At 43.5% G+C, this 72,089-nt stretch overlaps 2 protein-coding genes across 3 annotated transcripts; both read right to left on the reverse strand.

Moving 5' to 3' along the window:
- Positions 1–17,780: 17,780 nt before the first annotated feature.
- efnb2a (ephrin-B2a) lies at positions 17,781–48,824 on the reverse strand. Of its 2 annotated transcripts, XM_037789913.1 has the most exons (6): positions 48,665–48,824; positions 47,858–48,537; positions 34,937–35,217; positions 25,136–25,228; positions 23,776–23,886; positions 17,781–21,871 (listed from the first exon to the last, which is right to left on the reverse strand). In XM_037789913.1, the coding sequence occupies exons 2-6, from the start codon at positions 47,968–47,970 to the stop codon at positions 21,465–21,467; spliced, it is 1,005 nt and encodes a 334-aa protein (XP_037645841.1). In that variant the 5' UTR covers positions 47,971–48,537; positions 48,665–48,824; the 3' UTR covers positions 17,781–21,464. The 2 variants fall into 2 exon arrangements, with proteins under 2 accessions (XP_037645841.1, XP_037645839.1); XM_037789911.1 differs by having other exon boundaries at positions 47,858–48,816.
- A 3,532-nt stretch (positions 48,825–52,356) lies between these two features.
- arglu1a (arginine and glutamate rich 1a) lies at positions 52,357–63,853 on the reverse strand. Its single transcript, XM_037789363.1, has 4 exons — positions 63,261–63,853; positions 58,047–58,272; positions 54,914–54,997; positions 52,357–54,105 (listed from the first exon to the last, which is right to left on the reverse strand). The coding sequence occupies exons 1-4, from the start codon at positions 63,593–63,595 to the stop codon at positions 53,941–53,943; spliced, it is 810 nt and encodes a 269-aa protein (XP_037645291.1). The 5' UTR covers positions 63,596–63,853; the 3' UTR covers positions 52,357–53,940.
- Positions 63,854–72,089: the final 8,236 nt, after the last annotated feature.

Raw genomic sequence — 72,089 nt, forward strand, 5'->3', positions numbered from 1 at the left:
TATCAGTTGAGGTGGGCCCTGCATTAATTACCTAATCTAGTAGCTTTATTTTATAGAAGGCCATGTGTGAAAATCTAATTCCTATTGTGCTAATACAAAAAAAAATAAACAACAACATCTGATTGGTCGTCAGTTTAGAGCAGGGGTCTGCCACATGCGGCTCTTTAGTCCCTCTCCAGTGGCTCCCTGTGGATTTATAAAGATGGAAATGAATAACTGTTTTTTGTTTACATTTTCATTTTTATTTATCATTGTTGTCTAATGTATGACGGTACGACGGAGTATTAGGGCCACATTGAGGAAAAAAAATAAATCTGAGATTTTGAGAATAATGTCAAAATATTATAAAGTAGTAATTTTATGTGTTATTTTCTTTTTGTCTCGTAAAGTTATGACTTTATTCTTGTAATATTACGACTTCTTTCTCGTAAAGTTATGACTTTATTCTTGTAATATTACAACTTTTTTTCTCTCGTATATTACGACTTTTTTTTCTCGTAAAGTTATGACTTTAGTCTTTTAATATTACAACTTTTTTTCTCCTGAAGATATGATGTTATTCTCGTAAAGTTATGACTTTTTTTTCGTAATATGACTTTATTCTGGAAATCTCAGATGTTTTTCCCTCAATGTAGCCCTAATACTCCGTAGTACATTTGCACTTTGGCCCTCACTGCATTAGGCTTAATTACTATATACTTAGACTATAAACTGTGTTACCTTCATCAAATGCTCAAATGTTTTGCTGCTCCAGACAGATTGTTTTCATTTTCTTTTGCTTAAAATGGCTCTTTTTTTAGTAAAGGTTGCTGACCCCTGATTTAGACCAACACAAACAATTCAATTCAAAATGAAATAAAAGTTCCTGAAAAGAAATAACTTGTAACTGGACTTTGAAGTCACACTGTGAACACGTGAGTTGTTGCAGTAAGTCACATGGTCTCCTAAACCTTGTTTATCACTCTTTGTCACTTTTCAAGGATGGCTGTAAAGCTGCATTTATTTCATACAGCGTGACTGAACATCTAGATAATGATTTCTTTATTTAAGGTGCAGCCTGACAATTTAGTCAGCATGTTGGAAACACTGCTCAAAGGCCCGGCTTAAACACCAGCACGTATATGGACATGGAATTGCATGGAAAAATGAATTCATTTTAATGGAACTGCAGCAGTCAGTGCGAGCTTGCTAACTGATAGCTAAGTAGCTAACTTGGGGAACTATTGTGGCCATGATTGTGACTTACTAGTCAACCTGTTCTTCTTCTACTTATTTTATGTATCAAACACTTATTATAACCCTAATCACATTCTTTTCCTAGACCTAACCAAGTAGTTTTGTTGTCTAAACCTAACCAAGTAAATCTACGTTGGTGCAAGTAGGTTGGCATGGTGCCAACCTGCCCATCAGGATCTAATCTAAATACTTATTCACACACCAATGGCACAGCCTTCTGGAGCCATTTGGGGTTAAGTGTCTTGCCTAAGGACACTTCAACATGCTGGAGGAGCCGGGGATCGAACCACAGACCGTCCGATTGGTGGGCGACCCGTTCTACCTCTGCCCCACAGCCGCCCATTTAGGGGGGGGGGGGCCTCTCATTTACTCCCTTTACTGTATTGTGTGAAGACACAGAAAGCTCGAAAGCTTCATCACCTACACATTCTCTCAACTCGTCAAATACTGATGCTTGGTCAGTGGTCCTACGCTTCAAACTATGACGCTCTACGTACCCCTCTAGGGTCAGTTTTGGGACGTGTCAGTTTCCACTCATTACATGCATAGTGTCTTTTCAAAATAAACTTCTGTCTTCACAAAAAAATTAGGTTTAGGCAACACAACCACTATTATAGGGTCAGGAAAAGATTGTGGTTGACGTTAACTTCACTGACTCACGTAACTAACGTTACTAAATATACTAAACAGTCACGTGACTAACGACTGATGTGACAAAATATTAAAAGTCCTGTGTTTGTTTGACCCAAGCACCCAGGAAGTGTGCCCAATTTTGAAGCTAATTTTACATAGTGTCCAAACGGTGGAATTACAATTTCTGGGTCCATCACGTGATGCCATTGGGCTCAAATTACTTATTCCCATAGACTTACATTGGGAGAGAGACATCTGTAAATCAGTAATTGATGTTTTTAGGTAAATCAACTTCCCAGTACAAAAATAAAATAGCCCTTATTTAAATAATTAGGTCCTAAAAGTTGTAAAACGCACTAATAGCTGAATCCAGAGTTATTTTCCTTCCTCCGTTCATGTGAATGAGACCCAGACCGAGGCTGGAGCGAGGGCTGGGAAGCGGAGTTAAAGGAAACGCTACTGCACCTGCTCTGTGGACCTAATGGATGTGGAAGATCGCTGGGAGATCTGGGTAATTTTATACTCAGAAGTTGAGCTTTTTTTGAGTCATGTGTCACTGAGCAACTTTTCATAGGGATGAACGGCGCCCCCGGCGCTGTATCCAGTTCTTTTTATACATCCATGGTTTGACCCCCACCCTAGGCGGACTATCGTGCAGTTTATACTCCGTCAGTTGTTCTGACTGTCTAATAATGACACGGATGGGTTTACATAGGAGTTAGCTGAAAGCCTGCTGCATCACACACGGACTCTAAAGGGTGCCTCCGCGCGTTGGTATCAGACGCCGAGGGCCGCCGACCAAGCTGCTGCCGTACTTGACGAGTTGGGAGAGAGACGGGGTTGTCATCACCTGAGTCAATCCACAGTGATCGGCCCAGAACCGAATGAACCCACTGGAATTTCTACCAATCATCCCCATTACCACTCTGCCACTGGACAGGTGGCATGCACAGGGTGGGGGGGGTGGAAGGGAATCAAGAATGCCCCTTTGCCCAGAGGCACACTAACAGGTTGATCCTGCCAAGCTGTCTTCTTTTTTTTTTTTTTACATTACACGATACCCATCGTCCCTCTCATCTCTCTTCTGATTTCTTATCCAAATCGTCCTCACCCCCCCTCTTGGAGTCCTCTCATTATTCCACCGTAATATCCAATCGTCTGTCACCCTGTGTGATTATGAGCTGCATCCCAGCTCATCGCGTATGTGTGTGCGGGCGTGAGACACCTCATCATCAGCCAATCATACGGATCAGTGCCGATGATCCGGCTGGAGCGTGAGGAACAAAAAGCCAGCTATTGTTTTTGGACTCGCTCCTCCTTTTTTCTATCTCTCCCACCACAATGGACCAAACCTGTCACTGACGCTTTCACTCTTTGAGCCAAAAGAGCTAATTCATTCATTTATATTTATGTATGCAAAACCCCTTCCACTCTGCCATTAAAACAATGCAAATGGAATTGAGTTGCTTTGTTAATTTCTCCCTTTTTTCTATATCCTTAAAACCCTTAGATAGATGATCAGAACCTTTGAGCTGTAGTCATGCGCCAACGAACATTAGGAAATAACAAAATCCACTGTGAGCTGATAAGACTGACAAAAGAGGTCCATGATCTCAGACAGAGAAATCACTGCTGTAGGCAGAAATACTGTAGGTGAGCTGAGAGAAAACTGGGAGGTGAACCTGGATTTACCACCAAAATTGTTTTCTGAAACACAGCTGTGAGAGTATGACACAATGACACCGCTACTGAGACAGGTGAGGCCTTTGATGATTATATACTGTAAGAACATGTCTTAGTTTTACTGACCTGTATTGGCAACTAACAATTTCCAATGACATCAATGATCTGGATTCACACAGACAATTCAGTGACTTTTTCACAATGGAACGAAATAGGTGAGCGAATTAGGACAAAATTCAGGGTTATATATCCAACACGTTCTCATCCCAACTTGTCGCATACGGCCGATTTGTCATGCAGTCTCCTGGATGAAAGCATTGTGCTTGTTGGTTAACTCAACAGTCTTATGCTGTGTTCAACTTCACACCAAACACAAATTGAATTTTCGCCTTACCTCCAAGGACACCAACAACATTTCATCAACCATGACCGAAATAACCACTATTGCTGCTTTGTACCTGCTGTGGAAGTCCCAGGTATGTTGTGTCTGGGTTCATAACATCATCTGGATATGCTCGGTGAATTTCACCGCGCTTTATTCACTACAAGCCACACGTCGGATGGTTTACTACAACAGTATGAACCCAAAATGAACACATTTTCCTGTGATTTAATTGCAATAAACGGATGAAAAGGACGCCGAAATAACTACATAATGATGCTGATTTGTAAAAAGTCTGAATTCATGCTTTGTCAGGTCTGTCCGCAAGACGACAAGCAAACAACTTTTAAAATGCTTGTTTTTTGAATGGAGTTTGGATCAGTGCTAGGCTCTGCTAACATTGTAGCTGTTCTCCATATACTATACGCAGACAGACATGTGAACAATGCTGCTTGTATCACAGCCACTTGTTGATGCATGCCTGCTGTTACAAGCAAATAAGTCATGAGCCACAGAAATATAGAAGTTTGGTGTGCACAACTCAAACTTACATTTTTTTGAAAGAAGAAAAGTGAGTTATGTGAACAAAATAGTTTTAGTTGACTAAACTTGTAGACTTCTGAAAGTTTCGGAATCAAAATCTACAAATATTAATAATTGAAAATGCGTTACCTTGAAATTTTGAGTTTTCTTAACTTTTTTGACAGTCAGTGCAGACAGGCTGCATTAGAAGATTCTTGCTGATGCATTACGGGTATGGTACAATGCTATGAAAAGCTTGATGTATGCACAAACACAGTCACAGTCTGACAGCAACTCTCACCTGCCCCCGCCTACTCATATCAGCGAAATAACTGCAGTATAATCGTGTAATGGAAACATTACAACCTCGACTCAGTGCTACAAACTCTTTCAATCATTGGATCAGTTTTGCTCCAACCTCAGCAGAAGACTGTTTGTGTATTTAATACTATACAGTTTAAATGTACTGTTTGTAAGTCCTATCGCGTATAAATCATTGCGGGTCAGTGTCCCATGCGCGCTCGCGTGTGGCTACGCTGTTCAGACTCAGACTGCAACACAAACAGCATGAAAGCACCAAAACCACAAAGTTCTATCTAGTGAAGCCCGTGTGGTCAGAAGACACAGGGGAGACCGTAGCTTTGGTCTCCCGGACCGGAGACGATGCTGTGCTCTGTAGTGATGCGTCGGTCGTGAACGAGCCAGCTCTTTTAAGTGAACGATGGGAGCCGGCTGTTTTTTTTTTTTTTTAAATGTATTAATTCAAGGCAGAATGATAGGATGATCTTCTCCGCACCACAAGCACTCCAAAGAGATAAAGAGAGTGTGGTGCGCGAATAGCAGACAAGATGAGTGACCGTTTGAAACGAAGCAGCATGTAAAATGATGGTATTCTGGAAATTATAAGGTTTAGTATAATTATATAGAATAATGTAAGTGATATATGTGCACACATACTAATCATAGGTCAAAACAGCGCTAAATTTGGCTGAATTATAAGAGGCAGAAGTGGTAAAACGAAGAGTTGTTTGGGAGCCGAAAGAGCCGGCTCTTCTTGGTGAGCTGAGCCAAATGATCTGGCTCACTAAAAAGAGCTGGAATTCCCATCACTATTGCTCTGCTCCTCTGCCTGCTTGCCTTCACCCGCTCTCTCGCTCTGAGAATATCTAGTGAATGTACAGTGGAAGTTTGTGCAGAAATAAATGCTGCAGCTCCTACAGACCAACAGAGGTTTCCTGTGTCATGTCTCATTCTGCTGAGTAACGTTATCGTCTCTGACCAAAACTCCGGTGTCTCCCCTGTTCCTTCTGACCGCGGTCGGGAGGCTGAAACAGGAAACACAGTATCAGCATTGATTCATGGAGAGACCTTCGTCTGGTCAGCTAACATTACTGCCAAGCAGCTGAAATATTGAGTGATATTGTGCTTTTAGCTGACGTGTGTCACCTCACTATTTTGAGCGATGCTCGTTCATGTCTATGTAGAGCGAGTACAAGCACGAGCAACAGGACGCTGACTTTCGTTGACTTAACGGCCACAGGTGTCGCTGTTAACAAACAATTTCGGATTCTTACATAGAGTCCCTTTAAAGCCAAATGTCTCAACTTCTCGCCCCAGGTTTATTTTATAATTTATGAAATGTTCTGCTTTAAAGCCATATCCTCTACAGTCTGAAATTCAGGAAACTTTGGCTTCCGTTTTACTTTTTAGACATCCGAGTGGAGAAAATTATTATCTATCCGTAAGTTTCAATAGGACTAAGGCTTTCAAAGTAATAAACTGTCACCCTCAACTGAAACAGGTGATGAGAACAGAATTGGAAAAAGTAGGTGGTAAGAAGGAAAGAAGAGGTGGGAGGGATTTTCTCTTTTGTCACGATCGCATTAGAAGTAGTGGAAGAGGGAGATGTAGGTGAAGGGATATGATTATGTGTGAAAAGGGTAGCATGAGGTACTTTTTGAAGAGATGAGTTTGGAGCCTCGGATGAAAGAATGGGGAGTGACTCTGCTGTGCTGACTGGAGTAAGAAGGTCAATCCACTTTTGGAAATCAGGGGGAGAAGCGAGAAGTAGAGTGAAAGCTAAGTAGTCGGGCCGCGACTCGAATAGCATTCCTTCTTTCTGCATGCTGTGAGATCATCCTCTTCGCTCCTCTCCGAGGTGATGGAGATTAGTTTTGGAATGGTGGTGGTATTTCAGACACTTTAGGCATCCAATCCAATTTTTTCCCCCCAAAACCGCAATGCAGTGGTCACATTCAATTTCAAAAACACCGGTGCCCAACCAGCAGCTTACAGAGACTCTTTAAATAATGCCATCACACATACACCACCATTACATTTCAGATTTTCCTCCATTCCCTCTGATATGAAATGGTCACATGGATAGTACAATGGTTTCACGAAAGCCATCACCATTAAATGCAGCCCTTTTTTTTCACTGAAATCATGCAAGAGGAAATTACTGCGGACCATTTCCTACTTTTCAGGCAGTTTTCCATTCATGGAAAGAACAACGTGAAAATCAACTTGCAGGTACTTGACAGTTTAATTAGTTGAACTACCACTGTGAGTGTATGTTTCTTTTCAAAAGTGCATTACTGTTGCCAACGCTGGATCCAACGCTGGATCACCATCCGAGCAAAGTGAGCAACGTCCATATCAGCTGGTTGTATGTCATTTGAATGCAAATTAGACTCTAACTAAAGTACAATATCAACTAAGACTTTAGTACCCAATCTTGTGGCCCTGGTCTAGAGGGATCCTGAGTCAAAATCTAGTTTTTAAGGAATAGTAGCATAATAATAGTTAGCTTACACCAATATTGTGTGTGTATCTAAAGCCTCATATATCTTATCCCTCTGTGTCATATATGGTGGTGGCACGTCATGTGTTAAAGGTCCCATATTGTAAAAAGTGAGATTTTCTTGTCTTTTTTTATTATAAAGCAGCTTTAAGTGATATATAAATACTGTGAAAGTATCAAAACACTCAATCCATGGAGAAATACACACAGCCCGTATTCAGAAACTGTGCGTTTGAAACAAGCTGTACATGTTTTTCTGTACATTTCTGTACATTTGTGATGTCACAAATCTACAATATTTAGACAATTTCACAGTTTTAAACGTAAACATACTAAATGGGTCCCAGTTTATTTCCTGTTGCAGTGTATGTGAATGACATCAGCTGACATGAAGTAAACATGGACCCAAACTGTTTCCTAGCAACGCACTCCGTTGCCATTCCGTTGAAATGTGATAAAATGGAGCGTTTCAGACAGAGCGTGAATACAGGTATATTCAGACAGACAGGATGAGAAAAATAATGTGTTTTTTGAACATTACAGCATGTCAACATGTTCTAGTAGAAACCCAAAATACAAGCATGAACCTGAAAATGAGCATGATATGATCCCTTTAAAATTATGTGCTACCACCACAGAGACAATTTAAGTTTAGGCAACAAAATTACTTGGTTAGGTTTAGGGAAAAAAAAAAGATTATGGTTTGGGTTCAAATAAGTAGCCTATATCTTTGTTTCGTAACTTAACTTACATAAGCCTATATAATTTAATATAAGTCAACATTGAGTTTTGGTTTCACACGGGACACGAACAGCGGTCTCCTGGGTGAACGTCCCATGTTTGATCCATCTGTCCACCCTGACCTCCTCCCTACACGGACTTTGATTAAAACCTATTTTCGTTGAACCTGGGTATATCCGTGTCCACCACGACAAAGGGTCCCAATTGACTTTCCGTTGGCATTGTTTCTGTGGTACAAACACATAATTTGAACATATTACATGCTACCACCATGTAATGCGCTGTTAAGTGGTCGTGGTCATTTCACGTATCTCTGTGAGATCAGGTTGGCCACACTGTTACACTGTACTGGGTGACGTGTTCCTTCATTACCATGAACACACTATTTGACTCAATCTCACATACACCGTCCTGCTGCCACAAATACTCACTAGAGCACCAAATACGGATCAATTCACTGCTGTTCTCCTGTTTGAGTAACATTTGATAAAAACTAGTGTCCAGCTGTTTTAGGAAATCTGTTGAAAAATGGAATTATATACTATGCTGTATGTGTGACCTGTTTTCAAATGAATAATAGGGTTTGGAGAACACAATATTTTGGGAAATGGGAGTTTTCTCAGTGAAACATAATGAAAGTCTCACCCCTGCTACAAAAACATCTCCAAAACAACAACATCAGTGTGTTTGTGTGTGTGTGTGTGTGTTTGTGTGTGTGTGTGTGTGTGTGTGTGTGTTTGTGTGTGTTTCACCACTGGGACAGCAGCAGAGCAGCGAACTTCACACAGTGCGGTGGCTCCTCTGGGTCCATTATGGAGGGACTGACACAGTTCTAATGATGCTTGGTGTGACTCCGTCAACAAAGGTAGCTGAGCAGTTCAAGGCAAAGGAGAGTCCCATGACAACAGGGTGACTGACAGCTCCTGGGTAGTTAAGGACAGCGGGAAGGAGGGGCTCCTGCACCGACGCACCCCTTGATTTGTTGTCAGTGAGCTTGATTGACATGTGATGGTGACATAGACTCAGCTCAGTTCATTTCAAAGTCCCACCCTCAGTTGGTAGAACCATGAGATCAGACAGGCTAAACTGTTAGAATACAGATATTAAAGGATCAGCTCACATGTTTTTTTTCTACTTTCTACTAATCGTGCAGATAGTTTTATTTTTGAGATGTTTCTGTTTATGGTGCTCAAAGAATCCAAAATGACAAAAATGTAACAGCAAACATGTCTCTCCAGAAACGACCTCGCTGTAATCTCTTTTAATTGTAACTACTTTCTACTTTCTCTCTGAACTGAATAGCTCAGTTCAGGTCTGTTCTGACCACCTAGATGAAAGCATTTTGTTCAAATGCCTGAAACGACCTGTTGTGACCGTGAGAATAATGACTGTTGTTTTTCAGAAGCAAAGGTAGCGTGGTTATAAGTAAACCTCTTATGTCGTATGCACAGGGTCTGAAATTAACTTTTTTCACTTCTTGCAGCAGGTAAGTATTTTTTTTTTTATCTGCCTCTTTTGAAATCTCTACGCTAAATGAAGGAATAACACTTTAGATCTGATGTCATTCAATGTTCGATATTTTACATAAAAAAATACATGATTTGATTAATACCCACCCAGCGCTCAGAGTAAGTGATGTGGTGACGTATAATAAAGAGTGAAAGAGACACACAGGGCAGGTGGGAGGGGAGGTGGGTGGGTATTTTTCGTGCTTTTTTCTTACTAATGTCCAGCAACACGTGACGCGCGCGTCAATTTCCACTCCAGTCTTTTCAAAATAAAACTACTTAGTTAGGTCTAAGAAAAGATCAGGGCTTGGGGTTAAATAACACTGGAAGTAGTGTAACTCAAGTACGGAAGTTAAGTGACAAAAACTAATCAGATAGCTTTAGGAAAAGATCATGGTTTGGGTTAAAATAACTTAAGTATGGAAGTTCCGTGACAAATAAATCAACTTTGACTTCTGGTTTCACACGGGACACGGACACCAGTCTCCTCCCTATGCAACGTTCGCCTCTCTCTATACTTCCTGGTTCACAATTACGTGGATTCCATATGAATTGATTTCATGCTGACTATCACGGAAAAAACGTGAAATTTGTGTCTATGTACACGAATCAATAATGAACTTTAAGCACATGTTAACTACGACCGAAAAGTGACGCCGAGGGGTATATCTTATACTATTTTATTCATTTTGTACATCTTTATGCAGATCTTCATGTTGACTCTCAAATGAAACTGAAGTGAATGAAATCCTTTTATCATTAGTGGGTGTCTTAAAGTGGAGTTACTTACCTCACCAAATGATTTATTATATATGTAATATATTTGACAAAAAACACAAATTAAAAGTTTGGAATTTGATATACAAAGGAGTTATGTGTGTTTTAATGATAGCTGAGTGAGACAAGATGAAATACTAATATGAGTTAATACATAGTACACATTTAGCCACTAACATCACTATCACTTCTGTCAGTGCTCGTCCCTGTAGAGGTTCAGCCCGTTCTCATTCCCAGGGCGTGAAATACCGGGACTTTCCGGGCCCCAAAGGTTACTATAGTGGTTTTGATGCCAAAAGTAAAATGACGCCAAGGGGCACGGGAATGTGTTTAGAGTTTCACTATGTCAGACAGACAGTCACATGTTTGTATGACTAAATGTGAAAATAGACAAAGAGGAAGGGTGATTTTGGGTTGTGACGTGTGATCAAAATGTCAGGAACGTGGGAGGATGACGGAGAAAATGAGGCCTAATTACAGGCTGGGAATAGGTAAAGCCAGTCGAAGAGGCACGGTTAGAGGATTAAGTGATTTCAAAGCTCGATTGTTTTGTTCCTTTCTCGACACGTAACAGTGTGAGCCACAGATGCTAACACCTTCTATTCATCCACACAAAGGAGAGGGGTGGAGCTGTCTGTCTGTACAATACCAGAGCAGAGCAACAGGTGAGGGAAAACACATTTTTGAGAAGTGTGTGTACATGTGCGGTCGGGCCCGCTCGTCCATTAGCTGAAGGTGTTGGCTGTATTTACATACCTCTGTGGCATGTCAACAAGGTCACCGCCACCACCCAAACGTTTATGAGTAAGAACAGCATCTTAAACTGAAACTCTCTGTTTGGTAGTGTTTCATATTCATCGCCAGCCAGGACACTTTGAGAACTTAAAGACGTACTGTTGTACTTAACTCTGCCGAGAGAAATTCCTCACTTACCATTATATCTTTTATTCAAACAGACCTGGGATGCTCACTCATCAGGTGGAAACAAACAGCGCTCCAAACGAATGCTAATGTTGCTCAGTATCCGGATGTGTAAATTGTTTTAGTCTTTTAGCAGCTTGTTCTGCTTACCACAAGTTTCCAAAAATCATTTAATGCTGCAAGACGTTGTCCTCAGTCCTTCTAAAAGCTACTGTCCATGTTAAGTGTGTTTGAATTGTGCTTCTCTAATGCTACCTGTTTACAGAGGATGCTAAACTAACAGAGACATGGTTGAATGCAGCAAAATGTGACTGATGTAATGTGTATAATGAGGACCACCAACAGTCTACTGTTCATGTAAAATCCTCATTGGCATGACGAACATCTGCCACGTGAGCACACCCACCAGTGGAATCCATATTCCTGGATGAGTCACACGGCAGGAGTCAAGTTTCTGTGGGATCATCTTCTTATTGTAGGAGGTTGGTGCGCCCATATGACTTATTTGTTTACTCCCTCCACATGAGAAACTGGGATGGAACTCCACATTCACATTCACACAACAGCCCATTCTCACTCCCAACTCATCCAATACCGACGCTTTGTCAGTGGGACCCTTTAGTGTCTCTATGAGACGCACCAGGCTTTCAACTAACTCCAATGTAAACCCATCCACGCCAGTATTAGACGGTCGGAGCAACTAACGTAGTGTAAAGAGTGAGACTGGATGGGTCAAACAAACCCAGACTTTGACCCAGGAGACCCATGTGAAACCAAGTCACGTAACTTACCTACTTACCTAGCGCCAGTTACATAACAAATGTCCTTATTTTACATAAAAAGAAGACTAACTTTATGCAACAAACTTATTTTTAACCCAAACCATGCTCTTGTCCTAAACCTCACCAAGTTCTTTTGTTTCCCAAATAAACCTACATTGGAAGTTTATGCATGTAGTGACTCACCATCACTGACAAGTCCAAAACTGAAATATGAATATATTGTTACGCTCATCGCAACCTCTACTTCTTCTACTGTGTTTCCTGGTGGATTACAGCCATGTGTAAAGCATAACCTGTAGGCTAGTGTCAACTTCTGACCAAACTACGTTATACCCTAGTTTATGTGCTCCAAACCAGTTGACGGAGACACGCCTAATTTGCATTTCCTTTTTGCAACATTTCAATAGTTCGCTTAAAATTCACTTGACAATTGAAAGGAAACGGAAACTGACACGGCATCCCTGACACTTCCAAAACTGACGCTAGAGGGGTACCTATAGAGCGTCAAGCATATAGGGCCGCCACTGAGCAGGCGGCGGTATTTGATGAGTCGGGAGAGAGAATGTTGGACACCACAGTATGCATGACTGGGTTATTAACTAACTCAGTGGAGCTTATCTGTGCAACGAGTCCAGTGCTTCTTTCTGCCCACGGATGCTGCAGAGGAACATCAAACCCAGTGTGCATCTTGGATCACACAGGGATTTTCTCCAGTGATCGACGTGTGTGCATATATATCTTGAAGTTGTTATGTTAGTATGCAAAAAGAGTTCTCAGATGTTTTTTCATTTTTTTTTCATTTTTCTCCCTCTCCTCCCCCCCCAAAAAAACAAGATATGTACAGTATGCCAACACACACCGGTCTGCATTCAAAGCAGCCTCCAGAGAGATTTCATCCTACTCAAACAACTCTAACCAAAGTCCCAGCGGGTGTCTCTTCCTACCAAACATACTCAACGTTGACACAGGAACCTCCTGGGCATTTAAGATACTGGCCCTCTGGTTCTGAACAATGTTAAATTACAGACATGTGGAGAGAGGTTAAGAGCCTAAAAACCTGACTACTCCCCCATGATAAACCCTTCAGCTTCCTCAAAACGAAAAAACCCATTAAACACCCGCAACGCCTCGTCGCCTCTCAACAGCACTCCGCGGTCCAAGGCATGAAAGCGAGGGAGATAAAACGGAAACGTTAAATAGGAAAAACATCAGAAAGTTTTTTTCTCCCCCCCCACCACCCTCCCTCCCTCCTTTTCCTCTTCCTCATCAAAGTGTGTGAGCGAGACGCGAGCGAGATGACGGACCACCATGAGAGAGCGAGCGAGCGATGGGAGCCTCACAATTTGTTTTCTCTTTTTGTTTCCTGCTTCTTTTTTTTTTCATCTTGGCTTCTCAGGCAGTTTTCTTTTTTTTTTTTGTGATAAACAGTCAAGAGCTGAGATGCGGTGCCGTGAAGATATTTTCATTTTCAGAGCTGCAGCCTCATAAACAGAAGGCTGTGGAGACAATGTGGTTAGAAATGATGAATATATAGCCAGTGGCTTTAATATCCCTAATACTTGTGATGTGGCAAAGAATAGAGCGACGCATTAGATAATAATGAAAAAGAAGAAAAAGGATGGTGAGTTTCCAACTCTGAGGTTTTTATGCTCCATTAGGATTCTTTTAGCCGTAATGTTTCTCTCAGGACTAACAAGGCAGCTTTTTATAGTTAGGGCCTATCGTTTCGAGGTGCTGAGTGTCAAAATACTGAGGTCGCTAAAATAACAGAAAGACCTGCAATGCAGTAATCCATCAATGCAAAGCAGGTGTTGAGTAAACCACACATTGGCTAAGGCTTACATATATGTATGGACCAGACCAGCATCGCGTCATCGCCAAGGCCGTGTCACATTAAACAGGAAACTGCTGAAAAGCTGTTGTGTAGCAGGTTAACCGAGGCGTTCACACTGAGATTTGAAGAACATTATGATACATGAATAATCACTGTCAGTGTGGTAAATGGCAAGACAAAAGATGTTGTGACAGTTACCACTGATGGATAAGTTAGCCTAGCTAGCTTCAGTGGGAGGCTGCTGCAGTACAGTCATACAGTATAGCAGACTGTCATCTCCAACTATATATCAGCCTATAGATCAAACAGCTGGCTGTTAATACGTTGGTTATTTTACAGACAACACGTAGCCTAACGGGATTCAGTCAGATATGTATAGATCGTCACTGGGGGGGAGACTGAAGGAACATGGCGGCGATCAACCTTCATTTATTAGTCTGAGGTATCACAAATGCTCAGGTTCAGGCAAGATTGCAAAACAATTATTAGACGTGTATAAATCAAACGTTTGTTTAATGTCAAATTGCATTGACATTATGGGATATCTGTTTTCTATCCCCCAAAAGGGGGCGTGGTGATTTGATTTCTTGCCGTGTGAAACTTTAGCCAGCAACCAGTTAGCTTAACTTAGCCTAGCACAAAGACTGAAAACGGGGAAGCAAGCTAGTTAATACGTAGCCGACCAAAAGTGTATGAATAAAACAAACACACACATGGTTGCATCGTGGTTATATCATGTTACTCACTCAGACTCATTTTGTAAACCTTGGACAGAGTGACGCTAGCTGTTTCCCCCATACTTCTAGTCTCTAAGCTAATATGTTGTAAAATGTTTTAGAAATGGCCGTTGTTCCCCTTTAAAGGCATTTCAGTATTTCTCAAAATGTCAACTATTTTAAGGCCAGGGTAGGCCTATGTTTGTGAGGTGTCATCTCAATTTATTCATCCATAAAATTGTGGAAATGGAATGGGAGTGGTGTGGCCAAATGGCAGAGTTGAAGAATACTAATACAAAGAATACGTTCTAGCCACAGTATAAGGAACCTCCTCTGATAGGCTGATACCTCCAACCTTGTTGCAAGGTTTTAATCTCAAGTTCATTGGTTCAACCTTTTTTCAGAAAGCAAATACAGACCCAGTGACCGAGTGTTGATGCTAAAATAAAGCCCTAATCTAGACTTGGTCAAGAAAGCTGGCTAGCTGGATGCTTGGCTGTCACAGCTATAATCTTGCCTGTTGCTCGATTTCCTGGCATACAGACTCTTTTGGCTGAACAGTTATGGCGGTGAGCTGATGGGCTGTAGGAGAGAGATTTGGTGGCTCGATGACTGGCGCTAGCTAGCTTGTCTGGCCTGCTATGGCTGTGTCTCTGCCTGGCTATATTTTGGCAGGTTGTCCTCCTGACTCACTGGCAGCATGGCCGGTTATACAGTCTAGTTGCCTGGATATATTGGCTGACGAAACAACGAGACTGACTCATCGGCTTAGTGACAGTTTGGCCCAGTGCTGGTTCTGTTTCAGAGAGCAACCATCATCCCACTGATAGGAAACAGGATCCCTTAATCACTGCCTCCATATTACATCAACAAAGAGTGGGCCATACTACACACAGCAGACACACCTTCGCTACTCGCTATACCGTGTACTGACACTCACTGTGTTGGGATGCTGTGTTCACACGATGAGCGACACAGAAGCTACAAACTGACAGCCAACAGTTCTCGCTGCGGGACGGCCGTGACGTGCTGCAAATCAAACTCGAGCGGATCTCAACTTTTTTCAGCGTTCCAATGGCGCACTGAAGCCAACAATATCAGGGAACAATTTACTTATATTTATTTATGTGCCTTCTGTACGATCAATTATGCCAAAAGTGCTGTAATGTATAATAATTTGACCATTTTGTGGCGCTTACAATTAGTAGTTGGTTTTAGTCTGTGCTGTCTCATTTTAATCCTACGTTTGTGTTTACGCATCTCTTGTCACGTGATCTCTTTCCAGCCAATCATGCTTTGTGTAGGGTGTGATGTTTATGAACGCGACTGAACGCGAGCACAGCTGCTCGATGCTCATATTTGAAGAGAGTTTGCACGAGAGATAGCTTTGAATGCACCAGTAAGCTCAGTTATTTATTTAATTAGCTTAGTTTATGGCCTTAAAGGTCTAGTGTGTAGGATCTGGCGGTATATGGCGGTGAGGTGAGGAGATTGCAACCAACTGAAGCCTCTCCCGTGCGCCAAGCGTGTTGGAGAGCTACGGTGGCCGATGCAAAAACACGAATGGCCCTTTCTAGAGCCATCCAGAGCAGAGTCAGTGCGTAGAGTGTATGTGGGACGTGAGTGGTGAAGCAAGAGAGAGAGAGAGAGAGAGCGTTGTCGACTCCGGCCCAAGCAGGAGAAGTTAACAGTGTTTGGTTTGTCCGTTCTGGTCTACTGTAAAAACATGGCGGAGCAACTAGACTCCATGGAGAGAGGACCCGCCCCGTATATAGATATACACAGCTCACTCTAAGGTAACGAAAACATAACAATTATTTTTTATCAAGGAGTAAATTTTCCTCAAAAGCCGATCATTTTAAGCCTCTGGTACAATAGTTTGACATTTCCCATCTGGCAACGCTGCCAGTGCTATTCAACAACGTAACTATGTTGAGCACTTGAGCAACATTTCAACAGCGACTCGCTGACAGTGTAGCTTGTCACGCTTGGCTTGGCACGCTAGGTTGTTATGGTCCGCACCAGAGTTTGATTAAATGGACTACATGTTTATGTTGGCGCCTTAAGACCCTGACCGGTGCCTCCGGTTTGCTACATTTTATCTATGAGTAATCGTTAACTCGTCATCTACATATAATGCATCCAACACATGACACACATGGACACAGACGATTGGCATTGTCAGAGAGAGAACTAGTGAAATTTCTTAATACCGATGCAAACCCGGCTTCAACCTGAAGTCAGGTAGCAGAAAACTATTACAAACTCTGGGCATGGAGTCTGAAAGACGTGGCTATTTACCAGACAGGGTTAAATGAAAGTAAAGTGTAGAATCCAGTGTTTTGGAGGCTTGAGCCCATTTTAGGGAATAAAAGTCAGGATGTTTCATCTGTTCTCCATCAGTTTTACTATTCTTTTTGATATCTGTCTGCAGTATCCCTTTAGTGTTACAGCATACAGTAGTTTTTAAAAAGTGTGCTTCCAAAATTGTGGGCAACAGTGTGAGGAAGGTCCTCACACTGTTTCATCATGATAATGCCCCCGACGTGCACAGAGCCAGCTCTATAAAGGAATGTTTTTTCCAGCTTGAATGGCCTGCACAGAGCCCTGAACTCAACCCCATCCAACACCTTTGAGATGAACTATGAGTCGGGCCTGATCACCAACATCAGTGTTGGACCTCACTAATGCTCTTGTGGCTGAATAGCCAGGATTTTAAACAGAAGAGAACTTTTGCAACTCATATTTCACGTGTGTTGTTGGTCCAGTCGTTGTGAAACAGCACCAGAAGCTAATGACATTTCCTGTTTTACAAAACAAACACGAGAACGACCAAAAGGACACGCACTTCCTCTTCGTACCCGAAGTTCCCCGAACTATGAAACTCTACTGAGGTGTAGAAGACTGGAGGCTGTTATAGCAGCACAGTAAAGCCTCGTCCACACCGGTAACGTCAGGAGCAAAAAATCTGTTTTCTTATTTCAGTTCTTCTAAAAGTAAAATGTTCAATGTGCAGATGTGATTTCTCTTCTTTTTTTTCCCCAAAAACATCATGTAAATGACAGTATTGGCCACATGGAGCCTGAGGCGGTGGATGGATGGATGAAGTGGGAGTGATTGTACACTGAGAGAAATCAGTAAATGAAACTGTCTTTTACTGTCAAGTCGTGTGAAACGATGAACCATTATTTATTCATGCGGTATGAAAGCAGCAGAACAAAGCAACACAGGCAGACAGCGCGTCCATAGGAAAAACATTTTATTGAAAAACATTTTCAGTTTGTAACAGACTGGTGGAATGTGTGTCATTTATCCTCACTTTGAACTTTGTTTTAAATTTTTGAATGTTAAAACCATTTTTCACAGCCTGGCCATCTCATACTGCAAGGAAGGGGGGAGAAGAGGGCTACAGCCACCCGGTGACCATGACATGACTAAAGAAAACCAGGGGCAGACCAACAAACAATGCAAATATAATACTGTGTTACTTACAAACTGGACTGAAGTTAAATCATAAACAGAACAAAAAAAAAGAAAAGAAAAGAAAAGAAACTAATTCAATAAATATTTATGGTACACACTTATGGCACAAATATGCAGCAGTCGGTTTGGCAACTTTTTCTCTCATTTTTTTTAAAAACCAAATTACCATGGAAACAGTGCAAAAGGGGAGGGAGTGGGGAGGACACGGGCTTTCCATCGAGCACTAGCTAAAATACATAGCAAAAAATTCAAATTTTATACAAAACATCTTACTTTAAGAGTTTATAAAAAAATGTTTTTATTGGGTTCTGGTCAATATTTACATAAGCTATTTACCAAAAAAGTAGTATGCTCTGTTTTTACTGAAGTGTATTCCATTTTTTCTGTACTTTTTTTTCCTTTTACTTTCCTAAAAAGGTGAATAAGGCTATTGTAACAACCCAGGATCCATATACAATACAAACATTAATGTATTTACAGTTTTCTTACCTACAGAAGTACGGTGCAAAATTACTGAGTCAAGTGACCAAGGGCTGACCATACGAGCAAGGCATTTTACAGTAGCCTGAGGTGCTTCTCCTAGCCTTTGTGCTAAGACTCTCACAGCATCGCTACGAACATTTTCAGAACAGCTTTGACCCAGAACCTGGTCAATGTTGGGAGAGCGTTAGTCAAGAGGCAGCTAAGAAAAGGACGTCAGATTCAAATAAACTAATAAGATTGTCATATTCTGCCGCAGACAGACAGCAACTAAACAGCTGATTTCTCTGTTGGATGTGTGTGTGTATCTTTTTTTTCCATCTTTTCTTTAAATACCTGTTCAGGTGTGATATATATGCTTTTTTTAATGGTTTCATTTTTCACAGTTTACCTTTGTACTACGGCACATGGTTAGAACAGAAAAAAGGTTCAAATAATACTACAAAGAATGCAGGAAATAAAAACTAACAGCAGGCTTGTGTGACGTACTTTGCTAGTTTTGTGTCATTTTGTTTGTTGTTACATCTTTCAGTGGTTAAGAACACTTTCCATAGGTTTTTTTTTTTTTCTCAGAATTGATTAAAAAAATAAATAAGAATTGCATATTTGCAGATTTTGTAGCCTCTTAGAGGCACAAACCTCAGATCATACAAGGCTTGGCTTTTCGGTGAAATTTGATGTTCTTTAATGATGATAATGGGCTGATACATGCTATGGGAACAGCTTAAGTCACGACTAGGATATTAAGCCAAAGATATTAATGAAGGTGAAGTCACTGAAATATGGACTTGCTCAACACGCACGCGCGCACACACACACACATACGCACATGCACAGAGAACATGGAAGGTGTGTATGAGGAGAGTCGGGGGGCACTGGGTGTTCATGAGAATTATCCTTTGGGAGATGCTACACTGAGTGAGTGTGGGAGACACAGCTACTCTGCCCTTGTGTACACCAATGTGAGCTATTTTGGGTCAGATAAGTCCACTCCCTCGGGTCCGGGGCCGGGGCTGCCCTCCCCTTATAGTCCTCTTTCCCAGGGCCGGGCCCTGTGTCTGTGGACGAGAGCTCATGAAAATACGGGACTCAGCGGGTCGAGAGATATGAAATAATCAAAAACCTAGATTGCATAATGTGCACTTATACCATAATATATTAACATTACTTCTTCTTCTTCTTCTCCATACCGCCTGACAACACCTGTGCTCTATGTGTCTATCATAAATAAATTCTGCTTTTTATTTTACTTTTTTTTCGTAATTTTTCATCTTCGTAATGTCCTGTTTTAAATGTACATCTATTTTGTAAAAAAAAAAAAAGAGAGAGAAGTAAATCAAAGAACTCACAATATGGAAATGCTAATGGAGATTGAGAAACAGTGACAATGTAAGAAGATGTCCCTGTGCTTTTTTTTTTTTTTTAACAAGAATAGAGAGAGCACCGGTGGCCCTTTGGGCATCCTTAATCATCATTGGACCCCAGGGGGTAAACGTTACAGTACCTAGAGCTGTCTCAGCCAGCTACGCTAACCTCAACTTGATCTCGGGCCACTTCTTCTTCTTCACCTGATGCGAAAAACGGCAGTAAGGCGAATTGGATTTCTTATTGCCCCGAACACTTTTCCCGCGTGAAAAGCCCAGGTTGTAGCCCTCACTTACTAAATCTGACGGGATACGGCCGCTCTCCCTCTCTAGTCGTCACTGTGTCTCTCTCTTTGACTGCTGCGAAGAGTGGAGGTACCAAAAAGGGGTTAAAAGTGCTGCTCTATGTATATGAACGTCCTCCACTCTTCCCAGGAGCCCACCTGGGCAGACCTGACATGCGCCCTATTCCCTATAGCGAGAGGGCGCAGAATTGTCAACAAAACAAAAAAACACTCACTCCTTCTTTTCACGCTCTCGCCACTCCTAGCCACCGTCGGGTCACTTTTGTTTGAATGACATGTCACTAAAGGAAAAGAAAAAAAACTCTGAACTACACCAGGATATGAAAACCAAACACAACATCAGTTAAATGTTGACAGTACAAAAAAAAAGGGGAGTTTATTTTTCTTCCTTAAGACCTTCAAGTAACACGTGAAAGAAGTAATTTTTCTGAAAAACATATCTGGGAATGAGGAGAAATCCACACTTAAAAAAACCCAAACAGTTCACATTGACTGGTGAAGACAGTGTGTCTGTGTGTGTGGGTGTGAATGTGTGTATGTGATGGTGAGCATGTGGGTGGCAGGGTGAATGGGTGATCTCCGTGAGTCAGTCAGGAAAGTCCCAGAGAGGATCGCTGTGAGAATCTCTCTCCGACTGCCTAAATCCACAGAGTCTCTCTGGCTAGTGAGCATCAACGGGAGGGCAGCCATTTTTGTGAGTTCACGGTCAGCCCGTAGTATTCTCCCTTACATCTCCTTCTCACTCGCTTTTTTGTCTCTTTCCCTCTCTTTTTTCCAAGCAGTAGTCTCTCTTTAAGGTGAAGCCAAAAAAATTCCTTCCCCTCCTCTCATGCCAGTAAACCTTCACGTCCATACATCCGTCCATCCGTCCATCCGTCCCATCCCAGAAAAAGAAAAAACAACGCTGTGCGTCTAACTTTCTGACACTCAGTTCCCCCAAAAATGCTGGCTGCAGTGCACAAAAGCAAACAGGGAGCAGCACTTGGGGAAAGAAGAGATCGTCCTCTCTATTTCCCAAGAGCCCCAGGGAGCAGCAGCAGCGGCAGCAGCCTTCTCTCCCGTCCGCAACGACTGGGACCAAACCAGAGCAACAAAGGTATCAGCAAAACTTTGATAAAGAAAAAAAGTAGTGACAAAAACATCAGAGACGAGGAGGAGGAGTCGACAGAGAGAGACAGAGAGAGAAAGAGCGAGAGTGATTTGCGGGCGTAGCCGGCGGCGCCGGCCGAAACTAAAAAAACCCGCTCTGCCCGGTATTGTTCCAGTTCGTCTCTTGCTTTCAAAAGTTCCCCCCTCAGACTTTGTAGTAGATGTTGGCCGGGCTCTGAGGCGGCATCTCCTGAACTATGTAGACCGGGTGGCCGTAGTCGCCGCTGACCTTCTCGTAGTGCGGGCAGAAGACGCTGTCAGCAGTCCTGAGCGGGATGATGATGTCGCTGGGCTCCGAGCCGTTATTGTTCCCGCCGCCTCCGCTCCGTTTGGGCGTGGCCAGGGTGCTCAGAGACAGCGTGGTCGCGTGCTGCGGCGAGTGCTTGCGGTGCCGCCGCCGGTACTTGAGCAGCAGCAGGACCAGCATGATGATGATGATGATGAAAATGACGCTGCCCGAAGCGATGCCGACGAAGATGGCCACCTCGGAGCCGATGACGCTGGAGGACTTGCCGCCGTTGTCGTTGTCGTTGCTTTCTCTGGGCGCTACACCTGGAGACAGAGGGGAGAGGAAGGGATGATACAATGAGTAAATGAGCCGTGTGTTCGCAGGCTTGTTTCTCACATACAAGTTCTATTGTCTAAACTTATGCTCTAAACAAACTAGTTTGTACGACATGCGTACCACATCTGAAGGCAGTGGGGTTTATATCTGTTTTAAAAGGCTGCCATTACACAGAGAGACCAAAAATGAAGAAAGCCATTGTGTCAAGAATAAAAAAGAGAACCTCTGGCCAGTTGCTGTGTGAAGTGAGTGTGATTTTGGGATTATCAGCTTTGGAAAGTTATTCTAATGCACAATTGTGACAGCTGGGGGGAGGGGAGGGGAGGGGTGTTGAAGGGGGGCTCAGATGCTGCTCGAGCATCCAAAAAAAAACACTTCAGTTGAAGCTCACTGACGCCTTTTAAAGGAAAGAAAGGGAAGCGGTGTTTTTCGACAGTCTTTTCCTGCCTTTCCCTTTTCATTCTTCACAATCTTTTCATCGTGTCACGGTAAAAAGGTGCAGGGAGCAGGGCCAGCAGCACAGTGGCTGACAGTGACTCCTGCCTATAGAGAGCTTTTGTATAAAAGGTCACATTCGATCGGTGGCTATTCAAATTCAGCCGGTGAAGACTGCAACCTTGAAACTAGGGCAAGCGCAAGCCTGATAGGAGATACAATGGCTGCGGTAGATACAGGCGAACGGCACTTAGATAAATTGCATTTTGAAAGACATAAAATAAAGTAACTTCATTTTCTAACTAACAGCCCCCGGAGGGAAGAAAATAAAGAAAGAAATATTTGATGTCATCATGAGGCATCAATTATGAAAGCCAAGGCTGGGCTCTGACTCCCAGCGATGGACATCCTGGTTCACATCCAACACCTCGAGGGCGGCTGTGTTCTGTCCCCCCCCCCCCCCGGGACAGGAGCGGCCAGGACTACTGCGTCTCCCTGTCGGGCCGCTGCTCTTCTGAGGGCCTCAAAGTGCCTTTGCCGTGGTAGGGGGGAGTGGATACAGGATGGCAGGCAGCCCAAAGCAGGGACCCTTCCGTTGTTTTACAAGGGGATTATGCTGCCTTAGACGCTCAGCCCATAGCACTCTGACGCCCATATGCTGCTGATAGCTGCCGGGATGGACGGATGAGACATAAAAAAAAAAAAGCGGTAGAATGGAGAGAGCAAGATGCTGATGTCTGCAGAGAACGCTGCCAGCATGGATTTAACTGGCCGATCTGCATGTGCAACGTCAGAAACATAAAGAGTCAGGTGAGGTTGGCCCTCAATGAGCCAGGACACGTTGGGGGTTGGGATGGGGTGGGGTTGGGGTGGTCGGGGACTGGAGGACTGTTAATATAGGTCAGCTTGTTTTTGTTCTTGGGCCCTTCCTGTTTCTTTTTTCTCAACACCGCTCGCTGCGGAAATTGCCGGTCTGATTTTCTTGGGAGATTTTTAACTGCAATATAATAGCTAGAGATAAGAGCAGGTCCGCACGTAGCCGTCTGAGTTGTGGTTCGGCGCAGAAACAAGTGCGTGTCTGTACTAAGAAGAGGTCGTTAAAAAGATGGCAGACAGCGATCAGATCATTTTCCTGAAAATGTCACTTGAAGCGGCGGGTTAAGGCTGGAATGGGGCCAACGTGGAGATACCTTCTAAGTCCTTGAGAGGCTGGAGATGCCTATCGGTTTTATGGGCAACATTCAATTACTGGCTGATGAATCGCTGACCTTTCTTTCCTTCACTTTCACACGCACAACTCAGGGACTCTTGAAAACACACACACACACGCCTACTTAGCGCTATCTGCTCTTAGCTGGCCGAACAATCGCCCGCCCCAAATGCCAAGTTGTTTCGATAAATCCTCGACGCAATTACCAATTTCCCGGGGTTTTAAGCTGTGAGTGAGTGATCTCACCTGGTTTCTCCAGCACGTCGTTGGGGTTGTAGGTCTCCTTACCATCGGAGTGCTTGGGGGGATAGGGTACTCTGGTGGGGTTGTCTTTGGGTGAAATAGGATCAGAGGGATCTGAAAAAATGAAGATGAATGAGCATTAATGGGGGATTCTTTGTTGGGGAGTCTGTGTTGTTGATGCTCATGGTAAGGGGATGGGTTCAGATTTTGGGGGAATTTCCATCCCTGTTGTCGTGTGTAGGTTAACTGCTGGTGTTTTGTCTCAACAACAAACCTACATGCGACTACCCGGGAAACACAGAGAGGGAATTTCATACAAAAAAAACAAACCAAAATACCAAAATCTGAACCTCTACATGCTTCAAAAGTGAAGCAGCCACATTATCTTCAACTAGATCCACATAAAAGCATCTTCATGACCCAGAAATGGCTTTAATCAACCATAAGGAGCGGCTAATGGTTGTTTTTGGTTCTGCAGCGGGTCCATTTGGTTCTGAGTGCTGCCAACATGTCTGTCAGTGTATGTGTGGTGGTTCTAATGCTGAGCAGACTCCGACGCAGTCACGCTAAGTCATTCACCGAGCATCTGCTGTCAGAATCACTAGTATTAGTATATATACACACCGTACCAAAATAGTACATTTCATTTAATAAAGCCACTGACTTGTAAGCAACTCTTTGCTTCGCTGATTTTCAGTACTATGAAGCAGCACGAGCAATTTCCAGGACTGTTCAGCACCTGTTCTTTTCTACCTCCCGAGTGCGACGGCTTCGATTAATTCCCTGACCTCAGATTCTCAATAACAACAGGAGCCGGTGTCAACGAGAGAGGGCCGACCCCCAGGAAATGACCACTCTGGGCAGCCGCCGGGGCAGCTGATTTATGAATAATTATCGCTGTAATCAAGAATAGGTTTACTGTGCATGTGTGCTCTGGATGCAGTGTGCAGAATGCCCACTCAGTGTGGACAGTGTGTGAGTGTGTGTGACACATACAGGGTCATGACTCGTGAGAATTATGTTGTTTGTGTGCCTCTAAACTAGATTTGCATGTGTAGAAAGCCTTCTAGTTGAAAGAGTGTATAACAGCAGATGCTTCCAGTGTGCATGCAAGCATACACAACAGTGTGCGAATGTGTGTGTGTGTGTGTGTATTTTTCAGCGCATTAGGCTTCCGCTAGATTACATCTCCTACCCCCTCGCAGCCCCCAGGTGTCATGGAGACGATGGAGCTGTATGCTGCACAGCCTCCTGTGACCTTATTAGGACATTTTCAGAGTACGTATGTACTGGCGCTGCATTGTGGGTGCCTGCTCATGCCTGCAGGCACTCACGGCCCGTAATTCAATAATACAATACTCACTTTGTCCCACTTTCATGATTATCTTCATGGACTTGGTCTTGCACACTCCCCCCTCCTGGTTGTCGAGGCCCTCCATGGTGCCGTTAGATGTAGCTACAGCAGGCAGAGAGAGAGAGAGAGACAGAGAGAGAGACACGGTTAGAATTAGCTGTCACTGCGAGCCTCTGCTACAGAAGGGATGTGTTGAGGATATTGTGTTTGCCGTATATGCCTTAAGACTATCTCAGAAAAACAGCCAGTTCCCAAAGACAACAGAGGCGCCCGAAAGCCTTCCGCCGAGGAAGGATATGAGTCATATCCCCTTTAATAAAATCACAATTCACCTGTTCATCACCTCAGACGCTACCGCTCCGGCGGAATATCTCACATCCCCAAAGTCAATTAACGTGAGTAATTGTGACTGTAATACCTCTAACTGTGCTGATGGGCCTCATGAAGGAGGCAGTTAAGGGAGGTGTGGAGAGGGGAGAGAGACCGAGAGAGGGGAAACAACGACGACTGCCATGACAGCGGCCATCTTGGCAAGCCGCGGGAAAATTCAGCGGCTTATCGTGCATTAGCACTAACGACACTCCAGAGAGAGGTAGCCGGTTATTAAAGAACACACTTTTTGGATTTTAAAAGCCCTCAAATGCTTCAGATCTAAAAGCCAAACTGGCTGCCAGGCTTAAAGAAGAAGGAGAGGCCTGCTGACAACATGAAAAAAGATATTCAGGGGATGTAAACAGGAGGGGATGAGAAAGTGTTTAAAAAAATAAGGCACTTTTCCAGGAGAGGCAGTGAAATTAAGGGAACAGAGGGAGGTGATAAATACCTCAATGGCCCTTAGATGAAAAGAGCTTAAAGGATCTAAAAAAAACATTTAAACACAGGAGAAAACAGAAGTGCACCGCTAAACACTGTGTTTAAGGGACAGCAGCAGATGTTGGGAGAGGAATCTGGAGGGGCGGTGCAAGACGTCCCACTTGTGACAGGAGGAACAAAACGGGCCCTGTAAGCAGATGCTGCGAGGCCTTTTTCAAAGTGGGAAAACTGCACTTCTAATAAAAAGAAAGCTCTACTTGTGTCAAACTTGTACAGATGTGTGGCCCACACACACACACATACAGACTAAATGCAAAGGCTGCCTCGCTGACGCTCAATCAGCTGGACGCCCATTAAGCTGCCATTCCGCCTCTCTGCTTTTATCTGCGCTGCCCCCGGAGGCTGCTGGCGGGAACTGCAGCTAGATGATGAGAGGGGCAGGGAACGGGCAAGAAGGGAGGGTGGGGGGTAGTAGGGGCTTGTGGTCTATCAGGTCAGTAACACAGAGGCTAACGAGCTGCCAGGGCTTAGCAGCTTGGCTTCCCGCCAGCGCGCGGTGGCCCGCATTCACTACGCCGAGACCCCCTCCTCTCCCCTCCCCTCTGCTTCCTCTCCAGCCTCTCCTCCTCTTTCCCCTCCCTTGAACAACACCCCATCATACCCAGTTTCCTCCTCTCCGGGGCGGCCACCCTGCAAGCCGCTACCTTCTTCCCCTTAAACCCCTTTTACCCACTGAACCCACCCGGCGACCCTCTCCCCGACGCCACCTCAACGTGTCCCCCGTTCTTGCTGTTGCTGCACTTGAAGCTGTTCCATCAACTGCAGGGGGAATTGAAAGGCAGGTGCTGAGATCCCAATTGAAATAGTTTTTGAAAAATGAAGCTCTGCATAGTCTGCCGCTTTCTCTCTCCTCCTCCTCCCAGTTGTCCCTTTTCTTTTTTTCTCTCTTCCTTTTCCACCCTCCCAGCTACCAATCATTTTGATCCGAATCCCCTTGCTTCAATAAGACGGTGATGGGAGCGGACACAAAGAGCATGTTAACAAGGACTCGCTCCCTCCCTCCCTCCCTCCATCTCGCCTCCTCTCTCTCCCCCTCTCTCTCCTTCTCTAGCTGACCTATGGCTTTCCGGTGGAGACCGAAAAGCACATTACAGACAAAGCTCCTTAAAGGCTTGTGCTCCTGTGCCCGTGTGTGTGTGCGTGCGCGTGTGTGTTCATTTCATAAACCTGTTAGCATAACACACATGATTTTTTACAATCCTGCAGCAGGATGCCATTAACCATCTTAACACTGTTTACTTTGTAGTGATTGGCATGATGCGGTGTGTTTGTGCAGAGTTCACACACAGAAGGTGTATTTAGGTCTGCCACTTGTATCTACGTTCTCTCCTCCCTTCTCCCCGTCTTCTTTCCCTTTTCCCCCATTAGCACATCAACATTCATCTACGCTGAAGCTAAAAAAAAAAACACAGAATCTCCTTGTCAAGCCTCCGAAAACAGATCTTTTTTTAACTTGGCCGCAACATTTCCTTGACATTTAAAAAGAAGACAGAAAAAAAAACCTTCCTCCTTCAATCTGGAGTCATTTTAAACTTTAAATTCTTCTTCCTCTTTAAATGCGGAGTAAAACACACACTCACTATGCCAAAGCTGCAGTCCCCGGCAAGCCTGACTTGGATTTAAACAGAATGTGATTGTTGAATCGGCTAAGGCTGGCTGAATGACTTGGCCCTCCTCGGCCCAGCCAGACGAGGCCAGGCTGGACCGGCTGACAGACTAGCTGGCTAGAGTTAACCAGCTAATCCGTAATGCTGGGCCCGGGGGAACACGGTGGCGGAAGGGGGGTTGGGGGGGTGGGATAGACCTGGTTCATACAAGACCCTCACAAATGGATTTAGTCAGCAACTAGCTGGCATTACAGCAAACCAGATAAGACTCACAGGCAGGGAAGGGGGGGAAAGAGAGAGAGAGAGGCGGGGGAGTACAAGAACGAAAAAGGAGAAAAACTAGTGAGAAAGATTAACCCACTACTTCAGCTTGTGTGTGACCTTCTGCAGACAAACAACGAGAGAGAAACAAGAAGGAAAAAGGGGAAACGCTACATCTGATTTTCCTTCACCGTTCACTCCGTCTCGACTGTGAATTACAGAGTCTATTTTCTCACTGCTGTCGAACTGGCGATGTGGTTAAGATGGGGTTTTGGGCTGAAGAAGACTGGTCCCATACACACACATTCACACAGTCACATAGACACACACACACACACAAATGCAAAAACAGGCTCCGCAACAGGGGAAAAAGGCCATCAGGAAAAATCACTCACCGGCTGTGACAAACTACCGCTTGAGACCAAAGTGACAGCTTGAGTGGGTCTGTAAAAAATGTTCCAGCACGCACACGCACACACACGCGCCTTACACCGCACACAAGTCACATGTAGTCTCAAACAAATAGTAGAAGTGTGTGAAAGAAGAAGTGTCCTCACTTTGAGTGTCTGCCTGTGTCTGTGTGTGTTAGAGAGCCACCTGTAAAATTAGCGCTAGCATGCGACGCAACACTCCAACCACAATCCCACCCCCGCGTCGTAAACACATCACGAGTCACCCCACCCCCCCACCCTCCTTAACTTAATTTACCCTCCTTAACTTAATTTTCTCCTGTTTATCAAATCAAGAGAGTGGAAATCACCCAGTGTTTAACAAGACAGTCAATTGTGAGCTGCAATCCAGATAAAGACTGATAAAGCTCCGTTTCCTTCTTTCTCCTGATGTAAACTAACAAACAGCAAGAAAAAACTCCAACTACAGATGACTGGGCTAGCATTTAGAGCTAGTTTCAGAGCAGCATGTGGTAGTTTAGCTAACGTAACAGTCACAGAGCTAGTTTCAGAGTAGCATGTGGTAGTTTAGCTAACGTAACAGTCAAAGAGCTAGTTTCAGAGCAGCATGTGGTAGTTTAGCTAACGTAACAGTCACAGAGCTAGTTTCAGAGTAGCATGTGGTAGTTTAGCTAACGTAACAGTCAAAGAGCTAGTTTCAGAGCAGCATGTGGTAGTTTAGCTAACGTAACAGTCACAGAGCTAGTTTCAGAGTAGCATGTGGTAGTTTAGCTAACGTAACAGTCACAGAGCTAGTTTCAGAGCAGCATGTGGTAGTTTAGCTAACGTAACAGTCACAGAGCTAGTTTCAGAGTAGCATGTGGTAGTTTAGCTAACGTAACAGTCAAAGAGCTAGTTTCAGAGCAGCATGTGGTAGTTTAGCTAACGTAACAGTCACAGAGCTAGTTTCAGAGCAGCATGTGGTAGTTTAGCTAACGTAACAGTCAAAGAGCTAGTTTCAGAGGAGCCTAACATATGGTAGTTTAACTAACGTAACAGTCAAGGAGCTAGTTTCACAGTAGCCTAACATATGGTAGGCTAGTTTAGCTAACAGTCCAAGAGTGGTGTTAGTGGTTGATAACATTCTTGTCATTTTGATTAGCTGTAAGCATATGTTCATTTAATATAAAGAGAGACAACTTAATGTAATTTTTTATGCCATTTTTAAGATTTAAGATGTTTAGAAATAGTCCTACTCTGAGTTAAAATAAGGAACTATCTGTAGTCCAGTATCAAACCTCGTAAAGCTGAAAAAACTACACGTTGAAAGCTGCTTCGCTAACATTGTTCAATTCTGTGGGTGTAATTACTACACAATGCACTGCTGCAAAAAGACAATGCTTGGCCACTCATAATGGAACAGAGCAAAGGCATGGCAACAGGAGACTGAAGAGGCATCTCAGAGAGACAGATAGGAAGGGAGAGAGAGTGTATTGCACGCAGCAAGAGAATTAGAGAATGAACGGATGGACAGAGCGAGGATGTAGAGGAGAAGAAGAGATACAAAGGCAGCGATGATCTAAATGCCGAGCGTAAATTGCCATCCGCCAGGTTGCCGTGGAGCGTGAAGCCATCATCACAGTGCCGGGGTTACAGGCTGGTTAATGCCCGTCACCACCGTGCGCCCTAATCACCCGTGACAGGGGGCGCCTCTGCGTTTAGGGACCCCGGTGACCCCTCAGAAACAGGCCAGGGCAAAGCTGGGTCACCCCAAATACCCAAAGCTGTCTAATAACCACCACTACCAATCACCACCGTGCTCTTTGAAAACACAAACATCTTAAATCCATTATTTAAATCCATTTAACTTTAAGTTAACGCTCAATTATTAGAGCAGCGATAAGTGGTTTTAATTACAATTTGGAGTGCAAAAAGCACACTTCAACTGAGAGTTGTGGCTAAAAATCCACATTTTTAGCCACGCAGACACATAGCAGCATTGACTGAATAAACCTGTCTGCCATTATCATAATGTGATAATAATGTCACCACCAATCTAATCCCATGAACCTGGATGTATTGGGGTGAATAAAGAACTGATAGTTTCAATCAGACAAATCAGACAAGAACCTGAAAGCGCATTTTAAATTCACATCAAATTTAATGAGAGGAATGTTAGATTCATGTTAGATTCAGACGATAATCAGAGTAGCGGGGAGGTGACGGGACTATTTTCTGTTGTGACTGAGGCAAAGGGTGATTAAAGTCTTGATGAAATTTCCCTGTGCATGTCTGCTCTGACTGTAAATTCAGCCTTGTCCTTCTTCTGCCCTCTTTAGCTCATCATCCCTCTCGCTCTATCTCTTCGTATGCCCCTATTCCCATTGGCTCTATTTCTCCTCTCTCTCTCTCTCTCTATGTTCCCTCCTTCTCTCACTCTCTCGTTAGCTCTCTTTCGCTTTCGTCATTCTTTCAGCCCCCTTTCTCTCCTCATTCATCTCTCTCTCTCTCTCTCTCTCCTCCCCTCTCTCTCTCTCCCCTCTTTAGCTCATGAAATCATCCAGCTCACTACGTTCTCGGCTGCAGGCCATGCTGCCGCAAACGATCACATCAAGCTCATCTGCTCCCAACTGGAGCAGCATCGTGCGCTGCCACTTTAAAAAAAAAAAAAGGCACACGGAAGTACACACATACACATGTGCATGCACATAAAAACACAAACATGCCCACATGTGGGCGATGAGACAGAAAATCTGCAGATATGCAGCAGCCCCTTCTACGCACGCGAGCAGTTTGCAAATTCACAGACACACACACGAACGAGACCGTGTAACACACACTAACACAGACTTATCCTTTTTATTATTTCATTGCTGCCTGTCTTCGCTGCAGGATGAGACAGTCAAATGCTGATGCCTGATGTCATAGTGGGGTGGGAAGGGAGGGAGGGGGGGGTGCAAGCATTTCCATCTAATCTAGGTCTAGCCTTGGCACAATACTCAACACAAGGCAGCGCTAATCCAATTGGTTGAGACTCAGATCCGTAGCATTGATGTGGGGGCCTTGGCAATTGTGAGAAGAAATGGAGGATTAAACGCCGGTTAATTAATTACGTATCAAGTGCTCACTCCAAAAGACTAATGAAATCCTCGCGGTGAACTTTTCTGAGGCGGTGTCACACTCCGACGGATCTTGGACGGCGCCGCTGAGGGGAAGGCGGGGTCGGACACACACACACGCTCGCGCAGGCACAAATGAGATGGAGATGCTCTCACGTAGAGCTTACGAAGGGCAAATCAAGCCCTGAGTGCGTCTAGCAGTTCCCACCGCTTCTTCCACCCGACACACACAGACACACGCAGTTCTGCCCACAGGCGAAAGATTCACACATCGGCTCACTCCGACACGGCAAGGTAAAAAACAACCATGAGTCTGATTCCACCTACGCACACCTCTGCGCATTTCTCTCATTCTGTCTCTCTCGTTGTGTGTGTGTGTGTGTGTGTGTGTTTGTTTGTGCTTTACTCCTGGTGTTTACCCATGCAAAGCTGGAGCTTCTCCAAGCGGCCGATTCAACAACAAAAAAAGGAACAGTACACACAACGTAGCGCCGCAATGCAACTGCAGTGGGCTGTTGAAGCTGCAGAACTGCGAGGCCAGAGCTAGCCAAGAAGAGGCAATTAACAGCGAAAACGTGACACACTCCAATGGAGAAACAGCTCCCTCTCTCCCCTCTTTAGGCTACACATTAGCATTTTGGGTAGCTGTGAAGGGAGGCGGGATGGCGGCGGTAGGAAGAGGTGGGGTGGTGGGGGGAGTGGAGATGTCGGTGGAAAAGGGAATTTGCAAGAACTGCAAAATTGGATTTTTCCAACCCGTCTTTTTATAAAGTTCCGAATTGAACTTTCCCATCGCTCTTTCTGTTCCAACTTGTCGACTCGGCAGGCTGATGAAGAGGAGGGTTTTTTAACGCGAGGCGACGGGGAAATTGAATATTCTCATCTGCTCAGGCTGTGATGGAGAGCCACGCACAGAAATAGGTATTCTAGATATAAAGATCGAGTGAAGAGGACTGATGTCGCTGTTGTTTGTCGTCACATGGGTGATGTACCGGTACAGCTGTGTGTGCACAGAGAAGCTGCCTCAAGCTGCAGCTCCAGCCTCCTGAGGGAGAACGTGTGTGTGTGCGTGCATTACCAGCATGTACAACGTGTCACAGGCATGTAACTATCCGCCCGTCTCTCCAAACCCCATGTACCTCGACATGTAACCTGATGGTCTATGCTGCACGTTCTTATACATCAAACTGAACTCAGCCGCGTCTTCTCTTCTGATTCTGATCCACCACGGTGTGATCCCGTTCAGCAGGCAGGAGCGCAGGCAGAGCACCGGGAGAACCAGGGTAAGTAAACATCAGCATCGGCTCATCAATAATTAACTGCAGCGTTTGGGTGGAGGGAGGCGAGAGGAGGCGAGGGGGGGAGGTTCGCGTCTGCGCTTCTTCAGTCAGAAGCCTTTGTAGTCTTTGAGCACACACACACATACAAGCCACATCTAATAGTTTGTTCGGCTTCTCTGTGTGTGTGTGTGTGTGTGTGTGGATGCTCGTGCATGCTTGCACAGGTGTATTTATGTGTGCAGCCCCCCCACCAGTCAGGTAGCCCCATGAAGTGTCATTTTGCCCACGAGCCATTGTCAAGCAATTAAGCCGCTAACAACACGTCTCACCTGCAAGACCACAAAAGTAGCAGTTATACTCGAGCACAGCGAGACATGCCCCGCCACGCAAATATCCTGCAGCTATGACACATTAGCGACAGAGCAGCCACTGTTGCCTGTTTGGTTTTAAACTACCTTAAGTAGAAGCGATTGAGCATAATGTCTCGGTGAACCTGTTTTTCTGAAACAGCTGTTTGACAGATCTCTCCGCAGGACCTCTGGGTACTGTGGAGCTCAGAGAGGAACACTGAAATTCACAGGACTCGGCTACCGCAGGCAGTTTAAAGTGGGATTCATATATACGGAACTTTACAATTAGTTGATTTCTCCTGCAAAATTCAACTTCTTTCTCCCTCAATAGGACAAGAAGCCGTATTTCCTGCTCATCGTTCCTCCTCTCTCTTCGACTCTCCTTTCTTCCCCCTTCCCCTTCCTTCTACTCAGTCAGAAATATGGCCTTCCCCTACTGTGACAGCTCACAGATGGCGGTGGCAGAGCCTCACAGATGGTCCTATCTGCGGCGCACCCCCCCATCAGCACCACGCAGATGGTTCAGTCCACCTCCCATGTTTCAAACCAGGGGGCCGTCGCTAAACCCCATCAGAACTTCCTCCCAGGATGGCGTTAGCGCATCACGGGCGGTCAGCAAAAAGCGGAGCGGCCACACCTGTACCATGAGACTAGAGGGGAGGGGGGGTTCTGTAGTAGATACGAGCTGCCAACCAAAGGTGTCACAGCTAAAGGACCTGTAAGGGTTCAGGAGGCTTGTTCAGAGTGTGGCGTGTAAAGGCGTACGTCAGAAAGGAGTGGGATGAGGGGGCTTCAGATGCTGTTTAAGGATACTGAGGTCATTAAACATAACAACTACTCATCGCTGAGATTTACACACAACTTTGAATGGTCGGGCTTCAAGATTCCCATCTTCTCATTTGAAACTTGCTAGAGGCTTGATTTATACAAGAAGCTAATCCCATGGGGAGAAACACTACAGACTCCTTTGAATGGACTTTTAGCACGACTTCAAATGGATCTCAATGTTTACTTATGTGCTCATTATAAAAGGATAGTACTCATCCTGTGGATAGCCTCAATCTGTGACATATATTTGTGATATATATTTCCTATATATCTCAGAATGTCCATCAACAGCAGCTAAGGAAGGTGTATGAACTGGCATTCACAGCAACAGTGAATGCAATATTGCAAAGTACGAGCAACTGACTGATCTGTCTTGAAAGGATGATAGCCCAAATTAATGTCAGCATGGTAATCCACCACCTCTGTTTGACCAGTTATTGGCTAGAATGAGTGGAATGCACAACCACACAACAAACTGGACCCATAAATACAAGGTATGTCACCAACAGCTGGTTCTCCAACCTTGCCCAACTGTTTGAAGGTCCCATATTGTAAAAAGTGAGATGTTCATGTCTTTTATATTATAAAGCAGGTTTAAGTGCTATATAAATACTGTGAAAGTATCAAAATGCTCAATCCATGGAGAAATACACACAGCCCGTATTCAGAACTTGTGGATTTGAAACAAGCCGTTAGGATTTCTGTCCATTTGTGATGTCACAAATCTACAATATTTAGACCATTTCGCAGATTTAAACGTAAACATACTAACTGTGTCCCAGTTTATTTCCTGTTGCAGTGTATGTGAATGACATCAGCTGACAGGATGTAAACATGGACTCAAGCTCTTTCCTAGCAATGCAATTCCGTTGCCATTCGGCTGAAATGCACTAAAACGGAGCGTTTCAGACAGAGGGTGAATACGGGTATATTCAGATAGACAGTCTGAGGAAAATAAAGTTTTTTTTAACATTAAAGCATGTAAACATGTTCTAGTAGAAAATACAAAATACAAGTATAAACCTGAAGATGAGCATGACATGTCCCCTTTAAGGCTGTTTTTCTGACCCCCCCGCCCCCTTCAGGAAGAGACATGTACTTACAGATGATGTAGTAGTCTCTCCCCCTGAAGAACTCCAGGCCCCATAGGTTGGGGCTGAACTCCTGAAACTTGAGGGTGAACTTGACGTCCTGGTCGGGCTTCACGCAGTTGAGCAGCGGCGTGTCGGCCTTGGTGATGGTGCAGCTCTCCAGCTGCTCCCTAGGCACCATGTATACCTTGTAATACTCCACGGTATCGCTCGCCCCGTCCACGCGGGGGCACACAATGTCCAACTTATCCCCGATCTGGGGGTACAATACCACGCCTTGGCCTGGCACGAATCTGAAAGGAGACGGAGGGAGGCGGGGGGAAACAAGAGACAGAGGACATTAGTTAGCTGCAGAAAAACGGATGATTCATTATGCATTGTGGATTGGAGTGTTTGCCATTGAGCCTCTCCATATCTTTCAAAAAAAAAAAAAAAGAGAAGTCGGCTTAATTATTGATGAGGTAATTACTGATTGGGTCCATTAATTTTACATGATGAAGGATAATGGAATGTGTGATGGCTGTGTGTGTGTGCGTGTGCATGTGGTGCAAAGTGACCCCATATCTGAAGATAAAATCACAGCTTTTTCTTCAGCGATGGAAAGAGAGAATAATGAACCGGATAAATGAGGAGAAAGGCGACGGATGCCAGGGAAAATGGCAGAACAGCGTTGGCATACAAAACAGAAAATTAAAAAACAATAAAAAGCCCAGCTTGGTGAGGCAAAAAATCACAACAACAGGAACGTGCACACAGATAGACAAGAGAGAGCCTGGAGGGCTTTGTCTGGGAGTGCAGTTGAATTTCCCTAAATTCTTCCCAAAAGTAAAATAATGTTGCCATTTAGTCTCCGAGTACTGAGAGCCCCCGCAGCATTCCTGTGATTGCACGCGTTCTCACACACACACGTTCACAGTTGGAGCTTGAGTCGTGAGGTGAAACCTCGTATTTATCTGCTAAACCAATTTGCCCCACGCTTGAATACAATTTGAAATGTTAACCATGGATGCCCTGGAGGCTTTTTTATGGCAACATTGTGAACACCGGCGCAAGTAAATAGACAGCAATGCATTGCTCACTACTGCAAATGATGGGAACGTCTAGTGGGGCCGTTTAGGTTTAATGTGTTGATCATATGTACTTGTGGTTCTGTGCACGTGTGTCTGGTGGGTCTTTACCGCCGTGAAGTAGAGCTGAAACGATAATTGAATTAAGTTATTAGCGGATTAGTTGGAAAATATTTTAATAATCGAGTAATTGTCATTTTTCAAGCACATCATACCAAACATTACCCACTGTGAGGATTTGTTGCAGCTTTTGTTTTATATGATAATAAACTGATGAATATCTTTCCAGGTTTCAGACAGTCGGTCAGATAAAACAAGTAGGGCTGTCAATCAATTAAAATATTTAATTACAAATTAATCACACATTTTTTATCTGTTAAAAAATGTACCTTAAAGGGAGATTTGTCAAATATTTAATACTCTTATCAACATGGGAGTGGGCGAATATGCTGCTTTATACAAATGTATGTATATATTTATTATTGGAAATCAGTTAACAATACAAAACAATGACAGATATTGTCCAGAAACCCTCACAGGTACTGCATTTAGCATAAAACAATATGCTCAAATCATAACATGGCAAACTGCAGCCTAACAGACAACAGCAGCTGTCAGTGTGTCAGTGTGCTGACTTGACTATGACTTGCCCCAAACTGCATGTGATTATCATAAAGTGGGCATGTCTGTAAAGGGGAGACTCGTGGGTACCCAGAGAACCCATTTACATTCACATATCTGGAGGTCAGAGGTCAAGGGACCCCTTTGAAAATTACCATAACAGTTTTTTCTCGCCTAAATGTAGCGTAAATTTGGAGCGTTATTTAACCTCCTTCACGACAAGCTAATATGACATGGTTATTACTAATGGATTCTTTCTAGTTTCCTAGTTCTAGTTTAGTTTTAATTAGCGGCATTAAAACAAAGCCCTAAAAAACAGGACATCTGATGACATCGCCATGGACTTTTGACCATTGTGACATTTTAAAAAACCAAACTGATTAATCGACAAAAAAATAACCAGCAGATTAATTGATAATAAAAGCATTTGATAGTTGCAGCCCTATTGGGAATGAAACGTTAGATGAATTATTTAAGAATTCATTCAGTCTGACAAACAGCTCAAATTCAGTCTCCTTTATATAATTCTATAAATGAGAGAAAGGCAGCGCGTTTGAAGAAGCTGGAACCAGCAAATGTTTGACGCTTTGACGTCTTTTCCTGGAAGAAAGAAAGCACAGGAGAGCCCAAGATGTTCTCATTACCAAAGCAATGAGAGCTCCAGCAGCAGCACACTCTGAGCTCCAGCGTCTACGCTGCTCTACACCGACTACAAAGACCGCCACCGCAGGGCGGCAGGGGAGCCTTCACACAGGGGACGGGTGGCAAGGCACAGTCGATTCATAATTAACAAAGAGCACTAAATGAAATAGCAAGTGTGTGTGTGTGTGGGGGGGGGGGATTCAACGCATAATCAGTTTTATATATAAACATACTGGCTGCTGGCTCTCACAGAAAGCCTTTTTCTTCTTCTTCTTCTTCTCTCTATCTCTGTCTCACACACACACACACTCTTTGTCTTTCAAACGTACGGATACAGACACATACATTATTTCTCCTTCCTCCTACAACAGCATGCATCATCGTCTTCGCTTGCGGCGTGACCTCGTGCGCGAGCAGATACACACGCGCACGAGCCCCGCACGTGCACACGCAGCGGCTAACTAGGCCGAGCGAATATTTTTTCTGCCCCCTGGGGACACACTCAGCGGTGGTACAGTGTGTCCAGTGACGGACAGACACAGGGAGGGAGAGAGAGAGAGATGGAGAGGACGGGTATGTATGTGTATGCATCGCAGCGCCATCTGGCATCATCTTATCATCTGTGTGTGTGTGTGTGTGTGAGGGGGAGAAGTGGAGCACACATAGAGAGAGAGAGAGAGAGAGAGAGAGAGAGAGAGAGAGAGGAAAGGTCCTTAGAAAAGCCGTGGGGTGGGGGGCTTCACTTCTACACTAACACTGTGGAGCTGTAGGTGTGTGCATTAAGCCTGTGTGCATGGTTGCAAGCATTCATTCATGCGTGCAAGTGGGCATGTGTGTTTATACAGGGGTGAAAGCATGCATGCATGTACTTATTTTAAACGTCTGTGCATGTGCATGTTAGCGTGTGTGTGTGTGTGTAGTGTAGCTTGTGGTGGCCATTATTCAGCCAAAGGGGTTAATCTAGAAGTGCTTCAGTACTTCCATAACGACAACACAACAGCAAATCCCGATCCTGCAGCTCCGCGTCCTCATCAGCTGCTCCCATCATGCTCAGCTATAGTCAGGATCCAATGTGGGATTCTGATACCAGTCTGGTTGCTTAAAGCTACTACCAGGAACTGTCATTTTGTGTTGACTTTGGCGGTCCCTGTGGACAAAAGCGGTAGTATTTCAGAGCACCAGGGTCTCTTTAGACGGACCTTGGGGGTCCAGGCCCGTCCAAAAAAGTCACTGTGCCCCCTCAGCTGAATTCTCTCCTGACAAAAAAACTCAACTGAAATAACAGCTAGTCTATAAGTAAAATGAAGTCATACAGTTTAGTAATGGAAGGACTTAACACTGCAATGCAAAATAAAGCACAAAACAGTGATAGTTTTGCATTTAGGAAACAACTAGGACATGTACTTGATGGGCTTGATTACATTGGTTTCTATTGGAGTGTCTTAACTGGCTGCGAGCAACACGGCGCTGCACAGCGCGGCGCAACTTTTTGTCTGAACTTCTGTCGGACACCTTGTTCCTATTTTTTCTGTCGCTCCCATTGAGAGGAACGGCTGATTAGTTTAGATAAAATGAGCCGAGAAAACCGGGTCAGTTGTCCTGGATGTAAATGAAAATATGAACTTGATTACTGACACTTTTTAGCACAGGCATTGACGCTCACAGTTATATGCGTAGCGTTCACTAGTGAAACTTTATTACGAGCTACCTGTCAACAAATATAACAGCCACCTCACTAATGGTTCAAATAAAACACGAACACACAGAGACAACTATGAGACCCCGTCACTACGTGGAATAAAACAATGGACTAATGTTACGTTATACAGCAGGCTGAGCAGGGACTACAACTGGTGAGTGAAACATCCACATTTAGTCTTCATTAACTTAAATTGTTGTTATGAAGTAATCAGTCAGACTGTTAGATTAATGTGTTGTTTAACTGCCTGTTTATCTCGGCACCCGTGTGTGTGCACATTTTGACTCTGGCACGAGCAAGACGCAGGGCGTGCCTGAGGAGTTATCTGTAGCCTCCATAACCTCCTCATTTCACTACAAATACCATAATAAGGTGGCAGCTGGCTGGAAAAGATCGATAAATAACAACCTACTTGCTCTTGGCTATATCTTGTGTTATTTCCAGTAAATATCACAATATGTGTTTTCTGTTTAAAAAGTAGGCTACAAACGTAGGAAGATAACAACTAACCCATCTTTAGATTGGTTACGTCTCCAGCTCCAGTCTGATATGGTGCTCACAGCTGATATGTACGTGGTTTGTGTACATGACGTAACAGAAGTGCCGATTTAACAGATTCACTGCGGACAGAGAGCGTCCAATGTGCGATGCGGCGCGACAGTCGGACGCTCTCATCCAGTTAGGACACGGTGTTAGTTTATAACCTGATTTTGTGGACATAACAGCATGTGTATGCGTCCGTGCGAGCCTGTGCGCATAAAGTGGCAGTATGTATACGCCTCTCTGTCAATTTACTTCTTTCATGAAACATGATAATGTTAAATATACACTTAATAAAGTCTATATGAGGTGAAAAAATGCCCCTAATACTGTGGCGCCGACCCTGGCTTACAGTCCGCCTCACCCCGCCCCGCTCAGTCCTGGTCCTGGTTCTCCCGTGCCTTTAAAGCTAAAGTCAGGACTAGGTTTAGCTTGGATTAGCATGAAGGCTGAAGCCACGAGGGGAAACAGTGCTCTGTGTAACGTTAAAAATACACAAATCCATACCTTGTTTACCTGTACACAAACAACGTTTGGGATTTTAAGGGTGGTTACGCTGCGCTGAATACTGGTTTTGTTTTTCATAAAGAAATATTTGTAACTCCCTAAAGCAGAAAACCTATAAATGTCACTGTCACAACCCACACACACACACACACACACACACACACACACAGGCACAGGCCCACACCTACTGTACACACATGCACACACGGTGATCAGGTGAATCATTTCTGATCTTTTCTGATGACAAATTTCACCAACACCCTTCTGACAATACTATCAAACAGGGTGTCGGAGCTCCTGCTCTGCTAGCATTGAATGCTATCTCTGCAGGAATTGGGCGAGATCAAACATGACTAAACCTACACACACACACAAACACACACACACACACACACACACACACACATTCAATAGCTAAAGGAAACGTCCTCCTCTCTTTCTGTCACCGTTCCTCTCACATCCAAACATATGAATATGAGACATGGCACCACAATGGCTGTATCCTGCTCTTTCACTGCTTTTTACAATTCAAAATAGAGATCTGCCTTAGCCAGGGGCAGACACGACGAGCCTAATAACACACACACCATCCTCTCCATTACACTCTTGTATTTCAGCCAGCTGATTTACAGCAAAGTGCCGTATAATGAAAGGCATTCAATAAATGCTGACAAAGAAGAGCAAAAGTGTTTGACTGTGGCTTTAAAGAGACGCTGCCAAGAGGCTGATTGAGGGCAAATATGAGCTATTCTGGATTGTCTCGGAGAGAAAACACAAAAGGAAGGGAAGAGATGGAGACGGGGAGATTGTCAAGTTGGACACTCATTCATTAGTTCTGCTCCTCCCTCCCTTTCTCCCTCCCTCCCAGCTCTGTCTCCCCCTGCCCATCGCTGCGTGTTGCGATGGGTGAATGTGTGTGTCAGATACCAGACACCTGGCCCAACGGCAGACATTAGAACCGAACACCAGGTACAGCGGGTCACACACACACACACACATAGACGGGCCGGGCCTGAGCCTTGCTGCAGCTACTGCAGAGAGAGCTGGATGAATAAAGGGAGGGAGGGAGGGAAACAAATAATGCCCCGCCATCTCATGATTGTAAATGCATTTGACCCCCAACCCCCAACCCTTCTTTAAGGCACACTTCACCCTTCACCCCTCCTGTCCCCCTTAAAGGCCCTTCTTTAGTAAGACCCCCCCCTCTCCCCCCTCACCACCATAAATATATCCTGAACCACAAAGCCCAGAGGTCTGGAGCTCTAGTCTGGAGATGAAACGCATTAAAAGGCTATTAAATCACAAAGGTAACAATTGGAGAGACATTCATTTTACTTGTAGTCATGTTTATAGTTAGTCGCCTTATAAAAATACAGTTAACCCTTTAACGGCCACTGTTCAGGATGCTAGCAGTGTGAAGAACTTGAAAAAGTGACATAAATATGAAAATGTAATACACATATTAGATAGAGTAACTCTTTCCTTTTGGTCACTGTGGTCATTTTAATAAATAATATTAATACAGCAGAGAATAAAACTGAACGCTTACACAACATGATGATGTGTCACCGCTCTCACAGCCTCTTGTGCCATCAACTCATTCATCACAATCAAACAAAAACAGTCGTTCTGCTTGAGAGATCTCTAAAAGTGAAATATCTGCTGAGTACACTGGACCGGACTAATATTAGTAACTGAAGCTTTTCTATGTAATGACTTGTGTCTGTAAAGAGAAACACAAAACAAAGTAGCAACAGCTGGTTCTTTCTAGTTTAAAAGAAAACAATGTGAATATGTTGACGGATTATTATAATATTTTAGAGTAAGAAAACTTCATGTTAGTAGCACTGTAGTCGATAAATCGATTAGTTGACCAGGTCGATTTTTTATAAACGATTAATTGTTGAGGTTCCTATTGTGAGGATTTGCTGCTTTAGTCTGTTTTATATAATAATTATTGTAAAATCTGCGGACAAATCAAGACATTTGAAGACGTCACTTTAGGCTGTGTGAATGTCGAATGGGCATTTTTAACTATTTTATGGGCTCAATAATTAATCAGTTACTTGAAAAAAATTATCAATAGATTAAAAAAATAATGCAAATCACTGACTCAGTTTTCTGTCACGTCATGCTTATTTTGTCCTTCCGAACAACGAGGGTACAACAGTGTACTCCTGCAGAATATACTGTATAATCACAGGAGGGAGAAAAAGACGGACAGAAAGCAAACAGGGAGACGTATACAGCAGCACTCTTCCTCCTCCTCCTCCTCCTCCTTCTCCCTCTATCTATCTATCCCTCCTCCACTTCCCCTAACGACAAACTGTCGTTCCTCTCATCTCTAACCAACCGCTCCGTCAGGCCTGTTTGGTGGGAAGGTGAGAACAGCCACAGGTGCCTGAACTCTCTCCTCACAATCCCCACGTCTCTGTCACAGTTAGAAATAAAGGAGCTTTTAATAATCCTGAGGGTTTTTATAATGAAACGGCAAAAAAAATCAGACAGCTGCAATTTTCTTCTAACAAAAAGCCCTTCTTGGAAAAAAAAAAGGGTTTAAAGGAATGACTTGTGTGCCTGCGATTGTGCTCTTTAGTGGACGTCCATGGCTGCCTTTGTGACGGCTGTGGAACATGATTTACGCATGAAATTATCTTTTGTGAAATATGGAGCTGTGAATTTGAGTGTTGAGGAGGGTGCTTGTGTCTCTTTCCACGTACGTGACAAAACCCCGGCTGATACTGTGGGTGAGTCCTGGAGACTTGAAAGTGTATTTACCATGTGACATCTGTTTTTCTCTTCTAACCACCTTTAAGTTTGGTGTCTTTTTTAGTGTGTGTGTGTGTGGAGGGGTTTGTGGAGCACGGAGGAAGTGTTGGGGGCAAAAGGAAAAGAGGAGGAGGACTGCAGGCCTACTTCCTGAGGTTATGACCACTGCATCTGTCGCCAGTAACAAAAACAGAATAAAAAAAGTAAGATCTCTCGTCTGTTGGTCTCTTCTGCCTTCTCTCTCTGTGTTTCCCTGTGTCCTCCTGTCACTGCACATCTCCATATAATAACCCCCTTCAGTCCCACCCCCCTCGTCTCTCTTTCAGACTTTCTATTTAAACCACTGGATTTGTGTGTGTCACAAAACAGAGCCCCGGTGTAATCCCTGCAGTCCCAATCTCCCCTCCGTTCTCTTCCCGTGGCCCCGAAGTTATGAGAAAACAAAGTGCGACGAGGGGAGGCTGAATATTTACCGCAGATCAAGAGCAACTGTTTGACTCCGAATCTGCAGCTGCAACGCAAAGGATTCATTAAGGCAGGGCAGACAAAAGGGGAGGGGGGGGGCCAAGCCGGGGCGAAGTGAGGGGTTAATCCAGCCGCCATTCTTCGCAACGCCCCGGCTTTCGCCCTCTGTCGGCCGAGAGGACAGAGGTCTTTACGCCGCCTGTCGCCCTGTCTGTCCCCCCCCCCCCCCCCCCCCCCCCCACCACCCCCTCGTCCTTCTCTCTCTGGTTCTGTCTGCTCCCTTTCATCCAGTAATCCAGGGCCTATGGGTTCTGAGCGGGCCTAGACGTAATTACCCTCCACGCCCCAAGGGGCCCCCGACGCTATCTGCTCTCCCTCTCTGTTTCACTTCTCTCTCAACTCTCTCCCTGTTCTTTTATTACACAATCTTAATCATCAACTTTTTCTCTCTTGGCGGTAATCATTAAAAAAGCTACGTCGCCCTCTGTAACCCCGGCACTGTGAACTCTGTGTCCAACATTTCATTTCCTTCCATTTTCCCCCCTCACCCTCTCTCTGCTGATCGATGTAGCTAAATTAAAGCAACTGATCTTCCTCTCTCTCTCTGTCTCTCAGCTCGGGGAAGACGAGGAAAAGGCTAAATTAGAGGCACGGCGGGGGATATGGAAGGAGGGATAGTCGGGGAGGATGAGGGAGGTCTCGGCTAAGACATTCAGCACAAGGCCTCGTCAGTCATTCATGATGGACCTGCATCTCTATGACCCACCTCCCCCCACCCCTTCGCCCTCTCTCTCTCTAACCCCCTACATTCACAAAAGGACCCACGGAGGTGCCCCCGTCGCTGCCCGGTCACAAAGGGCCTTTGGGCTTCTATGTAATCTCTTAATGAACTGCAGTGGAGGAGAGGGAGCGCTCCTTTTACATAAACCATGTAAAGCAGGCCTCTCTTTTGTTTCTCCCTCCCAACTACAAAATGGATTACCAGAAGAAGGAGGTGTGATGTGTCTATGTGTGTGTGTGTGTGTGTGTGTTGGGGAGATTGTTGGGAGGGGGAGGAGGTGGTGGGGTCATTCTCTAGTTTTTTTTTTTCTCAGTAGGTTCATGCATAAGGGCAGTAAAGTAGTAAAGCGCAAACAACAATGAGGTTTAATCGACACAGCCGTGGGCCCTGTGGAGGGATTTTTTTTTTTTTTTTAGATGCACACACACTTAGTACACAGAGAGAGAGAGAGAGAGAGAGAGAGAGAGAGAGGCTGGCTGTTTCTTTATCCTCTCCCCCGGCCTACACACACAAAGGCATTAGACTGGCCCGCAGCCTTCACATTTCTAACATTCATCCTTCCTTGAATAGTCAAAGAGGAGGACTAACAAACTAAAAAGAGAGACGCAGAGGCAGGGACAACTCGGGCTGTTGAGCATATTGCTGACCTGCTGCATAAAGATATTCACGCTTCGGGGTGCTCTGTTACCGAGGAGGAATAACTGACACACACTGGGCATGAGGACTTTCAAACGAGCTGTGAAAAAGGGAGATAATACACATTCATCAGACATTAGCTGTGAGGTAAATGATCTTAAACTTGAACTCGTCTGCTCTTCCTCATCAACATCTCCTCCTTTGGTAATAAGGAGTAATAAGGAGAATCAATAAGAAAGTCTAAATGTGTTCAGTTTAAATGAAAGAGTTCATTTCAGAGAACTTGAACTAGTTATTGTTCTGGCTCGGCTCCGAAAAAAGAGGGATGGCGACGCACAAAGGTGGTGTTAACCTGAAAAAAGCCAGAGGTGAGCAGGCCATACAGTGATATCACTCTGTGGCCTTTTACCTCTGAACTCTTCACCCAGACACAACGCAAAGAATACGCACATGCACACACTAATTCCACGGAATGCCCGTTGCTGCATTTGTGGCCAGCCTCGAGGCCTATACTTGCTCTGAGGGCAGGACACATTCTCCTTCTTTTCTTTTTTTTGTTTTTTTGTTCTGTCCCCTGCTTTTTAAAAATCAAAAGTGAGGCGCCAAGTGAAATGACAGACTAATTTGCAAGAAGCAGCTCCAAAGATGGAGCAGGTTTCATGTTCTGGCTCTGTGAGGAAGGCACAAAAATGACTTGTTGAGGGTGATCCCTATATAGAAAAGAAAGAAAGAAAGAAAGGCTTTTGCCAGGAAGCAAAGTGAAGTCTATACATAGCATGATATTGAAATATCCTGAGCAGTGTTGGCATCACACTAAAAAAAATCTCTCCACACCCTCAGATTCATGCAAGTGTTTGCTGCTAAAAACCATGTCAGGGTGGGGGTGTTTTATCCTCACCATCTCTCTATAATAAAGCCAAATGGTCATCAAATGGCACTATATAACTCACTTTATATCACACACACACAGCAGCAGCACGGTGTCATGGGGTTGGAATATAGGTGTGCAAAGGGCAACCTCAACCCATAATAACCTTTATAAAACCTCGTGTTCTCTGCGCCCTCTGTCTTAAAATGAGGTACAAGTATAAATGAGTGCGTCATTGCGCGCACAGTGTGATTCAGGCGCGTTGGGACGCACAGATGGCCGTGGCAGTCAAAGAGGCTAGAAAGGCCGAGCAGTGCTGCATATAGAACACCAGAGCAGCAGCAAATCCTCTCTCTCCACATCCACATCCACTGGAATATACACGGGCACAAGAGAGACACACACACACACAAGGCCCGAGGTTATAACGTCCACGTCCGGGCACTTATCAATAGACACCTGTAGGAGCGTCATGGCGTCTCCATTGCGTGTATTAGAGTGAGGGGGAAGCCAAGAGAGGAGACCAGAGGGGGTCTAGAGGGTCTTTCTGTCTGCACTGGAGCCCAAAAGCTGAATTATTGAACGAGTTGGAGTTCGGCCGTGACCAAACGGCCACAAAGAGACGCACCCCCCACCGGGCTGAGACCACTGAGACCAGGGTGGAGAGGAGGAGGAGGAAAAGACACCTTTTTATCTGCAGAAAAGACTTTAACCGCCTTTCTTGGCCTGTATGAATATTTAGGAGGCAGATGGAGGGACTAGATTATTTTAGATTTGGTGGATGTGAGCGACAAATAGGTGTTCTGGGGCCCCTCATCATATTTCTTAACAATCATAGTGGTCATAATGAACTATTTTTTAAAAACATACACATAAGTATATGGTTTTGGGACGGCCTGAAATTGTAGATCCAAACGCACTGAGCTCTGCCGCTGTGCCGCGGTTCCATCCAGGCTCCTGAGAGGAGCAGGACGCGGCTGTGCTGCTGGTTTGAGAGCATGCATGAGGGCTGGAGGCGCACGACGGTCTGGTAAAAGTTGTCGTCTCATCAAACCATATTTCCAGCATAATCCGCCCCCTAAAGATTTTTAAGCTCATTGCTCGATTCTTTATTATTTCATAATTTCCAACCAAACGTGCTGTAAACCCGCAGCAGAGCCTCAACAGAGGCATCAGAGGCCCGGTGGAGGAGGAGCGGAGCAGCGTCCCAGCAGCTCTCCACCGTGAAGCCTCCTCCGCCTCGGCGTGTTTTTTTAGGGGAACAACAAGGATTCATTAATATTATCTTCATTACGGAGGCTAAAAATAACATCCAATATTTGATCCCGTGAAAACACAACTGGGAGGGAATAAAACGGGCCTGCTAATGAGCTCAATAGAGCTTCAAAGGTCTGCTGTTTTTGAATTGATTCGGACCTGTTTCCAGTCAGATAGGAATTAGAATACGCACAAGTTATTATAGGAAGAGGTGCGTAAAAGTTACCTTCGAAATTATTTTTTTTAGTTCGAAGAACCAGAAATGAGTCACATAAGCTGAATAACTCCTGAGGAAATGTGCTAATAAAACAACAAATAATAGATGAATCACACAAACTCTACTGGCGGGTATACTGTGGCACCATAACGCACGGCCGAGCGGGCCTCGATCATTGCGTCCGCTGCGCGTAATATTCCCCAACGGCGACCAGACACAACCAGTAAATCTAGCTTGTTGAGCAGTAAAGCAACGAGCAGAGAGCTAAATCCAGTCCTCCTTTATGCTGACAGGTGTTTTGGGTGATGGCTTTATTATAATTTTTTTGTGCGTATTATCCTCGTGGTTATAATAACCCCGATGCTTCTCAGTATAATAAAACCCAAACTCAGCTCAAATATATGAAGCTGCAGAGAGGGTGGATATCCATTTGGGATTTTTTACAGATCGTAGTATGTTCTCTGGGAGTCTGATGACCAACTATGAGCTGTTTTTATTTATGACAAAATCTCACTTTCGAGACTGCGATTCCAACAACATCGCCACGGCGTGTTGTCGTGGAGAAAAACCCGTGAGGAATAACAGGAGAATGTAAATTCAAAATTTGACATCACGCTACTCTGAGAGCTCTTTGTTCCACTCAGTGTATATGCCGAACTGAAGAGTTGGAAAAAATACCTAATGTAAACTGGTGTTATTTTACGCACATAGCATAATTCATGGACGGCGAGCGCGCTGACGTTAAATTCACAGATTTTTCAACGGGAGTCTGGTCATGAGACCGTCGCCCCACGGAGAGAAGAGCGTCTACACGGCTCTAGAGAGGGGGCCGGTAATCTGCGCGGCTTGTGAAGCTCCACTTACTTGGTATTTGTTGTGTTCCAGTAGATGGACTCCAGGATGAGCGCCCGGCACAAGTCCACTTTGAAGGCAATAAACAAAACTCCGAAATAATATCTCCACATCGAGTCCCCCATGGTGAGCCTTTCTTTGCGCGCCTCCGGAGTGCAGGGGTAGAGCACAATCCTTCTCAAAAAATACAACCAAATATGTCCAGAAAATAAAAAATATATAAATAAATCAGAGGACAAGCGCTCCAGAAAAAAAGGCTGACCGAGGCAATTTCTTCACCCTTATATATCCCGATCCAGTATATATAGGGATGGATGCGCACGGACCACAAACACCCAGATACTAGAGCATCTCCAGATGAGAGAGACCTGCTCCAAAAACACACCAAAAGGCGCACGGCTGTAGTTCATTCAGCAGACAGTGGGTTTTATATTCTCCCCCTGTTATAATACATCCCTCACAGAGAAGAACAAGTGGTGGTGTCCGCTGTGGGCCGGGCGGGCAGATGGAAATCAATAGAAATATAAATCCCCCTGCGTTATAGTCCAGCAATGCACGGCACAAATCCAGAGCAGCAGCAGGAGAAGAAGAGAAAACGCACAGCGATGGCTGGTGGTGGAATGGAGAGAGATCCCTTCAGATGGTGCTGGTGGTGCTGCTGCTTGGTGGTGGAGGTGGTGGTGAGCAACAAACTGTGGGTGACAGCAGCAGAAAAACAATGAGAAACAATGAGGTCGGATGGTTTCAAAAATGGAAAAAAAAAAGATCAAATATGAGAATGAAAGAAATGAAAAGGAGCTGGAATGGAAGTTGTCATACTGAAGGTTGAGGTCCCCAACAAAGTGCTGCGGCTCAAATCCTGCAAGATCCGCTCCCGAAACGGCTGCAGACGACGTATAGATAGATAGGGATGGATGGATGGTGCCTCACTCAGCACTGGCTGCTCCGAAACCTGGATGGAAAGTAACTGCAAGGGAGCGCGACTGACTGGGAATATTTGGTGGAGCAGGCCCCGCCCACCAACGCCGCTGATTGGTCCCTACGGCAGGGGAAGTCAGTAGGAGCTCTGCTGTCAATCAAAGGCAGCAGGGCAACTGGTTCTGTACTGGGACTAGAGTGGTGAACAGAAACGGGCACACATTATTACAGTTGAATGAGACTTGAACCTGACTAAATGTATTTTTTGTCTAATTATAACAAGTGTAATAAAAAGTGTAATATAGGCGACATGATATTATTATTATATCGAATTAGTCCAATAATACAGGGTGCATTGAATGATAATAAAGGTGAATTCCACTACAATTAAATTGATCTCTAAAAGATGAGAACTGACCACACCATCCGTGTAAATTAATCGTGTTTTTATTTTTGTAGTTCCTCAAACAACGAATAACGCGCAATTCTCGCGTGTTTATAGTTTGTGTGGATATCCCCCATAATGAAAACAACGAGCAAACATTTGCTCCCATCAGGCTCACTCACACACACACACACACACACACACACACACACACACACACACACACACAGAGAGACAGGCTGTATGAGCCACTGAGCTGCTGCTGCTGCATGGTTGGGTCTCTCCACTCAGAGCGCTTTATTGCACTTCAAGGTTTTTCGAAAGACAAGAGCGCCCACTAGCGGAAAAACGTTCTTCAGAGAAATGCTGAGGAAAGTCAGAAACAATTGAATAATGTTTGATTTTCACATCTAAATTAAAATTTTAAATACCAGAATAGCGTGTATTAAATTATAACAAATAAAACAGAACATTGTAGTCTCTGAAACAGATATTGTTTCCAACATAGAGGTAGTTTCAAAGGGTGTTCTTTAAACTTTTAAGAAGTTTAATCAGGTTTTTTTTTTATTTTTTACTGTCCCTAACCAACACAATTATTCAGTTATTATTATGATGTATTTATTATTAGACTTGTGCTTCCCGAGCTATTAAAACATTAACTTTAACACACAATAAAGTTCCTTTCAAAGCCTATAATTGAAAAGGCACACATTCACACTCTCTTCTGCAAACACTGAATTTTTTAGTCAATGGCCTCTAATTTGACGCGCACACACACGCGCGCGACTGTAGATTACAGCTCCCAGAATGAAACGTGTGAAGTTTTGACACTTTTTAACGACTTAATTCGATCAGAGCGTCTTCTAAAAAGAGACTCCGCTGTTTGTTTAACTGATAATCAGGCTGATAAAACACCAGAGGAGTCCGATCACTTCTCTCCTTCTCCTGCCCTTCATGGAATAAACATATAGTATAGAGAGGAGGAGGCTTCCACCGCAGACGGCATGTTTATTGCAGCGGCGTGAACTTTACATTAATTTAATTCAGTTAACAGTTAAAGAGGGGAAAAACAACAACGAATGAAGCCGATTAGATTAACACGACTGACACACACAGCTCCGTGCTCCGGCCCTGCTCAACCTCCTCCACATATTTACAGGTTTGGGTTTCTTTAAATCGCTGGAGACTAAAAGGAACGGTCCCTCAAACATCTCTATAAATTACTATAGGGACTCACAATATGGGTACTATGTTTTCAGAGAGATGTGAATGGTAGTTTATCTCATGTGGTGTTGGGACGTGCAAGTTGAGATGCTTTCTCCTCATCTGTAAAATAAAATAAAATAAAATAAAATAAAATAAAATAAAATAAAATAAAATAAAATAAAATTAAATTAAATTAAATTAAATTAAATTAAATTAAATTAAATTAAATTAAATAAAGGGGCTAGTCTAAAAGTGTCTTTAAAAAGGCCCACAATGTATTTTTATTTGGCTTTTTTCTCACCGTAAAATATTTCCTAACCTGCCTGTTCTGGCAGAAGGTTTCTCTGTCTGAACTATAAATTGTGTTAACTCAAAGAAGCTATATTTAAATGTGATGTAAAGTTGTATAGCTGTACTGTCTTTAAATGTATTGTTTTAGTGAAAGGCTGTGGATGACAGCGCAGAGGAAGTTTAGAGTTTCTTTATTTTTAAATCTCTTCCTTCCTGCCTCTGAAACAAAGTCTCTCAGCCCGTCGGCAGTAAACTGCTGCGGAGGAGCGTCTCAGTGAATCTACTGAGCTCTACTAAGTGAACTGTGAATCTGTGGAGCTCGACACTAACAGGACAGCAGTCTGGACAGACAGGATTTTAACTGGTGTTGTTGTAAAAAACAATTTCAAAGATAAAGTGGATTCAATGGAAATTCTCCTGATAACACAGACTGCTACTTTATTTCAAATCAATTAACGCACAAGTTTGACGAGCTCACAGCTTGCATTGATTATTAAAATAGTAATATAACATTATTTTAAATAAGTGGAGCAGTAATAATGAATAATAATAATAATAAGCTATATATTAGTACAAACTATCAATAGAATAATTCCTTTATAATTATTATTAATAAATAATTCCAATAGGCTACTTCTCTCTAAAACTGTTTGGTTTAGTTTTCAGAGGCCAGCTGTATTTGTACCAACTAAAGTCCTCCTTGTTTTAATTACCGGACCGCAGTGAGCCGTGCGGAGTTAAAGCAGACTGGCAGCAGCAGCGGGACAGAGAGGCGGTATAGCCCCGGTACACAGGCCGCGGTGGAGCCGCTTAGTCAGCAGCGCAACGCACCGGACCGCAGCGGAGCGGCCGGGTCGGGCACCGGGGTCGGTGGTGAGAGCCCGGGCCGGGCAGGGGGACTTCTCTTCACCGGAAACTTCCCCACTGGCTGGGGTTAGATGTGGCGACATACCGGTCACATCTGTTGACTCATTATTTCATAAGAGATGAAGATGAGGAGACCGGTGCTGCTCCTCTGATCTGGGTCAACAGGTTCTAGTCTGGTGACAAGAGTTTAATCATTCATGACATTAATATCTTCATCCATCATTTGCTTCACTTTCACCTTTAATGTAGTCGACAGTTACAATTAGATTCATTAGTTTAAATCAATAAATCAAACCGGTTCCAAATACAGTAGAGATCCGTGCGGATTTGCACAGGTCGTTCAGTCTTTCACTTTAATGTAATGATTAGGAAGAGGAGGGGGAGGAGGTTCAGTCTTTAATGTAAGGACTAGGATGAGGAGGAGGCCGTGCCGGTCGGTCGGTGTGAGCTGATCTCAGTGTGTCACATCAGCCTTCACTTACTGGAAACTAACAGCGGCTGCATGAGTCTCAAACTGGAGCTGCCAACTCATTAGTGTTATTATTACGGTGGATTCCGTTAACTTGACGGTGATGTGGGCCTATACTGGATCAAATGGATCCATAGTGTTCAATAAGAAAAAACCCAACACGGTGCCAGTTAATACCGTTCCAATATGTCAGTGACCAGGTGAAACCATTACTTATTTAAAAGGATTGTGTGAAGTGATCTTCAGTCTGAATAAAGGCCACACAGCAACTTATTTGTGAGCCTGAAGTCTCCATAAAGCTAATTTTCATCCTGGTAAACAGAGGTCAGGTGGGAGGGGGGGGGTTACTCTTTAACAGCATCACACACACATCAGTGGAGGCATTCAATGGATTTATTGAACTGTTCAGTCCCTTGACAATTGGGAGGGGGGGGAAATTACATGACATATTCAAGATCCCACAACATAACAAAAAGTCATTATACCCACCTGAGGTCAGCCTGCCTGTCACTCACAACCACACACACTCACACACACACACACTCACTCTCACTCTCTCTCTCATTCACTCACTGACTCACTCACACACACTGCTGCTGACCTCAAACCTTATCTTACCTGAACTTGTCCATCCTAAACGAATCAAGACTTACCAAGTGAGGCTGCCTTGCCATGTTAATTTACTACAACAAAGCTGGGACAGAACACCGTGGACCGCTATGCTCGGCTGTTTTTCCCAAAAGAGAGTCGGATAAAATAAAAACTCAAGTATTTTACCGTTAACTGTGACCTTTTTTTTTTGTATTTCTAAATCGTGGCTCAATTTCATACCACAATCTCAATTTGGGGAGAGGAGGAGTGGGAGTCTGCACATCACAGCAAGGTTAATAAAATTACATCATCAGGAAACGTCCTCTCTCTCTCTCTCTCTCCTCCGTTACCCACAGCACCCCCCCCCCCCCCCTATCATAGACGAGACACATATCCTGTTGTTAAGGGTTGTGGTTCAGTCATGGGCAGCTTGGGAGTCGAGGCTGAGTTCACCTGCGCCGCAGCGACTTCAAATCCAACACAAGCTTTTACATTTCCTCTCAGCTCGACATGCTGCTGTCATTTAGAAAAAAAAAATTATATACATGGCAGACAGAGCTGAAGCAGAAAAGAAAAGAAAGCTGTAGATTTATATGGTGAACGGAGCTTATGGGCAAAAGGAAGTAAAGGTAAGGTGGAAGACACAAAGCTGTCAGCTGGACGGGAAGTTAACTGTGCTTTTATAGGCTGTGCTGTGATTTGTTACCACTGCGTCCAGCCACTTTGGGAACCTTGTTATTTCTTTTTTGTTTTAATGAAAACAGGAAAACCGCAGGCTGACTCCCGAGCTGCACATGAGTGTTTTTTTTACAGTAGACTGAACTAGACAAAGTCACACATAACTCTCCTATATCAGGGACTGGCGTTCTATTATTGACTGCTGGCTGTGAAGACATGTTAAGAAGAGCGCAGGCGCACAGTGGCTCGCTGCTGTTACACCAGAGTTAAGACTTACGGGGGCGAGGGACATGTTAAAGCATTCTACATCAAAAGTTCAAGTTCCCCTAAAAATGAAAATAAAACCGAGGGGGTGAAAAAAAAAAAAAAAAGCACAAAGAAGATTCATCTGTGCGGTGGGGGGGGGGGGGATTAGGATGGGGTGGAGGGGAGCAGTCAGGTCCTTCAAGGGGCGAAGAGCTGCCTCCTCTTCAAGGCCGGCAGGGACAACGTGGGGGACGAGCGAGTTAACACACCGGGTTGCACCCCTTTTTCCTCGGCCTTCCTTCAGCACTTCCAAAACGAAGCGAGCGTTCCTCAGAAGAGGAGGAGGAGGAGGAGGAAGAGGAGTGGGGTCGATTGATGAGGAGGGAGAGCTGGGTGTGGATGAAGGCAGGGCGCGACATGTGGACGAAAAGGGGGAGCAGTCTCTCATTCGGTGGCCTTGAGGGAGAAGGAGAGCTTGGGCCTGGACTTGCCCTTGCCGAGGATGATTTTCTGCTCCTCCTTCTGCTGCTTTTGACGGTCCTGCTCCAGCTTCATGCGCTCCTCGTGAATCTTTCTCTGCTCCTCTACAATACGCAACTGCTCCTCGGCCTGTCGGACACACAAAAGCAGAAACAATAAGGTCAGACAAGGACAAGAAAGCTGTATCTTTTAAAGCCAACTGCCCACAAGCTGCTGGCATCGTCTTCATACCCCCTTTTAAGATCCAGCGTTAGTGTCTGCTTGTCGTTTCTGTGCGCAGCGGTTTTACTACAGCCTCAGCATGTCTAAATCAAGCCCGAATCAAACAAGAACTGCTTTACAAATTAGTCAGACTTGAGCTTATATAGCCAACAGGAAATAAAAGCCACTGGTTTGGTAACCAAGGCTGATAACCATCAACTCAAAGCCACTCAATACAAGTGGTTTTCTTGCCAAAGGACTATTAAGTTATTCGATCATGTTGTGCTGCGGTTGGAGCCTTGAGGTCTCAATCAGTGGAGGACAAAGATTTGGAATTAAAGACACATAAGTGACATTAAAAGGACATAAACCAGACATGACGTGTGTCGGCTTTTTCTTACTGCACTTAGAAGTGAAATTATTTATCATTGAATGGATCAGGATGGTTACATTTCAAACTATTTGTGGGTATCAATATAATGAAAACATGAAAAGTGAATCAAGAGAGGAAACAAACCCCCATTCTTGTGTTATAATGTCACACAAACACAAGTGCTTTTCAGGGGTTTTGACAGCATTAAAGTGTTAAAGCGTTAAAAGGGGATCGTCTATTCATGTGCAATCAAGGCCGCATGCAAAATCTATTACATTGAGGGGTTATGAATTTGACTGAAATGGGATAAATGTATCACATAAAAGAGGCAGAAAAGAAGCAGTTTCACAGAGCAGGGCGTACCAGCTTAGCCTGAGCGTCGGCGATCTTGCGGTTATTCTCCTCCAGGATTTTTTCCAGCTCCTCCCGCTTAGATTTTTCTTCCTCCTAGACGGGTGACACGGTTCCATGTTAGCGCACGAACAGGCTACAGCCACAAAAGCACTTTATGGACATACATACACACGCTTGCCCTCTAATTGTCACACACACATACTCGCCACCAGCACACATACGGCACACAACTAACTCATTACACCACAGAGAAGTTTGTTTAGCCTCTCGCACATGACCACACTGTGGCATTCTTTTTGCAGTCAGGCTGAATCGTTTTTTTAAAAATACAAAAGGAGGGGGCAAAAAGCATAAAGCATAAAGAAAACTGTGGGGGAAAAAATGAACCCGCTAGTTTTTTTTTCCCCTCCCTCTAAATGCTGTTAATACCCTCGTAGAAAAAAAATTAAAAGCTACGCCACATCTAGGCCACTCACTGCATTATTGTGAAAGACATTAAAATGTATACACAAGAATTCCAAAAAAGGGGAAGCCCACTCATCACACTCATAAATAGAATAAAAGACATATAAAATGACAGACAATACAATCTAGAAGAAAAATACAATTGCTGATTTTTTTAAAACATCATTATAAGCAAGAGAAAAAAGGATACAAATAAAGGAGGGAATAGTTTTGGCTCACCAATGCACGTATACCTACGCATTTTGCCTTTGCATCCTTGCCTGTGTACCTACACAACTGGTGAAAGCATTCGGCATTAAACGGTTGAATATTTACTGTCTCGTCCGGACTGTGTGGCCCCTGCAGAGACAGAAGCGCTCCTGGGGTGGGTGGGTGGGTATGGGGGGGATTCTGCCATACCGCGCCGGCGGCATTCCTCTTTATAACTCTGATCTCTGTACTGCTTTAGCCTGCGCCTGCAGCCACAGCTCACATTGTTTTTTTAGTGTGTGTGTTTTTTTTTTCCTTTCCTTTACAGTGGCTCAGTCCCCCACTGAGACGATAGTCGCAGGGCGAAGGAGAGTACAGTACAAAGTGGCGTCTGTGTGCGTTTCGAGGAGGACCGGACCACGGTACACTTACAGTACAGGACACAAGTCTCGGCTGAGCTGAAAGGCTGCAGGCCAGCTCAGGTCAAGTGCTAGTTAGGAAGTTGGTGAGTTGTGTTTTCCAAAATAAAACAAAACAAAAACACAAAAAAAAATGTATTTATAAATAACAATATCAAAACTTAGCAGCAACCCTATAGAGGAAGCAAGTCATGAGTACAAAACACAGTACATTTGTTGTTTTTCTAGGGAGGAAAAAAGCTCTATAACTGTATAACATAATGAATATTAGAAAAAAAAAAGATATATTAATAGATAGAGGTTAGACCAGGAGATAGTTAACCTTGTCAAACAGGAAACAGGAAATGTAGTGGTCCGTCATTATGTATCCAAGAGCAGATGGCGTCTAACAGAAGATTTTCAAAACAAGGATTGTTAAAGAGAAGGTCGGGGGGGTGGTGGGGTGGTAAAGAAAACCTGTACAGGATAAACCGTCTGTGAATCAAACATGTGATTAACATTTCTACACATCAGATGTGATTTTTAAAATGTCAGAGTAAAAGAGACAGGAAATCTCCACTCTTGTTTCAGAAACTCCTGTAAGAGTTATGAAGCTTCTTCAGCTCAACACTGTAAGGCTGATCTTGACCTTCTGGTTATATAAGAAGGGGCCTTTGCTAGTTCTACCGGTTCCGTCGGTGTCTCGGATTGAGAGTGGGAGATTTAGAAAGAGGAGAGTGGTAGCGTACAGACAGAGCATGAGGCAGGAAGAGGGGTGACCCAATAAGTCCACGAAGGTAAAGGGAGGCATGCTCGGACTACATTTCTCACCCTATTAGTACCGAGCCACTGGTTGCTCCCTGTGCAAGTCGGGGTCACTAGGCTTTAGCTGCCCTTCTCATTCACAATACGTTATTACTGTAGTATAAACAAAGCCCCTTGTCTTAATGAAGCCTTGGGGAGGTGGGGCACAGGGTTTGTCAGACAGCCGTCTACTTTTTACTCTCTAAAACGCAAAAGGAGAGAAAGAAGCAAAGGGGCTTGTACTAACTTTAAAGAAGGGTCCTTGGGGTTGAGCTTCTTATTAGAACTCAAACTAAAGCCTGGCTAAGCCAATTCGTAAGAAAAAAACATAATTTTTCAAAAGACATAATACATAAGCTAGTCATTTCAGGCATTTGAGAAAAGTTGGAAAAATGGCCAGTGATGCAGAGAGACAGTGACTGTAAAACAAGAAGTGTCGTCTTAAAAAAAGAGAGCTCTTTATTACATATATGAACAAAGATGCTAGCAAATATGAAAAGGAAAAAGATCAAGCCGAACCAGGGGGAAAAAAATGATGAAAAAGAATGAAGTCAGTCAATTTTTTGTAACCCTGCCATGGCAAAACTCTCACGGGCAAGTTGGGAAATCTCCCTCGACGCGCCAAAATTAACGGCGGCAATATTCGCACTCCACCTCTTAAGTATGAAATAGCCAATCATATGCTTGAAAGCCTAAAATTGCCACTTCAGTTTCAGCACGACTCCCGCTGTTAGAAAACCAAAAATCCCATACTTCTAGCTTCTCAGTGCGAAACCTGTTAAGTAAGTGGCTGCGAGAAAATGAAGGATATATATTGCAGGCGCCACAATCTCAGGAGCAGGCGATATGACCGTGTGCACATGTTGTACAAAGTTCCATTATTTGGAATTTGTGGCCTTGTTCCCCAGAGATTAAACATGTGCATTTAAGTTGCATGCACAAAGTTTCATCTCCCATATTTGAAATTGTAAGAATGACCATAGGAACAGTTACACTGACACTCCGTTGGCAATGCTTTGTTACCAGTAAATACTGTATTTCCCTGTAGGACGGCCACTTCCAGGCCCTGCATATCCCCTGCCTGCAGTGAAACTTGTGCCATGGCTAGATTACAATCTGAAAAGTAAATTGGGAGGGGTGGGGGTCCCTCTCCCCCCACCGTCCCCACGTCCCGTAGAAAAGCACCAGTCAGAGGTGACTGGGAGGGAGATGGAGAGAGGGTTTAAAGGGGGTTTGGTAGGTATGTAGGGAATGGAGGGGCTGCGTTCCAAACGACCGAGCGTTACCTCTCTGGCCTTCTGCGCCGACAACTCTGCCTGCCGTTGCCTCTCCAGCTCCTCCAGCAGCTGCCGCTCCATGATGCGCTTCGCCTCCTCGACGCGCCGCAGCACCTCCCGCTCGATCTCGTCCTTCCGCTTCTCAAGCTCCTCCTCCACCCGCTTGGCCACCAGCTCCTCCACTCGCCGTGCCGTCTCCTCCTCGATCAGCTTCTCCTCGATCTCCTGCTGCCGGCTGGAGGATGGGGGGAGAAGAAAAGACATGAAAGGAGGAATGAGAGGAGACATAATAAAGAGGGACAGTTTATAGGAAATCAGGGATGGAACCGATTTATCATAAAGCCGATCTGCTCTCATACCAAAGACACATGCTACGCAGCACTAAACTACGAACAAAACAAGAAAGTGAGTTAATAACGCAAATACTGAAAATGTTTCGTGACTTTAAAAAAAAAAGAAGAAAATCACATTTATCTGCAGCATTATTTCTTCCTTGTGCAGCTCTATCAGTGAGTCACAGTCATTGAATTACACACAGTGTCACTGCAATTAACATTTTTGACTTTAGTTTACAGCGAGTCTGGTGTAGTCTTTCCACTGGCTTGGTATAGCATGCTTAAACAGTGCTGTCTACGTATGCATTTCCACTGTGCTCTCACATCAGGGACGACCACATATCGCGGGTCACTGAGGTCACTCCCCATTGAATGCAAGAGCTCACGGTTAGGACGCAGGAGCCTTATACTATAACAATAAGTATATAGCTAATACATACTTTTAGTATGGAAGTGGACTTTTTTTCAGAGGGGAAATGTTAAATGTTTAATAGGAGATTTGGTAAAAGAAGATGCAGCCAGCGAACAGGTTAGATGAAGAGCTGCAGGGGATTGGTGCTTATTGCAAACTGGGAAAACGCTGACCTCCAACATGGCATCTTAAGTATGCAACACCTTTTTACCAAGTCATTCATGCATGTTATATGTAAAACCACCAATGTTATGGCCAAATCACAGGTTGGCTACATACAGCATAGCACAGTCCAGGTATTCTGAATGTGTGGGAAAGTGACTCACTATACCAGCCTGAGCCTACTACCTCTATAGGAATCAATGAACCTGTCCAGTACAGCAGCAGACTGATGGGTTGATGCAGATGGAGGTCACCTGTCATCCTGTTTACCTGATTGAAAATGCTTTTAAATTGCTCTTTTTTCCCCCACCACCACCCTCAACAGGAAGCTATTAAGAGTTGGGAGGAGTGTTGTCACATCGCTTCTGGCACAACTGTAAACACACAACCTACCCTGCATGGATCTCATTTCATTCGGTCAGCCACTGTGGAAACCAGAGACTCTACCCAACTCAGGCCCGAGTCTTTCCTTATCTACCGAGTCTCTGTGTCGTGATATTTACATTTGTATACCTGGTTAAGTGGCCCTGTGGCCATTAAGCAGTAAAAAAAAAAGAGCCACTCAGGAGGCCAGGTGTTGGGCAGCGGCTCACATCTCAGGTGTCTTGTGTGCCTCTGGCTAGCACACACACACCTTCACAATAGCAACTTCCCTGTCCAACAGTTACAACCTGCCAAGCAGACAATAAACGGGCTCTGGTCATTATGTGTGGCACCCACTGCAGTGTAGTCGCAGAGTAGTGACAGTGTTGTGCTTTTATCAGCTGCACCTCCTGAAGCAGCAACTTGCTGCTTCAGCAGCTGAGCCAACCACTGATGCATAGTCAGACACTTGGATGTTTAAACATTAGGAGGAGTACATTGCTGAAAGGCTAATTGACCAATTTACATACTATAAGCTAGGGCTGCACGATATGTTGTTTAAGCATTGATATTGCAATGTGCGCAATAGTCACATCACAGGACATGCAAGCTCAAACACGTCATGCTACAACTTTTTTGCTACTTGATACAAAAGGAAAACTCGCAGTTTTACTTATTTGCTCCTGAAGGCTGAGTCATTGGTGTGTGAATGAGTATTAGATTAGATCCTGATGGGCAGGTTGGCTCCTTGCATGGCAGCCTCTCCCATCAGTGTATGAATGTGTGTGTGAATGTGTGAATGCTGACATGCAGTGTGAAGTGCTTTGAGTGGTCGAAAGACTAGAAATGCGCTGTATAAATGCAAGTCCAGTTACCATTTAAACTTATTTTGAACTTTATCACAATCATCATATACATACAGGTACATACAGGAATGTGACCTCTGTGTTTAACCTGTCCTAAGCATTAGGAGCAGTGAGATACTGTAAAACCTGTACCCCTTTCACACCAATGACCAGGGTTGGACCAGGGTTATCTGACCTTATCTTAGGATACGACCTGGGTCACAACCTGGGAGCAATGCATACCAGTTAGCTCAGGTGGTAGAAATGTGGGCTGCGGGGGAGGAGGGGGGGATACTTTATAACAGATAGATTTTTTAGCATATTTATTTGGAAAGATAAAAAGTTAAAAATGGTAACGTTACAAATAGCGCAAACACGCTTTAAAAACTGAAAAGATGCGTGTACAGCTGGCGGTACCGAGAGGTGGTCGGCTTATTATAAACGCGGTGTGTTTTCGTGTAACGTAACGGCGGATGCCTCTCTCATTCAGCAGCCTTGGTATGTCCGTTTAGCGTCACACTACGTTGTCCCTCACCGTCCAGTCATCTACCACTTTTTTCTTCCTCTCCGCGGACATCCAGGAGCTCCCGCACCTCAGAGTCCCGCCATACATCCGTGTTTTTCTCGTCCGTCGTTCACTTCCGGTATGTCTGAAATCATTCCTGCTGCCGTCCCACCGTTTGTTTATGAGCCACGGCGACCTGTGACAGTTGCGTCACGACTATGCGCCCTCATTTGCAACCGAATAGGTTTGCCCAGCCACGCATGTTAGCGACCCTGGTCTGTGCCGTTCACATCGAAATCGACCCTGGTCTGACCCACCTCTCGACCAGGGTTTGCAAAGGCGAGTTGATCAACGCGAAAGGGGTATCAGGGAGCAACTTAGGGTGCAGTGTCTCGCTCAAGGACACTTTGACATGCAGGCAGGAGGAGCTGGGGATCGAACCGCCAACCTTGTGGCTAAAGGACGACCCACTCTACACCCCGATCCACAGCCGCCCCATTCTCAATTCTAATCCAATGTTTCCCATTAACTACCTACAATCTAGGTAGGCATGCCACAGTTTTCATAATCAACAGGTGGGTTGCGTGCCTGCCCGGGGGACTCAACTCTGCAGGTCAGAGACTGCAGCCTGGCGTGGAAGGATCCTCTCCCCAGTGCGGGGCAAATTTCCTCCACGGCGGTGCACCGTGACCGGCTCTAATAGGTCGGCTTGGAAGGGCCCTGGGTGAAGGTGGCTCGCGGCTCCGGCTGTGAGCGTTACAGAACCCTCACCCGGACCTCGCCACTTCCGGGGGCCATGGACTTAGTGCTCACTACGCCCTCTTTCCCTGCAGAGATGGACGGGGTTCACGGCGCGACTGTCAACCAGGGCGGACTGTCCTTAGTGCAAGGGGTTAGCTCTGCATCGCCGTCGGCAACCCATCCAACCCATCTTGAAACATGGAGCCATCATGTTAACCCTGCGTTGTGGGTGTAAATTTTGCCGTGCCATCACTATTCATATCTGCACTACCAATGTGTGTATGATTGAATTGTTAACAAGAGCACACAATTGTTTATCTAGGCTCTTCATTTTGCTCTCAAAGGGCACCAGATTGACGCATTTAACTTTAAGGTGAAAAACAAAACAAAATGTTAAATGTTCTTATATTTTTTTCCCTGTATTTTTTCCATTTTTCACATACAGAAAAAAAAATTGCAATGTCAGTTTTTTCAAAATATTGTGCAGCCCTACAATAAGCATCCTTTCTTGCGTGCATTCAGTAAGTTAGTCACGTGTTTAAATAAATATGATGACCACAAATTATTTCCCCATGTACTACGTGCTGCTCCATGTGAGACTGCTGTTCAACTATTATTTCCACACTGATTCATACATTCATCTATTTTTCTACTAAATGCCTTAAGGAAAGGTTAGGGATAGAGGGTAAGGGGCATACCTTACACTATTTGTTTTGCCCAATAAGTGACTTACACAATTATTAAACTTTCAAAACCGTTATGAAGTATTTTCTAACGATAGAGCAACTGGTTGACAAACTGCACAGCACTACCTGACCTCATGCAGTCCATTAAGGGCCAGCGACCTTGCTTGGAATCTGCTGCACTGAAAATGCAGTCAGTGACAGTCTATGGCAATAATAGATAAGATAAGATGAACCTTTATTAATCCCCGAAGGGGAATTCAGGTGTCAAAGCAGCAACATCAGCAAACAGAGTGAAACACAGGGGAGGTACAGGTATACAGAAATTATAAAAAAGATATAGATACAGAGTGAATGGGTGAAGATAGTGTGTGCAGTCCGTCAATAAATAAATGTATTATGTGCAATAAATAAATGTAATATCTAAATATGTGCAGTCTATAAAGTGGTATATAAGATGTATAGTGTAAAGTAAGTGTAAAGTGGCCAGTGGTTAGAGTCCAAGATGGTTGCAGATGGACAGGGTTGCAGGAATGATTACTTTGTTTTTGAAGGGTTTAATATATGTAAAAAACAAAGTAATCACACCCACATCACAACTGTGAAGTGTGTACATTTGTGTTCTAGCCTAATTCGTAATCAATTAAAAAAACCCAAAAAAAAACATCAGTTCTTATAAAACATATATTCTTCATAATTAAACTGAATTTCAAGGAACAATCCAGCTGAAAAAGGTGAGCTGGTCCCTGCAGTGCAGCCATCTGCTCTGACAGGGATACTAGTGCAGTCTGTAGGCCCTGTACAGCCCAAGGCCTATGGAAGGAGGCTAGGACACGGGTCTTGGAGAATGGTGTATTACGCATGCGCAGTGTAACTCAGGCTGCGTTGCGATTGGCTCAATTTCGATGAGTTCAGGCCGGATTTTACTGCGCATGTGCAATACCCCCAGAGATATGACGCGTGATGCAGACTCCTTCTATAGGCCTTGGTACAGCCTAGCTGACGTTAGCATGCTCTGGCGGCTAGCATGCTAGTGCTAACAAGCTAACGCTATCCATACAAGTTAACGCAGTTAGCCTAGCAACTAGCCTAGCAGTTAGCTTAGCACACCTTGCAGTTCAATACGTGCTCCATTATGTAACAGCCGAGTGTTTTTAATAATAAAATATCTACTCACATCTTCCTCTGTCTCTCCATTTCGGCCCTCCTCTCCTCCTCCTCCTTCCTCTGCTTCTCGTCCAGAGCGTTCCTCTTGCTCAGCGTCCGACCGAAGATGTCGATGCGCTCCGGCGGTGAGGCTGCTGCTCTCTCTCTGCGGGTCGACGCTGTGGTGGACCGAGAACGAGAGCGGGATTCTCTGCGACGGTTCCTCTTCGACTCTCGGGACTTGGAGCGCTTCTTGGATCTCTCCCTGTCTTTGGACCGCGACCGAGACCGGCTCCGCTTCTTGCTGTGCTTGCTGCTTTTGGAGTGTTTGGACCGGGACGAGCTGCGGCTCCGGGATCGGCCCATGTTGACCACCTCCACTAGTAGAGCGCCTGCACCACCAAACTACTGGTCTTATTTCTGCTATGTGGACGATATCTGGATCCCCGCTCCACCTGCTCCTCTTTCAACGTGTTGTTTACAATAACCGACCAAGTGCAATTGCTTCAACGATTCTGTTTTGGAGAATAAATCATTGAAAACTGGTTGTTATTTTGTGTCCTACCAGCTAAAGAAAGATGGCGGTTTGTCTCGTTTGTGATTTCCCAGCAGGCACCGCGGCTTTCGGGATTTCTCGGCGATCTTCGGGATTGCCCGGTCAAATCAGAATCAGAATTGTGTTTATTGCCAGGTTTAAGAGGACTACACAAGGAATTTGCTTTGGTTTTGTTGGTGCAAGTAAGCAGTATAATAACAAAAGAATAAATAAAAACGTTAGAATAAAATAATAATAACAAAAAAAATTCAATATACAAAATAAGCTATAAACAAAAATAATCATGATACAAACAGCAAATATTGCCTGTGTGCAAACAATCAAGTACCAGAGGGAGAGAGAGGGATACTGTAGGGGGGATGAAATGTACAGTCCCCAAACTTTCTCAAGAGAAATAGATTTGGAAAATATTAATTATATAACGTAAGTGGGCAATATGTGTCTGTACTGCCTGGGTTTAGAGCAATCCGTGATTAAATGTGCACATAAATACAGATTGTGCACTTATTGGGTTGTTTGTATACAGCAAAGTCAAGGTTACACTTCATTTTAGCTGTTTAGAATATATTTAAATCTTATCAGAGTTATGAAGGGAAAAAAAAGGATTTGTGTGCATAAATAAATGTATGCTCTCAAATGAATACATTGTGCATACAAATTACACATTTGTGAACTTGAAGTATTAATGTGTGCTCTCAAATTAGTGTGTGTACCCAAACAGCAGTAAACAGTTGACCACCTCCACTAGTAGAGCCTGCACCACCAAACTACTGTGTCTTATGTCTGCTATGTGGACAATATCTGGGATCCCGTTCCACCTGCTCCTCTTTGAATGTATTATTTACAATAACCGACCAAGTTGAGTTGCTTCAACGATTCTATTTTGGAGAAAAAATCATTGAAAACTGGTTGTTATTTTGTGCCCTACCAACTAAAGGAAGATGGCGGTTTGTCTCGTTTGTAATTTCCAAAAAGGCACCGTGGCTTTCGATATTTCCCGGCGGTCTTCGGGATTGCCCGGTCAAATCAACGCACCCACGAGTCAAATGTACAGTCCCCAAACTTTCTCAAGAGAAATAGATTTGGAAAATATTAATTATATAACGTTAAGTGGGCAATATCTGTCTGTACTGCCTTGGTTTCGGAGCAATCCGTGATAAAATGTGCACACGTGATAATAATGCACACAGTGCACTTTCATAGACTAAGCAACTGGAGTTACCCTGCACTATATTCATTTTTAACAGTCTCTTCTGCACTATATTCACTTTTTTAATAGTCGTGTATCACAGCTGTTACCCTGCACTATACTCAGTTTTAACAGTTTTCTTCATCTCCTTGTATTTTTATATCTGGTATATTCTTTTGTACTTTGTACTTTGCAATACTAACTTTTTTACTGCCTTTTTACTAAAATGTTTTGCACTATGGAACTGTGATGCTGGAAACTACAATTTCCCTCGGTATCAATAAAGTTACTATCTATCTATCTATCTATCACATATTAGCATGACTTGAAAAAAAAAATACAGATTGTCCACTTATTGGGTTGTTTGTACAGCAAAGTCAAGGTTATACTTCATTTTAGCTGTATAGAGTATATTTAAATCTTATCAGAGTTATGAAGGAAAAAAAGCTGTATTTGTGTTCATAAATAAATGTGTGCTCTCAAATGAATATATTGTGCATACAAATTACATATTTGTGAACTTGAAGTATTAATGTGTGCTCTCAAATTAGTGTGTGTACCCAAACAGCAGTAAACAATGATTTACCTTTTATCGGATGTTTGTGACATGTCAAAGATAACACGACATTGTTAACAGGGTCAGAATGTATAATGTCCTCAAATAAATGAGCCATTTGGGTTTAATGCAGTTTATTTATGCATGGATATGATTCAGATTTAGCTTGTTTGCATTAGCATTTTAGTCAATTTAATTAGAAAATTATGCAGAATATTTTTTTAAATCCTCCTATATTCTCTCACCTTTAATTTAAATACATTACATGGGTCAATGGCACATGTAATTTTCTTTTTAACTCTGTCAGCCTCGTCCTCTTTATTACGCTGCATCCAGGCCCTCCTACTCAATATAAATTATGTTATCGTGTTATCTCAATAAGACTTTCCTTTATCTAAAAGATTTTTTTTCAGCTTTGCTAAAAGATGTGACTCATCTGCTCCTCTCTTCAGAAAATAAAAAACGTCTATCAATTTTTAATGTGAACATATAGCAGACTTGTATATTCATGTATAAATATGTACACCCAACTCGTGACTTGCAGAGCGCTTTCCAGAAAAGATTTAAGTCCTCTTCAGACATTTACTCATATTCTACAAGACACTCTGAGGACTTTTTATCTTCCGTGTTGCCGGTTGGACTTCCCTTAATCAATATTCATTGAAATACAGAGGGGCCATCTCTTTAGAAACAACCAGTAGACATCTACATTATCAATATTCAACAAAACATCTAAAGGACTGTAATTAGCACAGATTCATAACACTGCCTGGGTTTCATCTGAACTTGTAAAACATAAACTTCTGTGTAAATTGTACATTTCTATACATTTCTCAACTTTGATGAATCATGCAATCTTTTGTTTTTATCTTTTCATCCGTTTTCTTTTCTTTTTTAAGTATGACTATTGATATCTAATAGGGGAGTTGTCCTTATAGGTTGTCTTTTTATATGTGTAAACAAATACATCAAATAAGAATGTGTTTAAATTGCACTCTTTTGAAATCCCGCAGACAAAACACACTTGAAGTTGAGCAAAAAAAAGCTTCTTAAAATAATCTGTCTTGCCATGCAAATCATCCAAAGCCATATCCATCTTATATACTGTATGTATCGTATGAATTCTCTTGACAACAAAATGAAGAGATTAACATTCACAGGAAACCACTAATGTCTTAAAATGAAAAACAGAGAGAAGAAAAAGCTCAGTCACCTCCAGTTTTCATAACCTCAAGATTGTTCACTGCCTCAGCTGTTGAGTAGAAGTGTATAAACTGTGACGGTTAATTGCATGTGTTGCTCTGCTGTCAGCAGAACTGACTATATGACCTATATTTAACTTTGCCTGTGTCCATTTTTAAATGCTGTTATCATGCACTATCAGAGGCTAAAATGATGCTTTTATCAGAGCTTGTAAATATAGCGACAAGAACATCAGATAACCAACCAAACAGACAGAACGAGGGAGAAAAGAAAACACACAACTTGACAATGACACAGTCCTGCACAAAAAGATTGCCATCCCACTCTGGCAAAATGAGGCCATTGTGATAACTCTCCCCGGAGTGCTGCGCTCGAAATAAACTGGCATTACTATATTTAAAAACACATAACTCAAAAGCCCAGTGAATCAGCTTTAAAAAGGTCATACCGCTCAAGCTAAAAATGAAAGTGCTCCAACTTCACAAGGATTTTTTTTTGTCATTTATAGTTTTTTTTAATTACCTGCAGCTTTCAGCATCTCTGAGTCTAAATTTAGTAGAAAGAAATAATTTGTTCACATGTAGTCGCGCTGTGTGCAGCTTCCATTGTAGATCAAGAATACTTTTAGTTGTTGTGAACTGATAACAGTTGTCAGATGAGTCACTTTCACACAGAGGAAAAGGACCTTTTGTGTTGAGTAACTGTGCATCCATCCGTGAGCCCATATTGTCAGATTGAGTGTGAGCACCGCCGCCACAGAAGTACAAATTTCCTCAGAATTAAAGCAAAGAGAGAAATGATATGATTTTAGTGCCAGAAATTGAGGGCAAATCTTGGTTCATCCATCCAGGAACAGCTTCCCCTGTCTGCCCTCCCTCTCTTTCTTATTCCTCTGCTCCAAGCCAAAGAATCAATTTTCTGTAACTTGTGGTTGTGTTTTATTTTAATGATCCACAAATTTCTGTTCCTGCAGAGCAGATGAGAGGAATCGGCATTAAAGAGCCAGAGATGTCTTGTTTTTCGCTCGTGTAACGGGAAGGGAGAGGTGCTTAAAGCTCCTTTTGATGAATAATAGAGAATGTTTCATGGAGGTGGAGAGGAAAAGACTTCCAGCGTGGCTCCGCTGGGGAAAAAAAAAAAAAAGAAGAAGCCGAATTGGAGAAGCAGTGTAAATGAAAGAATTTGCAGAGTTTGTCTGCTTTGCTCTTGGGTGGTTTTGGGGTGAAAGTCGAAGGAGAGGCAATAACATGAGCGCGGAAGATGGAGTTGTTAGAGAGGATTTCAAAGAGCCCAAAGAGCCGGTTTCGTATTTCTCTAATCCGTATTTGAAAGGGTGCCATGCAGAGGTAATCTCAGAAGAAACAATTTGGATATGTCACTAATAATCACATGTCAGTCAAGGTTTAAAGGTGTATGTATCACAGTGAGCACCACCTATTCCTTGACGTTTTAGCCAAAATGATGATTGACTTGGTCCCATAATGTCTCACTGATCGGCAGTATTAATCAGAGTCAGTTCAGCTGTCATAATCTAAGATACTTCAGATAATTTCACCTGCTCTCAGTATGATTGAATACTGTATGCCTTTCATTAAGATTGAATAAATGAGAACGAACATCTTTAAAATTGTTAATATTAAAGGGATAGTTCGGTTGTTTTGAAGTGGGGTTGTATGAGGATCTTATCCAGGTGTATTACTTACAGTTGATGACGGTCGGTTTGCCCCCAGCATCGAGAGACAGACAGGAGCACCGACACCAGAGCAAAGCATCACAGTGCTGTGGACGGGGCTACCTAAAAGAAAGGCTTACCTAAAAAATGTTTATATCCGTTTAAGTTTACGTTATATTGTACTGTTATTGTCATCTGAGCTTTCTGGCTTTGGAGAGAGCATAGATAAGTTCCACTTTCAGTTCAGTTCCCCGTCGGAAAGGAGAAGGAAAGGGCTGTCGGACGGCATGATAAAGCGGTGAAAATATTCTAGATATAGCGTACACTTCACGATTTCTTTAGGTTGGCCCTTTTTTTAAGTGGCTAAAATACGTTTTGCTGCGGCCCCGTCCACAGCACTGTATTGCTTTGCTCCGGTGTCGGTGCTCCTGTCTGTTTCTCGATGCTGGGGGCACACCGACCGTCATCTACTATAAGTAATACACCTACTGTGGACAAGTACCTCATAAAACCCCACTTCAAAACACCCAAACTATTCCTTTAATTCATTGAAAGACTGACGATCACAGTAACTGCCTCAATGTGCCACAAGCTAACAGGTGACTTGTGTTACCTTCTTTTACAATTTCCATCTATGGTGTCAAATCCAAAATGATTTTGCATATTACTTCTCAGATAGTGGTGTGATTATTAAACGTTCCTTATGCGAGAACAACAGAAGCCTAATTTACTGATACGGCAAATATATAGGTTCATTTTTTTTATTTTTAAAGTCTCAGTAATTTCCTTAAACAGCTGGACACTGTAGTCCTTAGCAAACATTACTGAAACAGGAGGAAATTTGGCTTCATTTGGTGCTCAACTGAGGCTAATATTTGGGGCAGCAAACTAAACTAGTGTGTGTCTTCATGGTAATGAAAGAACAGCAGCCAGTGTCACTGAGGTGACACAGATGAAGGAGTCACGTAATCCACAGCACTCACAGTTTGTGAATGTTCTTCATGGTGCCGGGGTCCCAAGGGCAGAAACAGTGAGTGGTAAATTAAACAGCTGCTCTGTCTACACTACATGTTGTAATGGGAGGTATTTAGAGAGTCACTCATTTCATTACGAACTATGAAATGGGATTACACCGCTTCCTGTTTGCATGCATCCACCGCTGCAACAGGGGTTACAAAGAAGGTGTGTGCTGACACTGTTGAGGGGAGCTTCTATACTGATGCCATTGACATCCACATGTAAAGATAAACCTCAGTAATCTCACCAGTCAACATCATTTCTAACGGCGCTCAAAAGGCATTCATGAGTGTGGAAAATATTACAGTTCCCCCCAATTCTAAATCCCTTTAAAGGTCCCGTATCGTGCTCATTTTCAGGTTCATACTTGTATTTTGCGTTTCTATTAGAACACATTTACATGCATGTATTGTTCAAAAAACTCTTTATTTTCTTCATTCTGTCTGCCTGAATATACCTGTATTTACCCTCTGTCTGAAACGCTCCGTTTTAGTGCATTCAAATGGAATTGCAACGGAATTGCATTGCTAGGCAACAGTTTGGATCCATGTTTACATCCTGTCAGCTGATGTTATTTACATACACTGCACCAGGAAATAAACTGGGACACATTTAGAATGTTTACGTTTAAACCCGTGTAATGGTCTAAATATTGTATATTTGTGACATCACAAATGGACAGAAATCCTAACGCTTGTTTCAAATGCACAATACCTGAATACGGGCTGTTTGTATTTCTCCGTATATTGAGCGTTTTGATAGTTTAACAGTATTTATAAAGCACTTAAACCTGCTGTATAATATAATAGACATGAAGTTAGACATCAAGTTTTTTACAATATGGGACCTTTAATAAAGCGTTTTCTGCACTGGAAGTCATTCTGGGTAATACTCACACAGAACGTCTAATGCAAAGGTTTCAATTCAATTTATTTATTTTTACATATAGCGTCAAATCACAACAGATACGCACTCTATAATTATAATTTCAAATTTCAGCGTGAATTATGTTATATAGATTATCCTCCTAACTCAGATTTACACACACTACACTCTAAAACCCAAAAGAAACAGAACCCGGCTCTCCCGGCTCAAGTTAATCAAAAAATCCATCCCTTTCACATTGTGTGATCAAAGTTGGCCCTCGTCTTTCACGAGCACTTTTCAGGTCCCCTGACCCTGCCCCGTGGTTGCTCTTCAGGGGGAAAAACACTTAACAAACACAGGATCTCTTTTAAAAAGCCCCGCCACATTGTCACATTGTCATGTTGATGGCCCAGGGGTCCTGGCATAAAGAGCCATTGAGGAAGGAGACCTGAAAGCAAGCTCACCCCCCCATCCCCTCCACTATACCCTGAATGAGAACAGTTCTTTCACCTCGGGGCTGGGTATGGGAGAGGTGAGGAGCAGAGGGAGACAAAGGGGGAGGATGGTGAAGGTGGAGACTTAGGAGAGTGAAGAGATTGAGGATGTAGGAGGGTCAGTGGAGCGAAGCGCTGCAGCGCTGACCATCGATAGCTGGGAAACATACACCATGTCCTCTCTGCACCAATCGTTAGAGTCTCCCTCAGTTAGGGCTGAGCACTCTCACTTAAAGATTTTTAATACTGCAGACTAATAATGTGAATCACTGTTTAGAACATTTTCTCATTATTTCAATAGACGGTGAGTTAATGCAGCACGAGTCTCTAATTATTTATTTACTGTCTGGAGTTAATCATTAACACACATTACAGCGGTTGCAGGGACAGATTCCACATTACCATTGTCACTTTACCTTTATTTACCTTTATATTAGGACTGTCAATTGATTCAAATATTTAATTACATGATTGTCCATAGTTAATTGCAATTAAACGCAAATTAATCACACAGTTTTTTAATCTGTTCAAAATGTACCTTAAAGGGAGATTTGTCAATACTCTTATCAACATGGGAGTGCACAGATATGCTTACTTTATGCAAATGTATGTATATATTTATTATTAGAAATCAATTAACAACACAAAACAATGACAAATATTGTCCAGAAACCCTCACAGGTACTGCATTTAGCATAAAATAAGATGATCAAATCATAACATGGCAAACTTTGCTAGTTAGTATGCCATGTTTCGTACCAATAGATTCCTTAGGTTTTCTAGTTTCATATGATACCATTTTCTTCACTCTAGCTTTAAAACTGAGTCTGCTATGACCTAAAAATTGCAAATTGCATTAATGTGTTAAAAAATGTGGCTTTAAAATGTATTTGCGCTAACACGTTATCGTGTTAACTTTGAGAGAGCTCCTTTATATTCGTTACATACTGTTTTACAAACTGTAATATACAGTATATATATATATATATATATATATACTGTATATTACTTCTCTATACATACTACATTGCTGTTTACACCTCGGTGTATATATATTACTTCTCATCATGCATATGCTTACTACATTCTGTTTACATTCTGTTTTGCCATCTGAAAAACTGTCTTCAACAAAATTACAAATTTACACTTACATTACTATTTTATATTTACTTGTTCATATTTAAGCTCTACATTTTAATGCACTACTTTATGTCTTAGATTGTCACTTTTCCTTTCTATTACTTGTTTATTCCCTTTTATATACATATATTTTATGATCATTGTTGAAGGTACCTGAGACTGAAGA

This window comes from Sebastes umbrosus, chromosome 13 (assembly GCF_015220745.1).
Source record: "Sebastes umbrosus isolate fSebUmb1 chromosome 13, fSebUmb1.pri, whole genome shotgun sequence".
Classification (NCBI taxonomy): domain Eukaryota; kingdom Metazoa; phylum Chordata; class Actinopteri; order Perciformes; family Sebastidae; genus Sebastes; species Sebastes umbrosus.

Excerpts from the sequence above, each read along its gene's own strand:
- arglu1a (XM_037789363.1), bottom strand. The coding sequence starts at position 63,595 with ATGGGCCGATCCCGGAGCCGCAGCTCGTCCCGGTCCAAACACTCCAAA. Across the intron at positions 58,273-63,260 it reads ATGGAGAGACAGAGGAAGAT|CCGGCAGCAGGAGATCGAGG; the intron begins GTGAGTAGATAT and ends CCCATCCTCCAG. Across the intron at positions 54,998-58,046 it reads CGGCGCAGAAGGCCAGAGAG|GAGGAAGAAAAATCTAAGCG; the intron begins GTAACGCTCGGT and ends TCACCCGTCTAG.
- efnb2a (XM_037789913.1), bottom strand. The coding sequence starts at position 47,970 with ATGGGGGACTCGATGTGGAGATATTATTTCGGAGTTTTGTTTATTGCC. Across the intron at positions 25,229-34,936 it reads GAGAGACTACTACATCATCT|CTACATCTAACGGCACCATG; the intron begins GTAAGTACATGT and ends TGCCTGCTGTAG. Across the intron at positions 23,887-25,135 it reads AATCATGAAAGTGGGACAAA|ATCCCTCTGATCCTATTTCA; the intron begins GTGAGTATTGTA and ends TCATTTTTTCAG.